Consider the following 71881-nt stretch of genomic DNA (forward strand, 5'->3'; position numbering starts at 1 on the left):
GGGGTGGTAATTATAGCCAAGAAACATGTTAAATCTCAAATCCTGCATTAGAGCCAAGCAGCTCTCACACCTAAACTGAACCTGCTCTTTCAGAAAAAAGTTCAACAGCTACTTTGTGAGCTAACACTGTGCTAAATATAGAACAAAAACCACTGTCACGGACTCTTACCAGTTTCTCTACTCATAGAGCTTGTCTTTACTGGGGACGTTCATGAATAAGATGCAGAGAATGAACAACACTCTACCTTTAAAATCCAGGGGGGGGGGGGATGGGTCATGAAGAGGAATCCGGCCGGGTAAAAGGCAAAAGGGAGATTTTTAAAGGTATTTATAATAAGTGCCCAGTCTTATGATAAGACAGGGCTGCCCAATGAAACCAAAGACCATGAGAAGGCAAGACTGGCCTTGGCAGGTATGTGGTCTGAGGATGGAGCCTATGGTTGGATTGTGTTGTGGCTTCTAACCTCAGAGTCCCTCTCAGGTGCCATCATCCCACGGGGACTGACTTGGTGACCTATACCACTCCAATGGAAGTTTGCAACCTGTTTGCATGTTCTGGTTTCACTTGGGCCTTAGGCTAGCCTATTCAGAGAGTGCCCTGAGTTCATTGGCCCACACCCCAGAGTGCAAAGCCAACTGTCCGTCTTCCATTGGAGAGATTTAAGTGGAGCCCACAGGAGTAGATCCACCCATTCATCTTAATCCGTGCTACAGAGTTAAGCTAATTACACGGTGGGGGTGGGGGGGTGGGGGGGGATTCAGTGTCAATTACTACTGGAGTGGCCAGACCTACCCAGTACCTGAATTGTTCTCTCCTCTGACTTAACCTCAATGAATTGGGATCAGCTACTACAGGGAGTGAAAATGCAAATTGAGACTGATGAGGGCTGCAAGTTACTGTAGCAGTTTCTTTACAGATGTTAAAGTTTTTCTCTGAAAGGCACCCAAATCCATGAGTTGTAGGCCCGTTCCATCCTTATCTATGGTCCTCACACTTTGTGGTGAGGTGCTCATGACTGGCACCTTCCTTGTGCCTAGGCTGTGAAAGCACAGGCACAAAGACTACAACTAAAGGTCAAGCCACAGAATGTTCCAGATCTGCATAAAGTACTGAAGTCAGTATCTGTAGACTTTTAACATGGCTCAGAAGCAAGAACCCTACCTAGCCAGTCAGATCTGGCTTGCCATTTCTGCCCAATCACCCGTCTCCCCAAATGGTGAGCAGGCAAGCATCTGCACGTACATGCGTCTCCATAGGAATCCTGGCCCACATCGACCTATGTGACGCCGGTCAGAGCTGACTTGATGCCTGGTACACAAACTGCAATTGCTTCCAAAATAAATGATTCATTTTTGTCAATTTTTATTGACATGGCTGAGCGGTCGGGAGGGAATTCAACACCCAGAACTTCAGGGAAAAAAATATCGTTAAGGGATGATTTTGTCAGTTTTATTAACATGTAATGTTTGGTGTGTATGGGGTGGGGGTGGGAGGTGTTGGTTGCAGGTATGCCTGCCCTTTCAGAGGCTAGAGCAGGGAAGTGGGTGTCTCTCTATTGCTCTCTGACTTATTGCCTTGTTACAGGCTCTCTCATTGACCTGGAAGTAGTGCTGAGGTCTGGACTGTTGCTCTAAATTTCTCTTGTCCCGCAGCCGCTTTAGCTCCAAATGAACACACAGAGACTTATATTAATTATTAAACTGTTGGCCGATGGCTAGGGCTTCTTACTGACTAGCTCAGTCTTAATTATTAACCCATTTCTATTAATCTATGTACTTCCACGTGGTCGTGGCTTACTGGATAATTCGTGGATCTGTTTCTCCTTTGGCTAGCTTCATGGTGACTGTTTCCAGCGCTTCTCTGCCTACCTTTCCCAGAATTCTCCTTGTCTCCTAGTCCCGCCTATCTTCCTGCCTCTATCAGCCAAAAAGTGGTTTATTCATCAATCAATAGGAGAAACATATATACAGAAGGACATCCCCCATCACTGGACAAAGTTAACAATCCTACCTTCCAACTGAGAAGGGCTGCCACTGATGACTGCACCCTATCACCTCTCAAAGCCATTCTGTTTTGCTAATTTGTTTGAGATGGGGATGGGGTTGTTGCTCTGTGGCCCTGGCTGGCCTCAAACTTGTAGTGATCATCCTACCTCAATTTCCCTGCCTATTTCTTTTTACCATCTCTGGACAGGTAGCCCCCTTGTACTGCAATCTCCAGACAAGGAAGGACCATGCCCCCTCTATGTGGTGTCAGCACTGGTTTCCCTTACAGTTCTTGTGGAGTAGCTTAGCCCCTCACTTGCTTTTCCTCAGTACTAAGGAGCACACATCTTGAGAAAGACTTATGGAACTCTGGTTTTACCATCTCAGGCCAGGATGCTGGCAAATAACAACAACAGTAATCCCAGCAATGTGGAGGTGAAGGTAGGGGGATCAGGAATTCAAGGTCAGCCTGCCACATGTGACAACCTTGTTTAGAAGCCAACTGTGGATAGGCAAGGTAGCTCAGTGGGTAAAAGCGCTTGCCTCAGACACCTCCCAGATCCCATCATGGAAAAAGCTCACTTTCCAAAGTTGTCCCCTGGTGTCCACATGTATCTCAGCGAGATGCTGAGCAGATAGGTGTATGTACTGCAGAGGGAGGGCCTTAGTTCAGTCCCCGACACACACATGGATTGACTGACAACTGCCTGCAATTCTAGCTTGCCAGGATCCAAGACACCTCTGGTCTCCAAGGGCACTTGCACTCCCGTGAATACACCCATGTGTATAATTTTTCTAAACCAAATTCTCAAGCAGATAAATATCTCTAATTCCTCCTAATGAATGAAAATACCTTGGCCACTCAGTAGGAGACCAATCCACAATATTTAAATATACACAAGTCTAACCAAGTTAACACTTTAAAACCACAGCATTTTAAAGCCTGGTGTGGTGGCTACATCTCGAATCCCAGCACTCTGAAGGCAAAGGCAGGGAGATCTCTGAGTTTGAGGCCAGCCTGGTCTACATAGTGTGTCTTTCTCACAAAAAAACAAAACAAAACAACAACAAAAACCCATAGCATTTTCACAGCATCAATTTCCCCAAGATTTTGGGTTTCATGCTTAAAAAAAAAAAAAAAAAAAAAAGCATTCGTACAAATTGATTCCACCCCGTCATTCAATGAGCAATGAGCAAGCTTCTCCCAACTCTGTCATCTTCAAATCCCTCCTGATCATGTCATGTGCATGCCTCAGCGCCCAAACATTTGCTGAGTGTCTTTTACACCATAAGCTTGTTCAAATGTGGTAATTAACAAAAGAAACTCCAATGCAAAACATTTTAATAAGTTGTCGAGTATACAGTTATTAGGATTATCTAAATATCACTTATAAAAATTGGTATATCACATTAAATGAGTCTAGAAACACAGTGATGACCTTTACACTCCAAGAATATGCTGTCAACGGCACAAATTACAAACCCTGAAAAAGAAAACTAGAGACATTTAGACATTTACACCCAAGTACAGCAATACATTCATTCATCAAGTATGGGAGGGCTGGCACTGCCACCTGTAGTTACTGTGGACACAATTTGGGTGCCATTTTCGATGGTTTTGTGTATCTTCCAGTATAGATCCCACAGCAGAGTGTCTTTGTATGCCCTTCCCCTTATCTACAGGGGATCACAAACCCTACCTTCAATAATTAAACTGCTGATCCTGTAAGTGGACACCAGGCTAAAGTTTAACAATACATTTCTAATAATTAAAAAAAAAAAACTTTGATTTTCTACTGACTTAATGGTATGAATCATGGTGGCTTTTAATAGAAGCTAGCAGAACAAGTTTTAAGACTTTCAAAACTGCCAGCAAAGAAGTGGACTCCTCAAAATACCAGTATTTTATGTTATAATGCAATTACTCTGAAGTGAAGAAATAGCATACTGGTGATTTAAAATCTGAGGTCTAAAATGTTCGCACTGGTAAGGGGTGACCGCAGTAACACTATGCCAATATTGTTCTAGAGGTGAAGCTAAACATGCCTTTACAAGCAAACGTGGAATTTAAAGTTGTTTTATGTCATCTCTAGCTGCCACCCAGCTGGAGTGTCAAGTGGAGGGACAGCTCTGCGCTTCTACCCTCGACTCACTTGCGCTTGGTCTCAGCCCAAAAGTCAAAAATTCTCTGCCTCATTTGTAACTCGGTACTTACCGCTTCGACTTTACCCAGACACTATCCTTTAACAGCTTTAAATGCTGGTGTCTATAGATCTCTGTGTTAAGGAAGGTCCCCAGCAGCCACTCCACCTACTTAGTCTTGACCAGTTGGTTCACAGATGAACACTTGAGAGTGGCTGAAAATGCTTGACATGGTGTGGCTTGGGGAAGGAATCTGAGTGCACTGAGGGGCCAGGCCTCCAGAAACTACCCTGAGGGTAACCGCATTCTAAAAGGACTTGCTATTTCTGGGCAATTAAGCCATTGTAGGGGGAGACAGAAAGGGCAACTGCAGCGACAAATAGACAAAACTCAAGGTCAGGGGTCTGGGAGATAAGGGCAGCAGTATAAATGGCTGTTTAAACAAAGCAAGTTTAAACATTAGACCTCAAGAGGGGTGCTACTAACATTCTGCATTCAAAGGACAGCCACAGGGCCCGTCACTTCACAGTTCAGTCCTCCCTCCAGCATACACATTCCAAATTCAAAAATAATGAGAAAATTGCAATTGAATTACAGAAATTCATTTTCCCTCAAATGTTATAAATTTGGTAGTTCATAGGCCTGATGGGTAGAGCATTGCTGTAGAGATCACAAACCACTAAATTACAGGACATCACCATTCAGAAAATAGCTCTTACTCAGTTGAGCAGCCTGTAGTATGGACAGGCAGGGTGCACAGGCCCCCTTCAGGCACACAAAGCAAAGCATCCCATCTTAATTTAACACCCCGGCTGTCAGAGCCACTTACACACATTTTCAACACGCTCTTGAAAGACTATTTAAATATTTAGCAACAATTATAATTTATGCAACGTCCATCCATATTAAAATAATTAATGTAAATACTTTATTATAAAACTATTATACAATTTAAACTTTTTATTTGAGAAATGTATTCACATCCACAATTTCTTAAAAGTCCTTTCCATGAGTGCATCCTGTAAGAAACACACTAAAATCATGTTGGGCGGGGAGGGGCTAGCATTCCCATCAGTCCAAATCATCTCCTCATTTGCTTAGTTCTTAAGTATCTGTGTGTTCACATACGTTTGGCTAGTGATGGAAGCCTCATCCCCAAAGTGGCAAATCTCAGCATCATCTTACAAGACAGGACAGACTAGAAAAAACGCCACAGGTTGGTTACATAAACACATTGATCACATCATCAAAAAGCATAATTGAAAAGTTAACATAAAGTGGGCAACAGTGGTAAAATGTAAACAAGAAGAAATGAATGTTAATCCCTTCCCTGAAAAGCAGAGATAAGAATCACTTCCTGTTTTATTCAGACAAAACCTAGTCTTCAGAAAGGCAGGATGCTGGCTTCCAAAATGTTCGAAATAGCTGTAGATGAAGACTTTACTGAGCTAAAGTGTGCCCAAGGCTTTTCGTACTTGAGTTGACTTATCCATCATATATATATGTAGCCTGACACCACCCCAAATTGCCTCTTAAGATTAAATAGTGTTCCCTAGATGAGCTTGAGAGTTACTGAATTGAATTAGAAAAAAGGTAAGACTCAAAGTTTTCCAATAATTATGCTTGAAACTCACTCCCACAAAATGAAAGAAACAAAAACATCTATAGCCAGTAAACACTTGGGCAGAGAACATTAAGTCGTGGTGGTGAACACTTACGGCCCCCTAAGTAAAACTCGGAAAAACACACATGCCGAGTCTCTCTGGCTAACGACCCATTTATGTTTGGGCGTAGGCATTTGCAAACTACTCTTTGATGGGATCAGGAAAGTGAGATAAATTCCCTCCACATTCAAGAAAATTGATCGAGGGTATACCAGTTTTATTTGTAATTCTGAAGGAAAAGGGTTTTTTTTTTTTTTTTTAAAAAAAAGGTCAAGTCATAACTCAAAAATATTTTCCAGAAATGACAAGCAGTTCAATTATTTTAACACATCAGTGAGTCAAAGTGCAAGCAATTACAGCACTGACAGCAGAAGGATTTGCAAATTTAATTTCAACTTTAAAAATATTTTATGGATCAATAAGTAGCTAATGTGGAAAAGGTGGTGGGTGTAAAATAAACATAACACTTATAAATCTACTTTTTCAAGGAGAAGTTGCCTGCCCTTGCTCTGAGGTGAAATTAAACTATGATTCCTTTGATAGATGCCACAGGAGTGAGACCTAGGCAGGAGTCCAGTCTATACCAGGCACAGCATTATGTCACTGCCTAACCAAATTCTGAGAAATGCATTTAAAAGGCCTGAAAGTAAATGGGGGTATGTATTTTTTTTTTTAAAAAAAAAGAAATCTTTTTTAATGGAAAGACTCTCAAAAATGATTTAAAGAAGAAATAAAATCAAGTCTCCACCATCCAGCTCTCCGAAGCCATAGATTGGTGATCAAAAAGCATCGCCCTTCATGACAGTTTTCACAGCAGGGTAAATGAAGACTTTTCCATAAATAAAATCCTTGAGGAAAAAAAAAAGTAATTTGTTGTTTACAAATAATCTCTCTTCTCCTGACCCTAGGGAGGGAAAATTTGTGCTCTTAACTCCCAGACTGTAGCTGCTGTCGCCAGCCGTGTTCCTCATCCACCCTTCCCACAAAGGGTAGCACTGGGCACAGAGAAGGAACCCCGGGAATCCTGCCGGTGGAACATGACCACGTAAGCACCTTTTATCTGATGTTCTCTGCTTTTTAACATGGAGTCCTCACAGCCTCCTTTCTGTGTAAAATGTTCTCCAGTTTGAGGGAGCTTGGGCACACTGGTCCTGATGAAAACAATCTGCACTTTCCAGATCTTAAGGTGGTCTGACAACGTCATGTTTACATGCGGCTCACTGGCAAGGCTGGGTGGACAGAGATTCTATGGTAACTGCCTTATACAAAGCTACGGGAATTCTGAATGACTGAGTAATGGTTTGCACTTTGTAAAAGTGTTACAGCTGTTTACTACCCCCTGTCTCACACATTCCCTGCTCGACATTCCTGTTTCTTTATTCTTCATAGTTTTCTAATGAGCAAATTAGTATTCCTGAGTAAGAATATAAAAAAGTTAACCTTCTACCAAAAGTATAAAGACAAATAAAATGCTGACTCACAATACAAACTTTTTACAGAGCGTTACAGGTGCACAGCTAATGCCTGCGGCTCTCCATGGTGATTGGCCCACTCCTTCATAGACTGCAGCGATGCTCAACTGTCTAAAATACTCCTAAGTACAGAAATCAAATGCTTCAGACCGTAAACATAGCCCTCATCTACTGTGTTGCTAGGGAACACATGAGCAAAGTCTATCATCCGCACTTCTGCTTCCACGGTCTCCTGACGGCCCGAGGGAAGGTGGTAGAACACCTTTTCCAGTTGGGAAAGGACGTTTCCGTTTAAATGTTCCTGGGACAAGCTTTTCCACCCGTTCTCTTGCTCCAGAGTTTCTACTTTCAGTGAAGTCTGACTGTGGTGCTTTTTGGAGTACAGCTTCCTGTGTCTTGCGTACACCTTGGATAAACTCTTGCCTACTGATGTCCCATTGGCCGGGGAGCCGAACAGGTGAAAGTTGTTATTGCACTCCAGTGCGTCTGCGTCCGACAGGTGGCCTTTGGAAAGGAACTTCCCCGCCAAAGTTCTGTCATTTGATTTCGTAGTAGCTGGCTGAGATGAACCTTCATAAACGAACAGTAATGAGCTTGCATAAAAGTTAAGCTGCTTCTGATTTTCAAACCACTGGAGAATCTTCTCAACCTTCTGAATACTGGCAGCAATCGCGTCTTTCCTTAAACAGAAGCCATTGTGGAAAAACTTGGAGACACCTGTAAAGGAGATACATCAGTTAGGGTCACACTGTGCAGCAGCCACTTGTAGAGTAAGCTCACAGCAAATAAAATTCTTCACTCTGTCTCAGCATGCCTTCAAGCTAATCAAATCATTAACTCCTCAGTGAGTGACATCTATAACACAGACCACAATGCTCTGATAAAGAACTCTTAATAGAGCCAGGCAGTGATGGTGCACACTTTTAGTCCCACACTCAGGAGGCTGGGGCAGACAGATCTCTGTGAGTTTGAGGACAGCCTGGTCTACAGAGAGAGTTCCAGGACAGCCAGAGCTATTACACTGAGAAACCTTGTCTGTGTGTGTGTGTGTGTGGGGGGGGGACTCCTAATAAAAATCACTTAACTGATATCAATATTCCAAAATTAAAGCAAAATTCCTACGACACACACTCGTTGCAAATAGACAGGTGGTTTAGCTCTTGCTATGAATGGCATTGGTACTGAGAAAGAATGCTAAGGCCTGGGGTGCAGGCCCATGCCAGCAATGCAGATGGCCGAGGCAGGAAGATTGTATGTTCAAACTGCTGGGTCACAAAGAGCACAGGCCAGAGTGGGGAACGTGGTGAGTCCCGACTCTCCGACTCAAAATAAAAAGCAAGAGGACGGCTAGTGATCTGTATTGTGCACCTGCCCAGTGTACCCTGGGAAGGTAGCGAGGAACTGAGAGAGGAAATGAGAGGGGGGGAGGAGAGCATTAGCCTTTTCTAAACCACACCTTAGTGGGCTGAACAAATGGTTGAGCAACTAATCACTGGCTACTCTTCCATACATATAAATTAAAAATAAATCTTAAAAAAGTAAAGCTACACTGCAATATTTAATCATACTTGGGAATGTACAGGTTCGGCAACTTGCTTTTATGTAACGTGTTCCCCCACTATGAGACTCAAACTGCTAAGGAATGAAGTTAATCATCCAGGAAATGCAAATCAAAACTACTTTGAGCCTTCATCGTATACCAGTCAAAATGCCAAGATCAATAAAACAAGTGACAGCTCATGCTGCCAAGGATGTGGAGAAAGAGGAACACTCATTCATAGCTGGTGGGAATGCGAGCTTGTACAGCCACCATGAAAGTCTGTGTGGTGTTTCCTCAGGAAGCTGGGAATTGATCTACCTTGAGATCCAGCTATACCACTGTTGGGCATATACCCAAAAGATGAGTCATCCTCCTCGAGTCACTTGCTCTATTCTTAACAGCCAGAAACTGAAAACAAACTAGAGATCTGTCAACAGATGAATGGATAAAGAAAAAGTGGTTAATTCCAAAGTTGAGTATTACTCAGCTGTTAAAAAAAAATAAAATCATTAAATTTGCAAGTAAATGGATGGAGCTGGAAAAAAAAATCATCCTCAGTGAGGTAACCCAGGCCCCCCAAAAAGACAAATGTGGTATGTATTCGTTTATATGTGGATGTTAGCTGTTAAGTCTTCAATAAGCAGGCTACAATCCATATAACCACAGAGGTTAGGTATGCAGTAAGGGACTAGGGAGGAGGTTGGGTCACCCTAGGGAGGGGAAAAAGAATAGTTATGGATGGGGAGTGTGGTGTTTGAATGGGAATGGTTCCCATAGGTTCACAGATTTGAATGTTTGGTTACCCGGGAGTGGCACTGATTGGGAAGACTGGGAGGTATGACCTTGTTAGAGTAGGTGTGGCCTTGTTGGAGGAAGTGTGTCCCTGGGGGTGGGATTTGAGGTTTCAAGAGCCCAAGCCAGGCCCCATGGCACTCTCTTCCTGCTGCCTTCAGAGCTGGAGGTAGAAATCTCAGCTTCCATGTCTGCCTGCATGCTGCCATGCTCCCCACCCTGATGATCATGGGCCAAATCTCAGAATCTGTTAGCGAGCCCCAACTAAATGATTTTCTTCATAAGAGTCACCATGGTCATGGTGTCTCTTCACAGCAACAGAACACTGACTAAGACGGGTGTGTGTGTGTGTGTGTGTGTGTGTGTGTGTGTGTGTGTGTGTGTGTGTGTGTACAGACAGAAGGATCAAATGTGGAGGAAGAAGTGGGAGTGGGGGAGTGAGATAGGAAATACAGGAAGGGACAGCTAAAATTAATTAAGGGTTGTATGGAAAAAAGCTTCAGAAAATAAAAACCTATTATGACGGTGATCTAAATGGAATCACCAAATACTGGGGAGATGGAGCCCAGGTGGACGTCTCTCATCACCAAATGAAGCATCCTGTTGAAGGAATGAATTACATCTAACTGAGTTGTTGACCAAAGAACCCCCATGGGGACCCCCGAGCAACCCAGGCTGTTGCCAAAGCTATCAGTTGCTACCCACAAACTGATGGTAAGGCCCTAATGCTGAAGTACCTATACAACTAATTGAACATGGAGAAGTTGATTGAGCTGGTCTCTAGCTAGAGCCTTCATCCATAATGACTAATGTTCATGGTTGTTATGGGATGGTATGCTGCATACTACCAAAGGAGAAAGGTAAACACCAACCCAGCTGTAAGCCCTTTGATCTATAATCAGTAGATGGGAACACATAGCCAGACAATGTGCAGAGAGTGAAAGAGCTTGGAACACACAGTCCTAAATGGGATTCTCCATAAATTCCCCCCCCCATGTCCCAGGGAACTCTGTGAAAGAGGAGGAGGGAAGAATGTAAGTGTTCGTGGGGATTGAACACACACCAAAGCAACAAAGCCTTCTAAATACAGCAGGACCAACACATAAGAGTTCACAGAAACTGGCAGCACACACAGGGCCTGCACCCGTCTGGGTCTGACAGGGCTTCCGGCACTGAGAGGGGAAGTGGACACAAGCCTCCATTCCTAACACAGAAGCTATCTCAAATCAGTAACTGTTCTCAAAAGAAAAATTAATTTTCTCCAGTGGAGTCTCACTAGATACACAAACCACTCTTAAGGCCAGGACCCATGCCCGGCAATAGATGGCCAACACAAAACAAACTCAATGGCATTTTTGGAGGTTCTTTGTCTCATAATGCTTTGTCAGCACCTTCTTTCTTTTCTTTGCATTATTGGTCCTTTGCATATATGAAATGGTTTCTGGTTTTGTGTTTTTATGGGATTTCTCTGTGTGTGTGTGTCTGTTTTTTGTTTTCCTATTCTGTTTTGTTTTAATTTTATCTAATTTTACTTTATCACTTCTTTTCTTTTGTTTTTTTGAGGTGGGGTTTCTCTATGTAGCCCTGGCTGTCCCTGAACTCAGAGATTCACCTGCCTCTGCCTCTGGAGTGCTGGGACTAGAGGTGTCCATGACCACCATAGGTCTATTATTATTAATTTTAGATGCCTGTCTGTATCCTAATGAGAATGAAAAAGAAAAGGTGTGGATTTAGGTGGGTGGGAAAGTAGAGAGGATCAGGGAGGAGTTGGGCAAGGGGAAATCAGAATCAGAAAATATTGAATTAAAAAAAAGAAAACTTATTTTCAATTAAAGGCAACAGGAAGTGAACTGACGCACAGGGCATGGCTTGAGCATATATCAGACTTCAAAGCCCACCTCAACAGTGACACACTTCCTTCAACAAGACCTCACCTACCCACAACTCACACTCGGCTATATTAGGGTCCAGGGATAACGGTAAACCTGCTTCTGTCTATTTAGGTTGCTTTTTCTAAGTCTATGAGTTTAATTGTTATTCCACAGGAGAATCAAAACAAATGCGATTAGAAGCATCTTGCTAACTGCAACAGTGAAGCATTCACTTTCGGTGCTCACCTTCCTTTAAGGTCTCTTTTGTTAAGCTTCTTCCGTAGTGCTGGTTCTGTGTCTCGTAGCTGTCAGAATGAACATGATAAACCTGTCAAAATAAAAGAGTAGTGAACATTCAAACACTAATACGGGTGCCCTTGGCCATGCGTGGTGATTTCAGGGCTAGTGACACACGATCCCTCATGTGGATGTGAAGGGATGGACATATCGCCACATGAGCAGGGGCTAAAAGAGCACCTGGCCTTCAGGTGCCCCACTTCTGAGCAGCTGCTAAGAGTAACATAGATTTTCAATATGATAGAATTACCTTTTTCAACCCATCAGAATCGACTGCAAATTTACAGGGTCAAGATGAAAGCATTTCCTAATATTGCAAGTTTAGCTGAGCTTAGTGACACATGCCTCAATACTTGGGGAAGGAGAAGAGAAAGGGCAGAAGTTCAAGGTCATCCTTGGCTACACAGCAAGTTTCAAGCTTGGGTTACATGAAACTGCCACAGAAAAAGAAATTGAAGTGGCCTGTAATATCAGCACTTGGTAAGAGAGAGAGAGGCAAGAGGATCAGAAGTTCAAGGTGAGTTCATCCATACAGCAAATGTCTAATACATTGTCAAGTGCCTGGCCAGGAGCAAAGCTCCCCAGCTAACGACTGCGTCAGCCATCAAAGCTGTGGGGTCACATAAGCCAGCACTCCACCTCACAGACTTGTGCCAGGACACACTGCACAGTGAATGGTAGAAGGAGGCAGACACATGCCTCACCGTAACATGGCGGGTAACAGCAAAGCCTGGAAACAATCATGGAGCCACCAAAAGGAGAACGTTCCATTATGGAATGATACTATGAGCCACTGAGACCTCGGGATATGTTAAATAGGAAAAAGAGCAAAACATTTTTGTGACTAACGAGAGAGCTGTGTTATAGCAACAAAATGACTTTACACAGGAAAAGGACTGCTTTAGTTTTGAAGGGGAGAGGGCTCAATCTGCAACTCAACATGGTAAACATGTTTTTTTTGTTTTGTTTTATTTTTGTTATTTTGTTTTTTTATAACAAATGACAACAAAAGCCCATAACGAATAGGCAGAAGTTGTGTTGAAGAATGACAAGAGAATCGATAGTAGAAGGTGTGAGAGCTGGGAGGGAAGGAAAGTCAGGAGACACGGGGAGAGCTCCCTTTAGGCTGAAAACCCCATCCTATGAGAAGGGTAGAGCAGACTGTAGAGCACTTGAGGGCTCAGGAGAGAACTTTGTGGAGTTGGCTCGCTCTTTTGCCTTAAGTGAGTCCTGGGGGCCATACAAGTTGTTAGGTTTTCACAGCAAGCTCCTCTGCCTACTGGGCCATTCTGCTGGCCCCCTTTTGTCTTTCTTATATGCTTTATTGATCAAGATACCAAGTCCAGCATGGGATCACTGGCACATTAGCAATCTCCCACAAATTCCTCTGAATGCCCATTTAAGATGAAAGGAAGACCATCTGTCACTTGCCCATTCTTGCAAGCTGCAATCACTGGGCACATCTAGACACACTATTGGTTGAGAGGACCATGTGCCATGTTACTTCCCCGCTATGGTGACTTCCGCAAAATGGTTTCAGTAATCCTTCCTTCCCATCATATTCTGGTATTTGTGTTGTGACATCAGAGGTGGAGAAGGATCATGTGACAACCCAACCCCCACCCCCCACCCCCAAAAAAACACAAGTCGTTCCTACTTCTGAGGCTCCTGCTCTGGCTCCTCAGATTTTAGCCTCAAGGCACGGATGCTCAAGTCGATCAGATGGCTTCTATCAGATGGCATATGGACATATGGCCAGACCATGAGAGACCCTAGCAGCCCTAGTCACCAGATGACGCCAACCCTGTGCCTATCCTGAGGTGAAAAGTATGTGCACATATCAAAACATAAATATGAGTCTTACGTGTCAGTTAAAATAAAAAATTTTATTTTATTTGTGTTTTTCGAGACAGGGTTTCCCTGTGTAACAGCTCTGGCTGGCCTGGAACTTGCCCTGTAGACCAGGCTGGCCTTGAACTCACAGAGATCCACCTGCCTCTGCCTCCTGAGTGCTGGCATTAAAGGCATGCGTCAACACTGCCAAACTAAAATAAAAAAATTTTAAATGCTAATTCATAGAACTATGTGTAAATAAAACAACTGTTTTAAGTAAAAATATGAAATGATGTGGGTTTTTTTTTCCTATTTATAAAATAGTTCTTTTTCATAGCACTTGGGAGGCAGAGGCAAGTGAATCTCTAAGTTCAAGTCCAGTCTGGTCTACAAAGCAAGTTATAAAACAATGAGGACCACACAGTGATACCCTGTTTCAAAAAAACAAAACAACAACAACAACAAAAGCAAAGTATAACACAGTTACCTTCTTCTAGGGAAGCTACAATGAGTATGTAACTTTTAACATTTCTGTGCACTTAAACTTAAAACTTCTTTAAAACAAGATTACCAGCATCATCATCTTAGGGCCTGGTCATTATGTATAAATTACGGACTAGATGTCAGGACCAGTCACTGACCACAGACCAGTGAGCAACAGATAAAGCCCCAGCCCTCGTAGCTCACACTCCTCATGGGTGACCCAACTGCACAGGGCACCAGTTCTGCCGTCCCATGGAGTGAGTGGTGTGTAAGGGAGACAGGTACACCTCACCGAAGCTACTCTTACCCTCATGCCGAGCACCAGGAACCCGATCTCCTCCATCAGAGGGTACTTGCTGACCTGCTGCTGGATTTTCTCTGATGAGGCAAAGGGGTCATAGCTCTTCCGCCCTATCTTCACATCCATTATACAGGGCTTATTAAACTTATGAGTCACATCTTCCAGTTTTAGGTATACATCTGTTATCAGAGGAAAAACCTTAGTTAACAGCAGGCCATCAATCATAGCACTCAAATAACCTCCCGAGAAGAACAAAGAGGAAATGCTGGAGGAGGAAAGACTTTAGGTAAATCTAGAGTCCACAGATTCATTACTAAGGATAAACGTCAGAGAAATCCCTCCCGTGTGTGACCGCCAAGGTCACAGGAGCAAAGTGAGTGTGCAACACTAAAAAGCTATGGGAACACCATCCCCTATGAACACAATGCCATCTGGGCTCAGAACAAGATTTCTTAGTATTTTAAGAATCTTGTAAAGTTTGTTCTTCGTTTGCATCAGTAAACTGGGGACTGAACCCAAATGATGCCATCAAATCCCCCCTTGCCACTTACTACCTTGAAAGCAAAGACCCAGGTGCAAAGAGAAAAGAAGAAAAGAAATAATTCTCCTTCTTCCTAAGGAAAACAATCCTGTCACCATTCTCAATGAGAACATGATTCATGTTTTAGTTGTCGGGGCTGAGGAGATGGATGTGTGGGTACGGTGTGGACAAGCACCAGGAGTGAGGTGAGTTAGCATCCCGAGGACCCATGAGATGGATGAGTCAGTACAGTGAGAACAAGCACCAGGAGTGAGGTGAGTTAGCATCCCCAGGACCCAGGCAAAGCTGGGCAAACAATCTGCAATCCAAGCCCTCTCTTACAGAGAGATGGGGGGCAGAAGTAAGATCCTCGGGAACTTGCAGGCTTGCCATCTGGTATATCCAGCAGCCATTAGGGGACCATGTCCCAAACAAGGTAGAAGGTGAGAGCCAATACCCAAGGTTGTCCTCTGACTGCTACATGTATGCTGTAGCTCATGCATGCAAAATTGTGTGTGCACACACATAGTAAAGTTGTAAAAGTGTACATTTCCTCTTAACCTGGTAAAAGGCACCAGGGTCAGAGAAGCCCTGTGCACTAACAAATGTCCCTTTTTCCGGTCCCATCCAGACAGACACAGTTTTGAAATTACAACAAAGATGCTTGTGTGGAACCAAATGAGAACAACTCAGGCCTTCAAAACTGTCAAGGCCCTCAGACTTATCGGCCTAAATCTTCTGCAGAGGATGAGGGGTAGCAGGGCAGACAGGTTAGCACTGTGGCAATGGGACAGCAGCCTGGAAGGATCAAGCAATCTAGGGGCTTGAACCTGAAAACAAGCTGCCCAGGCACCTTAACAACAGGTCCAGACACAGCACCAGCGCAGGCTCAAATAGCAAAGGACAAGTGGACAAACCTCAGTTGGACACAGCCAAGCTTCTGTGTTTGAAAAGACAACCACAGGATGGAGTGTCTGGGAAAGAATAGCTTCACCCTCACCACAGTGTTGAAGAGCATCAATGACATCCCAAGTACAGTAAAGACGAAGGACCTTAGCACAGGAGATACCCGGTACCCCAACAACATCATCATTAACTTGGAGATGACATTGGGGTCATGCTGAGGTAAGGCTGGATATGAGTGTGTACTGTCAGCTGGGAGGCCCGCACACATCTCAATGGAAGGCTGTTTTCTATGCGTCAAATGTGTCTTTTGATAATTTAGACACTGGCCTGCAAACCCAACTTAGAAATCCTTTTGTTCTTTCTTCTCCTCCCATTCAGTGAATGCCTACAAAACATGGGTGTCACTGCACTGGACACTGTGGACCCAGCCGACTTACACTACAACAGATTAAGTCCTTTCTTAAACAAGTAGGGCCCAAATGCAAGGTTTTTACTCTGTGTTTAGCTCAAATAGTCAAGATCGAGTTTCTTTAACTTACCGGGTTCTCACGTGTCTATGCTTGGAATTAGGCCACAACTAGATCACTAGCATTCAGCATGGAAATGAGTTATAATGAGTTAAGGCCTTGGGAGGACTGAGTAGGTGTTTCCATTCCCTGGCCCCCATTTTATACAGATGCACTCGAGCACACATGTGCACACACAGAAATCAGAACAATATCCCACTCTCTTTTTCTTTTTCAATGTTTTTGAGACAGGGTCTTCCTAGGCTGGCCTTGGACTCACAGAAGGCCCCATTTTAGCCTTCCAGTGCTGAGATTACAAGGGTGAAGTACGGCGCAGCTAAGATTCTCATTTGGCCAGGCAGTGGTGGTGCACGTCTTTAATCCCAACACTCAGGAGACACAGGCAGGTGAATCTCTGTGAGTTCGAGGCCGAGGCCAGCCTGGTCTACAGAATGAGTTCCACAACAGCCAGGGCTATATAGAGAAACCCTGTCTCAAAAAACCAAAGAAGATTCTCATTTGTACCTTTTCTTCAAAGTTGTAAAAACTAAACATCAAAACCTGCTTTAGGCATACAGAGTTCTAGGCCTCCGGGGATGGAAATGCATGCTTGTCATCTCAGCACTCAGGAGGCTGAAGCAGGAGCACCCTAGATTGAAGATCAGCCTGGGCATCACAGTTACCAGGCCAGCCCTGGGAACATAGCAAGAGCTTGTTCCAAAACACACAAAAAGAAAGGTACACAAGTGTTCCTAGGAGAGAACTGGTGCTGTGTTGAGAGCGGCTTAACACAAGCTTTTGAAAGAGAGAAGAAATAAGAAAGTGGGCCACAACCTGAGCGCCAGACTGTTAGGCTGACAGTTGTCCTGTCTATAAATCTGAATACTGTTCATTTTGAAAACTGCCACTAGCAAATTCTCTCAGTGGTGTAATAGAATAAAGCTCAAGTCAAAGTAAGTCAGTCTTGAACTCAGTTCTGTAAAGATCAAAGGCATTTTGCTACAGGACCATCTTCTGAGGCAACTGCACACCAATCACAAAAGATGTCTTTTCCTGGAGGCCCCTCTGGGTCCAGAGTGGAGCGGTGTTTTTCCATGTGTCTGTTGACTGAATGGAAGGAGGAAGAGATCCCTGGCATACAGGAAGTACAGAAATGGGGCTGGTCTCCACCTATACGGCTTAAGGTGTGTCACAAACGTTGCTGTGCGTCATGGCGCAACACAACTTCAGTGCTACCCACAGACCTCAGAAGTGCTCCTGTCACAATCTGGAACACAAGCCACAACCAGTTACTGACACGGGCAAACATGTGACACTTGGGATTCAGAGGTAACCAACTTGTGACAATTCTCCGGGTCTTCAGTTCATGTCATAACATGTTGTCCCTTTTGTGAGAAATGAGTGATCCCTATGGTGAGGACAAAGAGGGAAAGGAAGGGCTGAGGGCACGTGCAGAAACAAATGTCAGCTCCAACATGTCATGCGTTAGCCTGTGCCATCCTACCATGTCCCTGTACTTCAATGGCATGTACAGATTCGAGTCCAGCACAGACCCACCATGAAATAGAGGTGTCATGGTCCAGAGTGCTGAGGGTGTGTCGTCAAAGTCCCAGAATGTCTCAAGTGTCTCAAGGGACAAGGCACTGCCCTGGGGTCACACAGGCAACAGCATTTAATACACCTTGCCGTCCAGGGCTGCTCCTGAGGAACAGAAGTAATGTTCTATCCACAACAGCGCCTGGTGCCACCTGTTAATTACTGAGCACTGGGTCTGGACAGTAAGGATACACTAAGTGTTAAACATGAACATGACTGACAGGTATTAAAACCCATGCAAGGTCACCATGAGTTCAAGTTGAACTGTGTCCAGGATAAGTACAAATGCAGGCCGACTCCCTGGAGCAAACTCTTCCCTGCCCCAGGAAGACAAATACGATGTAATAACCACAAAATAAAAAGGCATAATCATGACTCAATCAGGCACTTGATAACAGATACCTCTCCACCCTGAAGCTAATCCTAAGCCTTGGCCTACAGTTAAACATTAACAAGAACATCTATTTATTACATATTGATTTTTATCTCAAGCTGAAAAGAGCTAAGATGGCAAAATGCAATCTGAATGCCAGGCTCAATCGGGTCATTGCAGGTGCTCAGCCCTCATGATGTATCTTCCTGATTTCCTCACTTCCCACACAGACACACCTGCTCGAGCGCTGCTGCCAACTGCACCGGTGCCTCCCTGCTTTGATCCTGCTAGAGAAAGCCTTATGGATTAGTTTTTATCGGAGACAGAAAAAAATATTGCACCAGATGTGAGAACAGCTTTTCTGATGCTGTACTTCTTTTCTAATATGATGTCTCCATAGCAAAAAGAAAAAAAGAATGATGGCAAAACAGAAAATGGCCAAGCAGTGGTGGCACACTCCAGAGGCAGAGGCAGGTGGATCGCTGTGAGTTCCAGGTTGTCTTGTCTACATAGTGAATTCCAGGACAGTCAGAGGTAGGTAGGTAGACTCTGTCTCAAAGAAAAAGTGTGTGTATGCACTATACACACACACACACACACACACACACACACACACACACACACACACACACACAATAATACATGTTTATGTTTATCTAAATCATAACCATCATGCCCAGTTCTCCAAAGAAAATATTTCTTTTTAAAAATGTCCTTTTTACTTTATGCGTATGACTTTTATCTGCATGTACGTATAGACACCAAGTGTGTGCAGATGCCTGATGAGCCGGAAGAGGTATCAGACCCCCTAGAATTATAGATGGTTATGAGCCGCCTTATGGGTGCTGGGAACTGAATCCAAGAATAGCCAGTGCCCTTTACCTCTGACCCATCTCTCCAAGAACCTTGTTCAGGCAAGTACCTCACTATCCAGACCTCTACTCACACTGTCCTCGGTACTAAATGCTCAGGTGTCAAGCAGCAGTGGTCAGCACAGCTCAGTGGGACCCAGACGGCCAAGCTTCCTTCCGTCTTGGGTCTCATGAATGGCATTCCTGACTAGTGCCTCTCATAGCAGTGGGGGAAGGAAAGATGCTACAATGGCAAGTGTGTTCACAACCATGTATTGCACAGAATACAGAGAATGAGGACCCGTGGATGTGGTGGCAGATGCCTTTAATCCCAGCATCCAGGCACCAGAGGCAGGTCAACCAGGACTACACAGTGAGATGTAGTTTCAAAACAATTTAAAAATTAAAAAAAAAAAAAAAAAAGGATCCAAGGGCAGTTACAATTAATGGTCTGTTGAGTAATTAATTACTCAGAATGCTATTCTCAATCATAAACATCTGCATATATTTGGAAATAAGACCTTTAAACCAGACAGCAAGACAGACAGACAGACAGACAGACAGACAGACAGACAGACAGACAGAAAATACTAGACTCCAAGACACAGGCACACAATCTCATTTCTCCTCCCAGTTTCCCAAAAGACTGAAAGTCAAAGCCTGCAGATTGGAAGTAAGGCAGGAGACAGAAGCTATGGGGGGCGGGGGTGTGCTTCTGCCTGGGTTCTTAATGTTTTACTCTTTTGATAAGAAATGGACATTAGTAAATTAGTACAGTACTAAGATGTTCTCACAAAATTGTAGCAGATTTATCAGTTAATGTGTAACATGTCATTCAAGAAAATGACGATAAAAAGCGAAAGTTCCAGTGAGTTTTGTTTAGTGAAGGTAGGAAGGAAAAGTACACGAGTTCCATGTTTTACAGCCTTTACACAGACCCTTCATAAAGCCAAACTTGGGAACTAAACTACGAGAAGTACTTAAAACGCATTACCGTTTGGTGCGGTAGGCGGGGACCAGACGCCGTAGTACTTGGGCAGGTGTTTCCGCAGCTCCAGGAGAACAGTGTCGGCACAGTCGGCAGCGTAAACCTGGACAGAGGTGCAGGGCTGGTCAGGTTTCCATGAGCCCTCAGGAAGACCAAGGATAAAAGACCCGAAATTCATCCTGCATGGGTTTGTAATAATAACCAGCTACTTACAGCACACCGTCCTGCTGATCCACAGGGAACAGTCTCCTGGTGGTAAGTCCTGCCTGTCAACATCTTTCAACTATTTGCTACTATGTGAGTTGTATATAACTGATGCCAAATTCAAGGTAATTCTCTGAACACAGGCAAATAAAGTCTGGTGTGTGTGTGTGTGTGTGTGTGTGTGTGTGTGTGTGTGTGTGTGTGTGTGTGTGTGTGTGTGTGTGTGTAGGACAACTTAAGGACATCAATTCTTTCCTTTCACTATGTAGATCCCAATCAAAGTCAGGTTATCAGGCTTAGAGACAAGCTCCCTTATTGGCTGAGCCACCTTGCCAGCCTCCTGGAATCATTTGTAAAAATTGCCTGGTTTTCTCAATAAATTAAAGGTTATAACCAGGGCTCGTCATGCTGAGGGTGTTTTCAGGAAGTGCATCAGGACACAAACCCACAGAAGAAGATCTGAGGGGACTGCCCACAGGGAGGAGAGGGAGAGGCCTTTGGAAGAAACCCCTGAGTGCAGCCTGACAAGGAGGCTAAGTGAGAAAAAAGTCACTTGTGCGTTTCAAGCCAAACAGTTTGTGTTACTTTGTTACAGCTGCCCTAGGCACGTGAGCTAGCCACCTAACCTCCAGCTCCTTGTGTTAGGTGAGCACTACATGGAGAGAGCTTTCAGAGGGTCAGAGACAACACTGGACAGAAGAGTGCATAACAACAGAGGGACAGGGAGCTCCCAGTGGGGTGGAGGCACCTTTGTGAGCTCTTAATCAGGGCAGTCGATAAAAGCCCAAACGAAACTGATTAGAGTTGGGTGTGGCAGTGCACACCTGCAATCTCAACACTTGGAAACTGAGAAAGACTGCAGCATACTTGAGGCTGTCCTGGGCTTCATGATACATTCCTACGCTATATGTAGCATAAGACCCTTTCTCAAAATAGCACCCAAAGAAAGCACAGATATAAGCTGGGCCTCATCAAAACTCATGACTTTGTGTTTGGAAGGGCACTACCAAAACAGTGAAAAGACAACTAGAGAAGGGCAGGGAGCACCGGCAAGCGGGTGTTTGGTCAGGGGGCTTATATTCACAGTGAACTACTGAAAGGATGTAACTGAACTTTTTATATACACTTCAACTACAAAACGAGGGAAATATCTGACTAAGCATTACTTGAGAGAAGGCATACAAAGGCCAGCAAGCACATGGGGAAAGATGGGCCTGTGGTTGGTGGGCAGGGAAGGTGGAACCACGTGGCTAAAATGTTTGCAAGTTAAATAACTGGTGGTCACGGAACACCGTGAACACACTAAAAAAAAAAAAAAAATCATTCTGGGTCATATGACGAATTGGGTATTAGAAATGAGCCCTTCTCCCACAGTGCAGAGAAACCCTGAAGACTCGGAGGCAGGGCGCAGTGACACACAGCACAGGGAAGGCTGAGACACAAGCACCGTGTCACAGAGGGAACCAAACAAGCCTCTAAGAAGCTGCAATAAAAACCCTAACTTGGCATTTCTGAGAGTGACAAACTCTGTTAAGTGTTTTTCCAATTGTGGGTCACGACCAGTTGATTGAAATCAATTTCGTGACTCAGAGTAAGAATTTAGGACGTGAAACAGAACAGAAAATTCTAGGCTGCAGCAGAAACACTGGGAGATAAACCGTTTCCACAAAGCATGAGGCTTGTCTGTTACATGGGGACCCAGGGCATGCTGTCAAACACGTTTCTCATTCTGAGTCACAGCAGAGTGACTGAAGAGCACGTAGAATAACAAAGCATCTTGCATCACTTACCATGGTATAAAATTCCAGCTCTCTCGGGCCCCGTGGCGGTGGCTGTAGCTGTTTCAGAACTGTACCGTCTGGGTGTTGGAGTATGCCTGTGCAACAGAAATCAGGTGATGGTCAGTGCTTTGCTTATGGTCCACCATTTTCATGCATGTAAAGGCTTACTGTTACTTGTTGCAGAAGTTTTAACATTCAACCAACACTTTCAATACTTGTTACAAAGAGAGACCAGTGTTATGGTGGAAGCTTCACCCCAGTCCCTGGCATCCATATACCCAAAGAGTCTGGGATGTTATGGTGGAAGCTCCACCCAAGCCCCCCTCCCCTATCTCTCTCCAAACCCTGCTGCATCTCAGAAAGCTAGCCAAACGATGACCCCTCCACCAGAGATGTTCAAGACCACTCCCACTGGGTATTTAAATTGCCTCCCAGAAAATAGACTTGTGGTTTTTCTAGTCTCTTTGCTGTCTCCTCTCTTGAGAGGGCTGGAAGGCCATCTGGGAGTGGGAGTGTTGTATCCATTAAATGTGGGCTTTTTCTGATTCAGTCTGATTTGGTATGATTGGAGTGCTGCATCAGCAGAGAAGCTTATCAGGGTGCAGAAACTTTTCAACCACCACACCCTGAACTTATGTTCAACTCTTCCCCCTTAGGGAGATTCTCTTATGGCCCCTGGTTTCTCTAGAAACTTCTCAGTAATAGATTTTCAATGATATGTTATGATTAAGTAAAGAAAACAAAAGCAGTAACACAAATCCAGCTCAATTTTATAAACAAGGGAAAATATGTGTGTTTACAGTAGTCATATACGAATTTCATACTTGGCAATGTTTTATAACTCTCTCATCTTCCCAGCTCAGATGTACTGTGTGTGCGCAGCTGTGCAAGGTCCCAGCCTGGAGCAGTCACGGATGCCTTTTTATAATCTGTCCATGCAACACGAGATTCTTTTTCCAAGTCCCCATATGCATACCAACACTGGCAGAATCCATACGAGTATCAGCACTCATTACACATTGAAATCTTAAATCTTTTTTTAAAAGATTTATGTGTTTATTATGCATACATGTATCTCTATGGGCCAAAAGAGGGTACCAGATCTCATTACAGATGGTTGTGAGCCACCATGTGGTTGCTGGGAATTGAATTCAGGACCTCTGGAAGAACAGCCAGTTCTCTTAACCTCTGAGCCATCTCTACAGGCCCGAAATCTTAAATCTTTATCTGTAAGGATTTCAAAGAACCATGACAGTTGGGACATATTTCTACTGAGAATTTTATAAGATACTCCACTTGTATCATTTTTGGCAATGACACACATTTTTTTTGTTATTGTTGTTTCTTTTCTTTGATTTTTTTGATTCATGGTTTCTCTGTGTTATAGCCTTGGCTGTCCTGGAATTTGTTCTGTAGACCAGGCTGGCCTTGAATGCACAGAGATCGTCCTCTGCCTCTGCTTCCTGAGTGCTGGGATTAAAGGCGTGCGTCACCACCTTTGTTGTGACGTGAATTTAACAATGGCAAAAATGCATAACAGACAGCAGTAGGTAGTAAGCTACAGAGGGAAGCTTAGGGAGGTAGAGGATCAATCTCTGTGAGTATGAAGCCAGCCTGGCCTACAGAGCCAGTTCCAGGACAACCTCCAAAGCCACAGAGAAACCCTGTCTCAAGGAAAAAAAAAAAAAAAAAAAAAAAAAAAAAAAAAAGGGAAGCTTGGCTGTTGAGCAGATGTGGGGACTTCAGGATTAGTCTGATGTAACTAAAAACAACTGGAGAGAAGCCTGTTTCTGAAGATGAGAATTTAGGGCGAGATTGACCTCTACTCCTGCAGCAATGGAAAACAACAGATGCATAGACACTTGGGTTGAATCGCAGAGAGAAAACCTGAGGCATCAACAGCCAGGAGAGCATCACATCTGCCCTCTTACCTCTCATGGCAGGTGCCAGTTCTGTGCAATTGGGAGCGTCCCAGACACATTTTATTTACAAGCAGCCAACAGGCAACTGCAGCCAGATGTGTGGGGTAGCAGACTGGATCAAAGACTACAACCCCAGAGGGACAGACCACTGGGTCCCACAAAATAATCCAAGTTTTCATAATCCCAGTCCCAGGTGAATGAAGTCAAGATCCAACTGAAGTGTGGCATCTGAGACCAAAGCTAAATCCCAAGGAGCAAGCTCCACACTGCCAAGACTGGCCATTAACTAAGACGCAGCATGGTTCTCTGGAGCTCTGCTAAGAGGAGACAGGCCCTCCGCAGGGAAAACCAAACCATTCACTCTGCTTTCCAGTGTTCTGTGAGTAGGAATGTCCAATAGCAAATTACGAGGCATACCGAAGAGCAGGAAGAACGGTGTATAATCAACAGAGCTGACGCAAGACGGCCACGTGATTATAATTAGGAAGCAGGCATGTTCAACAAAATCCCGGGTATGCTACAGAAACTAGAGAAAAGTGCAAGTCTGAGAAAAGGAAGGAAATCCCAGACCTGGAAAACAGCATGCGAAAAGCAGGCGATTTGGGGGTAAATCAAATTATCATAGAAGAAAGGAGCAAAATGAACTTTAAGAGAGGCCAACAGCTAGTGGGATACCAAGGAAGGCTGAGGAAGGATTGCCACAAGTTCAAGGCCACCCTGTCTCAACATAAAAGGGAAGTTGAGATGTGATGGGGCAGAGGCAGGCAGATCTCTGAGTTCTAGGACAGCCTGTCTACATAGCAGGTTCCAGGACAGCCGGGGTTACAAAGAGGTCTCAAAAAAAAAAAAACAAATAAAGAAATAGAGTAATAATAATAAAAGGGACAGGGACAGACATGCTGGCACATGCCTTTAATCCCAGCTCTGAGTCCCAGGCCAGCAACAATCAAGTATACCTAGGGAAGGGGCAGGAACATGTGAGGCTCTACTCTGAGGCAGGGGCATACAGAGGGGAAGACAGTAAAACAGCTTAGAGCAATGATCTGGTGAAACAGCCACACCCGAACTAACACCTAAGGCCTGTTTCAAAGACACGAGGCTCATGACGAGTCAGCAGCAGGAGCTTCGTATCAAAATGCCTCAGATGGTGCCTGAGATAAGGCAGTCACAGAGCCAAGGACTTTGGGATTCCACTCCCCTGAAGCATTGAATGTGTTCACACTCGTAAAAAGCAGAACGGTGGCTGACCCAGGCTAGCAGCAAGGACAGGCAAGTATTTGGCAGGTCCGGAGGTCTCAAAGATGAAGACAGCCCAGAGTCCCAGACTGGGGCAGGAGAGCCTCTCAGCAGCAGTGACAGCCTGTGGCTGTGCAGGTGCCAGGTTCAGGACCCAGCACTCCATCAGGTGGCTCCCAACTGTCTGCAACTCCAGTTCCAGGTGACCTAATGCCCTCTTCTGCCTTCTACCAGCAACTGCACACACAGTGCAAACTCTCGCAGGCACACACACACACACACACACACACACACACACACACACACACACACACACACACACACATTAAAAACAATACATTAACAAATAGTAACTTACAGTTCTCAGACTGATGCTATTGTATCCTCTGATTATTTTACCACAATAATCACTGTTGAAAGAGCTCAACATTTTAGTGAGCACTCAGAAAGATTGTAACTACATGTTAAAATTTCTGTGAAAGGAAGTCAGGTATGGTGGCACATGCCTTTAATCCCAGTACTCTGAGTTCAAGGCCAGGCTGGCCAAGCAAGCTCCAGAGTGATACTCTCCCTACCTCAAAAAACAAAACAAAACAACAAAAACAAAAAAACTAACAATCACAACTTGACAAAACAAATATATGTGGAAGGAGCATTCTAGGTAATTTTAATTTTCATCTTTATGTTTTTCTTCCTTCCAGAAATTATCATTAGGGTCGTGTGTGTGTGTGTGTGTGTGTGTGTGTGTGTGTGTGTGTGTGTGTGTGTGTGTGTGTGTTTGCTTTTTGAGACAGAGTCTCACTATGTAGCCCTGGCTGGCCAGGAACTCAAGTGACCTATTTCCTAGATGGCTTTTATACCTCTCAGATGGGCACTATAAATGGCTAACGCATAATCCTTTTATTATTAGAAATAGAATTGTATCACAGAAAACAAGCATAAATACTAAAAGAAATGCATCTTCTACTTAAGGCAATTATTATAAATAATTGGTATTTAAAATATGGTATTTAAAATAATGAGAGATCATAGAAATATAACTAGACTAAGATGTTCTAAAATAAATTTTAAAAAATTTAATCCACAGCCAAAGGCAACTTGGATCCTAAATACATGGGGAAAATCAAACCTCTGGACACTTCAAATATAAAGACAAAGGTGGGTTATAAGTAAAAAAAGAAAGAAAACAGGGCTGGGGCTCATACTCCATGGGCACAGTGTTTGCCTACAGCATGAGGCCCTTTTGAGCCTTTCCATGGGAAAGGAAGGATGTGAGGTGTAGGAAGCCGGTTCCTGCATTATAATGCTGCCTAAAGACACCAAGGTGTAAATTACTTCACAGGCGCTGGGTAATCTCCATTCCTTTGATCTCTGCCTATCCCGTGGCTCATTCTTCCCTGAGGAGCTGAAGCCATTCATAGGGTAATACGTCCCAGGCGGCTGGTCAGCCTTTTATATAGGGATGGTTTTCTTCGTTCAATGTCTCTGCTCAGTCTCTGCTTAGTCTCTGCTCAGTCTCTGTTCAGTCTAATGCATTAAAGCTTGTCTGCAGAAGGATCCGAGTGTCCTGCGTGTATTTCTTGCTGGCGAGGAATACAGAGAGCGCGCGGGACATATGGTGCCGAAACCCGGGAAGCTTAACATCTCCAGCACCTCAGAGACCCCTCTAACGAGGCGGATTCAGAACTGCAGGGTGGTAAATTCGGAGAGGTATGATTTTTCTGGACTTTGGCTTGGGAATGTTGCTATTTTGGGAGGTTAATCTATTTTGACTTTTCTCACTGTTGTAACAATCTTAAAGAAGTCCAAAATTACATATCAGAAACCAAATGTAATGAGAAAAATTCGGAGAGGTATGATTTTTCTAGACTTTGGCTTGGGAATGTTACTATTGTGGGAGGTTAATATAGAGGCTTCTATGCTTTTACTAGGAGCTATTTTGACTTTTCTCACTGTTACAGCAATCTTAAAGAAGTCCAGAATTACATATCAGAAACCAAATGTAGTGAGAGATGGGGCGCGCCTAACAATAAAATATAAGAAAAAAGGACCTCCCGGGATGTCTAGTGACATGGGAATGTATATAAGAAAAAAAACTACAACAAATAAGAAAAAAAGACCTCCTGGAATGTCTACTGACAAGGGAGTGTATAAAGCTTTAAATCTTGATAGCTCTGATAACTCTAAAAGCTCAAGAGATAAAGTTTTAAAAGGAACAGCTCAGCTGGATGAGGGAGAGACAGAGAAGGAGGGAGAAAGAATGGGGAATGGCCGGTCACACCCCGGTAAATTTAAGAGAAATAAAGATTTAAAACCTAGCCTCTGCCCTGCAACGAAACTGGAAGCCTTGGAGCTGAACAGCTCAGACTCTGAGATTTTAGACTCTAACAAGGAAGCAGAGCTAGAGGAGGAGCTGCCAAAAGTAAAAACAAATATGAGGCCATCGCCTATTAATTCAGCGGGTGTACTTCTATCAGCACATCCACTATTTGGTACCGACTCCTTACCATCAGAGGAATGGAAAAAATTACAGATGGCTTTCCCAGTCTTTGATAGGGGAAAAGGCCATGCCTGCTATTCAACACTTCTTAAAGGCCTGGAATGCCTGGGGCTTTAAAGCCTCATTTACATTAACGCTGGGGGCCATACCGAGGCCAAGCGTCTCACCTCAAAAACTAAAAGGCCAAAAGGAAATGGTAAAATGGAAAGATATCTTAACTGATCTTTGGAAAGGCCCGGATCCTATTCTCATAAGATCCAGGGGAGCGATATTGTGTTTTCTCACAGGATGAAGAGAATCCCCTGTGGATCCCAAAAAGACTAAAGTCGAAACTCCACCCTCTACCCCCGGGAGTTGAGAGCCGCTATTGTTATCCAGATTAACTCCTGCCCTTGGCGGAGCGATTGTCTCTACTTAAGGGGTGGGGGTAATTGTTCGATGCAGCCGTTTACAGATTGCTGTTATTTTTGGCTGGTCTGTAAGAAAAGGGATGGATATAATTGTTTAATACAGCCGCCTGCGAAATGCTGTTACTTTTGACTGGCATGTAAGCTCCAGGGCTCAAACCAAGAGATCATTCAAGCGCTTATATTTTGGCCAAGCGATAGGCCGCCGGCCAGACAGCTCTTGCACACCCGGAGCCTAGGCTCACTGCACAGGGTAGAGTGTCTGGTTTGTGCAGCCCCAAAAAGAGGGATGCTGAGCATAGGCATCGCACAGAGTTGCCTATTATACAGGCTTCTCTGGGAGGTACGTTGACCTGCATAAGGGTTACCTGCCTTGAGAATCCCCTTTCCCAGAAAAACGGCAGAGGACAGGTCGGGAGTACTTCGGGTCAAACTGACAGCCTGATGGTGACTCTCGTACACAGTCTTAATGTTTGATTTTGGGAAGGTCAACCCCTGCCTCTATCCCTCAACATATGGGTGACCTATTTGCTTGTAATAATATAAAGCCTTTTCATTAATTAATAAAAAAAGGGTGATATGTAGGAAGCCGGTTCCTGCATTATAATGCTGCCTAAAGACACCAAGGTGTAAATTACTTCACAGGCGCTGGGTAATCTCCATTCCTTTGATCTCTGCCTATCCCGTGGCTCATTCTTCCCTGAGGAGCTGAAGCCATTCATAGGGTAATACGTCCCAGGCGGCTGGTCAGCCTTTTATATAGGGATGGTTTTCTTCGTTCAATGTCTCTGCTCAGTCTCTGCTTAGTCTCTGCTCAGTCTCTGTTCAGTCTAATGCATTAAAGCTTGTCTGCAGAAGGATCCGAGTGTCCTGCGTGTATTTCTTGCTGGCGAGGAATACAGAGAGCGCGCGGGACATATGGTGCCGAAACCCGGGAAGCTTAACATCTCCAGCACCTCAGAGACCCCTCTAACGAGGCGGATTCAGAACTGCAGGGTGGTAAATTCGGAGAGGTATGATTTTTCTGGACTTTGGCTTGGGAATGTTGCTATTTTGGGAGGTTAATCTATTTTGACTTTTCTCACTGTTGTAACAATCTTAAAGAAGTCCAAAATTACATATCAGAAACCGAATGTAATGAGAAAAATTCGGAGAGGTATGATTTTTCTAGACTTTGGCTTGGGAATGTTACTATTGTGGGAGGTTAATATAGAGGCTTCTATGCTTTTACTAGGAGCTATTTTGACTTTTCTCACTGTTACAGCAATCTTAAAGAAGTCCAGAATTACATATCAGAAACCAAATGTAGTGAGAGATGGGGCGCGCCTAACAATAAAATATAAGAAAAAAGGACCTCCCGGGATGTCTAGTGACATGGGAATGTATATAAGAAAAAAAACTACAACAAATAAGAAAAAAAGACCTCCTGGAATGTCTACTGACAAGGGAGTGTATAAAGCTTTAAATCTTGATAGCTCTGATAACTCTAAAAGCTCAAGAGATAAAGTTTTAAAAGGAACAGCTCAGCTGGATGAGGGAGAGACAGAGAAGGAGGGAGAAAGAATGGGGAATGGCCGGTCACACCCCGGTAAATTTAAGAGAAATAAAGATTTAAAACCTAGCCTCTGCCCTGCAACGAAACTGGAAGCCTTGGAGCTGAACAGCTCAGACTCTGAGATTTTAGACTCTAACAAGGAAGCAGAGCTAGAGGAGGAGCTGCCAAAAGTAAAAACAAATATGAGGCCATCGCCTATTAATTCAGCGGGTGTACTTCTATCAGCACATCCACTATTTGGTACCGACTCCTTACCATCAGAGGAATGGAAAAAATTACAGATGGCTTTCCCAGTCTTTGATAGGGGAAAAGGCCATGCCTGCTATTCAACACTTCTTAAAGGCCTGGAATGCCTGGGGCTTTAAAGCCTCATTTACATTAACGCTGGGGGCCATACCGAGGCCAAGCGTCTCACCTCAAAAACTAAAAGGCCAAAAGGAAATGGTAAAATGGAAAGATATCTTAACTGATCTTTGGAAAGGCCCGGATCCTATTCTCATAAGATCCAGGGGAGCGATATTGTGTTTTCTCACAGGATGAAGAGAATCCCCTGTGGATCCCAAAAAGACTAAAGTCGAAACTCCACCCTCTACCCCCGGGAGTTGAGAGCCGCTATTGTTATCCAGATTAACTCCTGCCCTTGGCGGAGCGATTGTCTCTACTTAAGGGGTGGGGGTAATTGTTCGATGCAGCCGTTTACAGATTGCTGTTATTTTTGGCTGGTCTGTAAGAAAAGGGATGGATATAATTGTTTAATACAGCCGCCTGCGAAATGCTGTTACTTTTGACTGGCATGTAAGCTCCAGGGCTCAAACCAAGAGATCATTCAAGCGCTTATATTTTGGCCAAGCGATAGGCCGCCGGCCAGACAGCTCTTGCACACCCGGAGCCTAGGCTCACTGCACAGGGTAGAGTGTCTGGTTTGTGCAGCCCCAAAAAGAGGGATGCTGAGCATAGGCATCGCACAGAGTTGCCTATTATACAGGCTTCTCTGGGAGGTACGTTGACCTGCATAAGGGTTACCTGCCTTGAGAATCCCCTTTCCCAGAAAAACGGCAGAGGACAGGTCGGGAGTACTTCGGGTCAAACTGACAGCCTGATGGTGACTCTCGTACACAGTCTTAATGTTTGATTTTGGGAAGGTCAACCCCTGCCTCTATCCCTCAACATATGGGTGACCTATTTGCTTGTAATAATATAAAGCCTTTTCATTAATTAATAAAAAAAGGGTGATATGTAGGAAGCCGGTTCCTGCATTATAATGCTGCCTGAAGACACCAAGGTGTAAATTACTTCACAGGCGCTGGGTAATCTCCATTCCTTTGATCTCTGCCTATCCCGTGGCTCATTCTTCCCTGAGGAGCTGAAGCCATTCATAGGGTAATACGTCCCAGGCGGCTGGTCAGCCTTTTATATAGGGATGGTTTTCTTCGTTCAATGTCTCTGCTCAGTCTCTGCTTAGTCTCTGCTCAGTCTCTGTTCAGTCTAATGCATTAAAGCTTGTCTGCAGAAGGATCCGAGTGTCCTGCGTGTATTTCTTGCTGGCGAGGAATACAGAGAGCGCGCGGGACAGTGAGGGAGGCTGGACTTGCAAACTCCAGTCATAGCTGGACTATGATTGCACAAACAGCACATCACACGGCAAGCTCCACAAGAAGGAATCTTGATTCCAATCTTTGTGTGTGTGTGTGTGTGTGTGAGTGTGTGTGTGTGTGTGTGTGTGTATGTGTGCGTGCGTGTGTGTTGGTCTGTCTGTTTGTCTGTGTCTGCATATGGATGTGCTTGTGTGTGTGTCGGGAGGGTGGGGATTGGGGGGGTGGGGGGGTGGGGGTGGGGGGAATGGTGTATGTTGGTACCTGAAGAGTCCAGAAGAGGACATCAGAGCTGGAGCTACAGCAGTTGTGAGCTGACTGAAGTGGATGTTGGGAAATTGACCTTAACCACTGAGCAATCTCTCGAGACTCAAGGAATGCAATCTTTTCATATTTAAGAAAGACATTTCGTAATGGCAAGGTTGGTTGATTAAGACACAAAATTACAGATGTGTAACAGAGCTTAACACAGCTTCAGGATACAGGGAAGCAAAAATGACAATTGAAACAAATTCACAAAGACTTTCTGGGTATTCGGTGGAGAAGGCATTGCAATGATATATAAAACCTGAACATCGAAAAGTTGGCCAATTTACATAGTAGAGAAGCTGTATCCAGCCTGCACCTTGTGACTAGAGTCCCAGCTGAGGTAGAAAATCCATGCATCTGGAAACAGGACAGGAGAAAGAACTACATCCTGCAAAACACAAGAGCCCTTCAAGCATAAACACTCTATTTACCAAGACCCAAATCTACAAGGATTGGTATCCTACAGGGTACCCTCAAACCACAGCAGCAATAGCAAGACATGTGGGGAAATTGTCAAATAATAGGAAAATAAACAGCACCGTTGTTACCACACATGTATCAAAGCCAGGAGAAAGGAGAAAGTACTCAGAGTGATAGAAAAACACAGCACATAGAGCTTTGCATGGTGCAACTCACAGTGAAGAGTGTAGTTTTGCTGCCAAACCTGAGGACCTGAGCGCAACCCCTCTAAACTACATGGTAGAAGACAGAACATTCCACAAATTATCTGCTGAACTCCACTCAGCACCCTTCCATCCCTTACCACCACCAAAGAAATAAATGTTTTTTTAAAAAGGCATTAAATATTTCTATCATTTAGGTAAAGGAGCCACGCTTACTATGATAGAGGAAGATGGGTTAACTTCACATAAATACATATGAACAAAAAGCCAATTCAATAAAAACTGATGCTGGGCATGGTGATCTCCCATTCCCAAAGCAAGGGAAGTGGGTCAAGAGATAAGGCCAGTCTGAGAGATACAGTAAGAACATGTCTCCATAAATAATTCTGTCTAAAGGACAACAGACAAAAGTCAATGATATCAAAAGCGACTCATCTAGAAACTCATAAGCAACTTGCTGAACAAGAGCAGGGAAAAAGAAGGTAAATTATTCTTATTCGGAATAAACACACACTCAAAGGAAAAGACAAGGCTCATGAGGTTACCATCAGCAAATGCCACAACTTCCATCAAATTCTTTTAAATGCACAGTATTATACCTGACCGGGGAAGAAACAAACCTAGGGGCCAGGGCTGAGCCAGGGGCTGCTGACAGAGATCTCCTTTTGTGCGTGCAGCCCTGGGTTTAATCTTCAGCACTGCAAAAGAAAGTGGATGGCAGTGGAGAAAGAAATCCAAATGCAGCCAACATGGCCTCCTAGTGACTGTTCCCAACACAACAAAATCAAACAAACAAAAATAGCACTAGTAATCTCTTGTCAAATTTCTCAGGAAATAAGATAGTATCTTTCTCAGCTTTTTTGTTTATTTGCTTTGAGGTTGGTCTGGGAGGGTTATGATGAGCGGCTGTTTAGCCCAGAATGACTAAGATTTTACTATTCATCCCATGCCAGCCTTGGTCCTCCTGCCTCAGCCTCCCAAATGTTATTCTCTAGTCAATTCTCTGTATCAGCAGTTCTCAACCTGTGTGTCTTGACCACTTGGAGGGTTGCATATCAGATATTTATATTCCAGTTCATAACAGTGATAGAATGGGAGTGGTCACCACATGAGAAACTATATTAAAGGGTGGCAGCATTGGGAAGGTTGAGACCTACCTGCTCTATATGAAATCCTGTAAATGTGATTCTTAAAATCTCCAACAAAGACGGCTTTAAAAAGTATAGGCCATAATCTCAAATGAACAACACCACAAGGCCTGGGAATAGCTCCACAGGTATAGTGATTGCCCGGTTGCCAGGGTCCCTGAGTTCAACCCCCAGCACTGCATAAATTAGGTACTGTTGCACATACCTTTAATCCCAGTTGAGGAGGCTGGGAGGGACATGAGTATCAAGAGTTCAAAGTCACCTGATCACATAATGACTTCAAAGCCTGCCTGGGTTACATGGCACTCCGTCTTTAAAAAGTTAGTAACCAGGCTGGAGAGATGGCTCAGAGGTTAAGAGTATTGACTGCTCTTCCAGAGGTCCTAAGTTCAATTCCCAGCAACCACAGGGTGGCTCACAACCATCCATTATGAGATCTGGTGCCCTTTTCTGGTGTGCAGATATTCATGGAAGCAGAATGTTGTATACATAATAAATAAATAAATAAATAAATCTTTTTTAAAAAGTTAGTAACCATAATTGCAATAAAAAAAAAAAAACTGGTAAAGGAACTGGAGAGATAACTTGGTGGTTAAGAGCAGTTGCTACTCTACCAAAGGACCCTGGTTCAGTTCCCAGCACCCATATCATAACTCACGAGTCTGCAACTCCAGTTCCAGGGGATCTGAAACCCTCTTCAAGTCTCCCTGGGCACAAGAGGTATGCAAGTAGTACACGGATAGACAAAGTAGGCAAGAAAAAAAAAACTCATAAAAATAAAATGAAAAATAAACAATGATAAAAGGCAGGATGAGCTCTAGCCCAACATACATAGACTACACAGGAGTTCCAAACCATCCTAAGCTACAGGGTGAGACCCTGTTTTAAAAAACGAACAACAACAACAAAAAAAAGTAAAATTAATGCGGCAACAATACATATATGAGGACAATTTTCCAGGCACAAAAGTTTATTTAGGATTTCAAAACAAGTAAACACAATAACACTCTGAGAAGATGGGAGACAAAGCCCTGAGATGTTGGGCTCAAAATATGGCTCCTGGCCCCCGGAGAGGCTACTCTAGCTTGTGCTCCAGCAGGTGGGGTGGGCAGGACCCTGCCTGCAGTCTCCAGGCTGTGCATTCATGCACACACATGCAGGTAAACACACATAAACCTGATACATGAGGTATGGGGCTGTCTGTCTCTTACTTCAGGCTACTCAAAGAACAAGCGGAACCACACAAGCACCAAGCACAACTGGAATCCAGATTTGAAATGCCGCTCATCTCTGAAAGACACAAGACAGTTCTGGACAGAAACAAGGAAGACACAAAACAAGCATGAATTATCTTTCTGATGCCAGAAGCAGAGAAGACGCTTTAAAAGAAAAAAAAAAAAACAAACAAACAGGAAATGACAGGAAATGTCAAAGACACACGGGAGCAAGCCTCCAGAAGCTGTCACTGCCCAAATTTAGGAGAATGGCATTTTGGTGATGATTAAAAGTAGCAGCAGCAATCCGTATAATATCCGCTGTCTGAATTGGTCCTAGTCCAACCTTGAAAAGAATGCATGAGGAGAGAAGTGGGTCCCCAATGCACACTGCCAACTACCAGACAAAGACGTCCAAGTGATACATGAGCTTAGCAATTCTCAGTGGGTGCTTACTTACATCACATAAGAGAGGAAAGGGGTATGTAACACTCAAATATCCCTCCCACGCTACTTAATTACAATGGCAAAAATAGTGGAAACACCAACAGCCGGCACTTAGCCATGCGAGCAAAGTTCTGGTCACAGCAATGCCACTGATAACCTGTGGCATATGATCCGAGAACACATGATCTCACACATCAAAACTGTGCTATCTGTCTCTGACCCTGGTTATGCTGAAACAATCAGACAGTGTAAAGGTATGTGGAAAAATCTCACATCTCGGATGCTGAAAAAATGTCTTGATTATCTGGTGTGGTAGTACATGCCTGTAACCCTGAACTGAACATGGACAGTGAAGGCAGGAGGGTCAATTCAATCAAGGTCATTCTCAGCTACACAGTGAGATCCAGGCCAGCCTGGCCTACATAAGACTCTGCTTCTGTAAATGTATACATATAAAAAATAAAATAAAGGGGAGATGCCACAGTGGATAAACACTTACCATGCAAATGAGGTCCCAAGTTTAGATGCTCTGAACCCACATATATCCAAGAAAGCATGGTGACTACCTACTGGGAGGCAGAACCACCAGATGCCTGTGTCAGCTAAGCTGGCTAGCCCAAGTAGTTAGAATCAGTGAGCTCCAGGTTTAGCATGAGACCCTACTAATAAATACAGTATTGTAATAGAAGGAGACAACAGATATCAACACTCTATCTCCACATGCCTGCACACCACACACACACACACACACACACACACACACACACACACACACACACACACACACGAAAATATGCCCATAGGAGAAGATGGATGTGAGACTGACAAAGACACTCACTAGAAACCTCTGGCTGCCACACACATGAACATGCACACACCACCTCTTACACAAAATACACACAATGAACATGCACACACACATATATACACAAAATAATACGTAAATAAATTAAATTCATGGTCAAAACCATAAAGGCTGGGCGTGTAACCCCCATGGTAGAGTGTGTGCTTAGTTCTAAAGATTCTAGGTTCAATTCCCCAGCACAACTAGAAAGAAAAAAAAAAAAACCTAAAAACTGCTCCAAATGTCAGAGCACTAACTCACTAACACCACTGATAACTGAATGGGCTACCTGTGCTACAGGAAAGAACAACGCCGTGAAAGGGCTCACAACACAAGCTACCCGGTCAGCCCCATCTTTGAAGTCACATTTGATGTCAGATGATGGCAAATACCAAACACTATATTCTGAATTGTATTCTTTTATCCTAAGCAGGCAAGAAAAATATCATGTTTTTTAGGAGATATGTAGTGATGTATTATTTATGATTTATTAAAACTTGCCTGAGGGCACAGAAAGCAAAGTTAGCCACAAGCCATGGAGCCAGACAGTGGTGACACACACTTTTAATCCCAGCAGCCATACTAGCAAGCCATAAACCCAGGCAGTGGTAGCATACACCTTTAATCCCAGGACTTGGGAGACAGGCAGATGGATCTCCGTTAGTTCACGGCCACACTGAGCTACACGAAATTGATCCAGACCTCAAGAGAAACAGATCACACAAAGGAGATCTCAGCACTTGGGATCACAAGACTCAGGATTTGAAAGGTATAAAAGGAAGAAGCAAAGTCAGTCTTAGGCAAACCAGTCTCCAGCCAGGATGAGGGCAGGATTGCTTCAGCCTGGGAGAGGTAAGAGCTCCTCGTTTGGCTGCTTTGCTTATCTGATCTTCAGCTTGAAGCTTGAACCCTAATATCTCCCTCTGGTTTTTTATTAATCTGTGTTACAGAGATACACAATTATCAGAACAAAAGGCCATGGTATACTCTATTCTTAAACAGTTCTACAAACCACCACCCGCACACATGGTGCCATCATAGTGACTGGGCACAGCTGGTTTACTGCCATTCTCGAAATGTTTTATATATTTGAATGTCTTCCCCCCAAAAAAGTCAGAGCAACGTGAGAGTACCATTAAGTGGCTTGGGAAGCCTAGTGAACCCTGTGTGTGACCTCTCTCTTATGAACACCAGCACTTACCTGCAGAAACTAGAGAAGGCAGGCATATGACAGAGGGAAAGAAAGCGCTGCATGTTTGAGTTCTGGAGGGCTCGGGGTGGTGAAGAAATCAAACTGATTGCTCCTGAGCAATCTGTGATGTGAGAAAAACCATCGCCAAAAGGGACTTCATAGGCTTTCACAGGAAAAGTGAGGAGGGGTTGAAAATCTACACCTGGTCCCAAAGTTGGGCCAGAAAAAGGCAAGACAACACTGAAATAGAAAGTAGTGTGCTTACTCAGTTATCCCGATGGCTACCACACAGCACTGAGTGCTGAGCCAGAGCAGACCCAAGCTACTGGCTGAATAAACTGTGACACACACACACACACACACACACACACACACACACACACACACACACACACACACACACCCCTGGGGCACAGAGGGCTATGAAGAGAGAAAAGCTGTAGCCGCTGTTAGACAGCACACTAATTTTCAGGTGATGGTGTGGATGCTTAAAGCCACCTGCAAAAAGGTATCTACAACATACCACCCTATTTGTCTGGCAGAGGAGAAAAAAAGAATGTGTTATTAAAGAGACCAGAAGACACTGAGATACGATTTTGTTTTTTGGTTTTTCAAGACAGGGTTTCTCTGTGGCTTTGGAGCCTGTCCTGGAACTTGCTATGTAGACCAGGCTGGCCTCGAACTCCTAGAGATCTGCCTGCTTCTGCTTCTGCCTCCGCCTCCCTAGTCTTGGGATCTAAAGGCTTGCACCACCACACTCAACCCTTTCTATGGTTTTGACCTTTGGAACAAAATGGGAAGGGGGAAACTAATTTAAGAAGAAACAAATGAAACCAACTAAATTCCTAATGAAAGATTTTAGTTTGCTGAGAGAAAAAGTTTTAAAAGATTTTAGTTCACAGAGAGAAAAGTTTCCCACAGGCTTTGGCCCATTACAAGGAAGTTGGCCCCAACCCCGGGCACATCCTATGGTTTAGACGGGGGCAATCGCCAAGACAACCCTCTATGGGTCACACCTGGCTGGCCAACAGACAATCAAGGACTTTTCAGGACTTTTCTGTGGTTTTTCCTTTGTAAAAAAGCAGGTCACACCTGGGTGACCACTCTAACACGAGATCATACTTTGTAATCAATCACTTTGTGCCCCTTGCCTGTATGCTGATCTGCAGTTTTCCTATATAAGGAGCTTGCACCCCATGCTGGGGTGTGCAGCTTTCCCGATATTGCTGACACCCGAATGTGCATTTGTTCAATAAACCCTCTTGCTTTTGCAGCTCTTGGTCTGGTTTCTGAGTCTCGGGGGCTCCTCGGGATCCTGAGGCCTTTAGGGGTCTGGGGGGGTCTTTCACTAATAAATATTACTATAAAAAGGAGGGGAGAGAGCCGGGCGTTGGTGGCACATGCCTTTAATCCCAGCACTCAGGAGGCAGAGGCAGGAGGATCTCTGTGAGTTTGAGACCAGCCTGGTCTACAAGAGCTAGCTCCAGAACAGCCTCCAAAGCCACAGAGAAACCCTGTCTCGAGAAAAAAAAATTCTAAAAAGTATATCATTGTGCAACAAAATAAATAACTGAGAACTTTAGGAGTCAGGGTTCTTACTACGAGAGAGAAGAAAGGCAAATTCAGAGTCCAGAAAAGGGAGGATTATTCAGGTAGCTATGCAGTTGTGACTTCTAAAATATCTACATACCATCAGCTGCATCCACAAAAAAGCCTGCCAGCGATGACACCACAATACCAACACCCCTGCCACCCAAGTCTTGGATTCCAAGGGACACTCCCTCTGTCAGTCAGGAAAGCAGCCCTGAGTTCAATCAAGGAACTGAAGTTAAGAGGAAAAACAGAAACAGCATTTCCCACTAAAAAGGGATCCAGCGCCCTTTGCACAAAAGGCTAATTCTACAGCTAGGGGAAGGGAGATGCCACTCTACGGTAACATGGGACAGAAAGGAAGTCCCAATGACAAGGGGAAAACTAGTTCTGTGGTTACATCTGGCAGGAGTGGTGACTAGTAGTAAGCAATGATGTACAAGCAGGCCAATAAACAGTGGTGATTTCTTAGAACTGTGATTGTTAATAGCAGTGGTAGAATTAAAGGGAAAATCTTAACTTCACAACCGTCTGCTTCCGACTGGAATCATCACTAGATATCAAAATCTAGCAGGGAGGTCTGACGAAGGTCCAGATACCCACACGTCCTTCAGGTGTCCGCCCCAGACAGTTTACTCATTCCAGGGGTAAAAGTACTAACTACAGAGTGAGAAGCCAGAGCATACTTGAACCAGATGATCAAAATTAACCACCAATAAAGGTCAGACAGCTGCCCTGCGTCTCCAGATGAACGTCACGTTCCAGTTGGAAATTTACACCCTGAATCTCATCCTATGGAACCTTCATAAACTCAAGACTGAGGCTGGAGAGATGGCTCAGCAGTTAAGAGCACTGGCCGCTCTTCCACATGTTGGCTCATAACTATCTGGTGCCCTCATCTGGCATGCAGACTTCCATTCAGGCAGAACACTATATTCAAAATAAATCAATCTTAAAAATAAATAAGTAAGTAAATTTCAAGACTGGACAACATTTCATAAAAGATGTAGCGTGTATTCTTCGGTGTCAACACCATTCAAGAGAAAGGGGTGCGGCTGTGTTGCAAACAACCTAATGCCTGTGGTAAAAATGGAGGGCTGCTCGCCTAAGGCCCACAAGTCGGGAGTAGGATAAAACACATTATTCAAACTTGACTAAAGGAGGATGGGATTATAATGACGGAGCTGTCTCAGTTAAATCCCCACATGCCATAAATACACCCTGGCTACAGAAAAGAATACGGATGTTCTTAGGAAATCCACACATGAGTGTCACTATATAAATGGCAGGACATATGCAACCTACTTAGAGAAAAGTTCAGAAAAAAAATATCACGTGTGAGGAGCTGAGAGCACAGACTGGGCAACATGCCCTCTTCCCTCTCTCTGCCGTTCCTGTATCTGCCCCAAAGGCTCCTCAGTGCTTCGTACTAACTTCAGAACAAATGGACTAATGATGCCAAATAGCTGTGAGGGCTCCTACCACGAGCGTCAGCTTAAACCCTCCTTTCCCCCTACCAACTACCTCACTTCTGCATACCAAACTTGGCCAAGGCAAAAATTCCGGCTTTGAGCCACTTGTTTAAAATTTTCAGGCTTTTTAAGTGATAAAATACTAAAACAGAAGAGGGATCGTAAATGAACATTTGAGGACTCTGGGGATTTACATGGCTGTAGCTATTACATTTCGGTGGTACAATGTGCCAGGTGAGCTACTGTGTCCAGGGATGCCTAACACACCTTCTGCTACAGCACACACAAGGATGTCCAGCAAAGGTACGTGCACTCTTGTAGGAGACACTCTGAAGTGGGTCAAAGGGAAGCTCCCAGGTGGCCACTAGACAGTGGTATGCTTGGTGAGGGTTAGTACCCCCATTGCAGGTCAAGGAACATCTATACATCAAATGAACATGGTTTGCTACAGGTGCAGCACAGATCAAAAGAGAGCACATGCCACTGCACCATCTGTGTCAAGTTTCAAAAGGCTGTTAACAAAAACAGTGGCCCGAGGACAGGCAGAATGCTGTCATCAGTGATTAAACCGTGGGACAACCAGAATAAGGGACAACCACAGTAAGGGATAATCAAGAGTAAGGGGCACCACTCTGTACTTTTCCTAAAAAGATCACGGGCTGTTTCTATCATTTTCAGGAGCTAAACACTCAGCATCCGGAGAACCAATTTGCAAGGTTCTTTGGTGAAATAGGATCTCAGCAAAGAACATAAAAACCAAAGCGGTGTCAGAAGGACTAACAGTTTTCCCTTGCCTACCCTTGTTGTTCAAGGACTTGGGTTCTTCCAAGTTCCATGTGTTTTTCATCTTTTTTAAGTTAATTAATCAACAGCTCCTTTTGGTTTTGGAGTAAGATCAATCCTAACATGAAAGTTCCACTCACACGGCAAGAGTGACAGCAGCTAAAAGTGACAACAAATAAAAACACCCACAACATCTTCAAAAGCTCATTGGGAGCTCAGACAATGCAGAGCAGGGTCTAAACCTTTCACAGGGGTCACCTAAGACCATTGGAAAACAGTGATGTTTACATTATGATTCATAAGGAGAGCAAAATTATAGTTGGTGAAGAAGCAACAAAAGTAATTTTATGAGGGTGGGGGGGGTCACCACAATATGAGGAACTGGACTAAAGGGTCGCAGCATTAGGAAGGTTGATGACCGATGGTCTCAATAATGTGACCTAGTGTGACGGTAGAGGAACAATAATAAACCACTGAACTTTGAACTGCTGACTACCTTTGCTGTCTATTTATGAGCAGGGAAGATGACTGGCGTGGTCTACAGGGTAAATATCTGAGAACCCAGAACAACAGCAGCAGACTGCTGGCCAGCAACGAAGAATTTGTTTTCAAAAGAATCTAGTGAAATTGGGAAAAAAAAAAAAAACTCTTAATACTAAAATTGGGGACTACTCTCTTCACAATCTAAATTATTCTTTCGCTTCGGCAGTTTGGTTGAGAAATGAGCTCCTTCTGCACTGTTTGTAATACAGTCACATGCAGAGCACTTTGTAATCAATCACCTACGACTCTTAAAAGGTCACTGGCATCATGAACTAGTCTCAAGTGCCAATCGAAGATGATCTTTATTTGGGTCTGGTCTCCTTTGCATAGCAGTAGCTCTCCAGGACCCCCAGGGAAACAATCACTTTCTTCAGCCTTTAGGTTATAGGAATCCTGTCCTTAGGGGCAAGCTGACTGCAGATGTGATGCCTAGGAAGAAATATCTTAGCCAAGAACCTCAAGTGTGTAGAGTTCCCTAACTCTGACACAGTCTTTCAACATTTCCTGAATGTAGCTCAGCTCCAGTCTGTGTGCCTCTTTACAACCACAATATATAGTGGGTGCTGGTTTCTGATTCTAGGACACTGTAGCAATGAGACTTTCTGTGTGTCGCTTAAACCACGCTTGTCTTAAAAAGTATTATCTTAGCAGGGCCTGTTAGTTCATCCTCCCACCCCCAGCCACTCAGGAAGATGGAAAGTTCAAAGCCTGCCTGGGCTACAAAGAGTTCCAAGTGGCATTTAGGGAACCCCTGTCTTAAAAAAAGGGAAAGAAAGAAAGAAAGAAAGAAAGAAAGAAAGAAAGAAAGAAAGAAAGAAAGAAAGAAAGAAAGAAAGAGGAGAGCTGGGGATGTAGGTCAGTGGTAATGCTCTTACCAAGCCTATCTCAGGTCTTAAAAACCAATCCGCTATACCACTGAAAGAAGAAAAAGAAAATGTATTCCCTTACCAGCCTAAACCTGAACCATTTTATCAGCAAAGCACAAACCATCTCTAACGGTTGTTCCGGGTCAGATATCCACAAGAGTCCCAAGTCCATCCTACAATTCATATGTCCACCGCCCATCCGCTGTTGAGTAGCGGGATATGAATTACAGTCTCTGCCCTGGAGTAGACTCTGGGCCGTTCTATAAATCGTGAATTCACAAACTATGTGACGAATGCAAAAGAACAGTCTATAAAAATGAACAAGGAAAGAATGCATAGTTTATATGTGTACTGATCTATGTAACAGCCAGGGTGTGTAGCCTACCCAGGAGACAAGGTTCTGCACTGCCGAACCACGCCTCCCAGCGCAATCAAAGACACCGAGAGCCCTCCTCGAGGGACTGGGAGTGATCTTGGATGAGCCAAGGCAAGTTTAAAAACATATCACAGGGTTTGTTTTTCTTCCCCTTCAGCGATGCAGCTGCGCCAAGCAGAGAAGCATCGGATTAGCATCCTATGCATTTAGGTCCCCTTTTCAATTACTGCTCCCGGTTTTAAACAGATCTTGAGCTGCAGGGAGAATTTACTTCCCGGTCCAGAGAAGAAAACCAAGTTCCTTATTTTTACTAACAACGCCTTCTCCAATCAACACTCGCCTTCCCTGGGGCGAAGGGGCACGCCTCTCCGCGCCACCAGGAGCCCGTGGCCGCTCCTGGGGGCGCCCGGCTTCCTAGCCCCGGGGACTGGGGATGGCTTGGGACGACGGGAGCTGGGGACTCGAGGCTGGAGGCTGGGGACACCTGGGGTTGGGATCAGTGGAGGCCGGGGACTGCCGGGTAGAGAACAGAAGATCCTTGGACAGCTGTGATCGGGATGGGAGGCCAGGGACTGCCAGGGTGGGGACAGCTGAGACCACGATCCGGAGGCCTGGGACTGCAGGGTGGGGACAGTGGGAGGCCGGTGACTGTAGGGGTGGCGACGGCCAAGTACTGAGGACCACCGAGGCTGGGGACAGCGGAGGCCGAGGACTGCCGGAGCAGGAGGACACAGCAGAGGCCGGGGACTGCCCGGTCAGTGTACAGCGGAGACCGGGGAAGGGGACCCGAGGCTGCACTCACCCACTTTGTCCTTGCCATACATGTGGCCAGCCACCTGATGCGACAGCGGCACGCAGCCTCCGAGCAGGCGCGGCACTGGCGGGCTGTCCCCGGCGCTCCCCGGCGGCCGCAGGCGCAGCGCAGGGGGCTCGGCGGCCATCGGGGCGGCGACACTCGGCGTCAGGCGTCAGGGAGGACCGGGCGGAATCGCCCGCGCAGCCCCAGCGCGCGGACCCATACCGAGACCGCGCTGCCCGCTCCGCGGCCCGCACTCTGAACCCGGGCCGCCCGCGCCCGGGATAAGGGCGCCTCGGCCCCGCCTCTGCCCGCCCCCTGCTCGCTCGGGCCGGGACAGCGCCGCTCTGAGCGTGCGCAAAAGCTACTAGACTGGATCCGGCCGCGCTGCGTTGAGCATGCCCAGAGGCTACCCTACTGGATCCCGGCCAGCACCCCGCTGAGCATGCGCAGAAGACACCGACGAACCCAGTTCATCCCTCGACGAGCATGTTCAGGAGGAGGAGGTTGACCTGCACCGAACTGAGCTGGTTCTGAGTCTGAGCCTGCTGCCGAACAGCACTGAGCATGCTCAGAGAGCGCGAGCGTGGACTCTTGTCCCACCTGCCCACTGTGGGCTTCGTCACCAGCACCCCAGAGTTTCCCGGGGCAAACAGGCATCCCAGATGCGTCCCAGTGTGAGGCACACCACTCCAGAGAGGTGGCTACCACCACGTCCTGCCCTCCTAGATCAGAGACAGGGACATCCTGAGTGAAGAAGATACTTCTTACACCTTCCAGTTGGCACTCAGCGGGACCGCTGCCTCATGACAAGTTTACGTGTTAGAGATTGACAGTCATCCTAATTCGCTTTTCTTTTTCTTTCTTTCTTTCTTTTTTCTTTATTGTTTGTTTTTCGAGACAAGGTTTCTCTGTGTAGCTTTGGAGCCTATCCTGGCACTCGTCTGGAGACCTAGCTGGCCTGGAACTCACAGAGATCCGCCTGCCTCTGCCTCCCGAGTGCTGAGATTAAAAACGTGCGCCACCAACGCCCGGCCACTTTTCTTTTTTTAAAAAGGATTGTTAATCTTTTAAAGGATTAACATGTGCAGGCCAGAGGAGCTGGAGGGTTGCTTGGAGCTGGAATAACAGGCGTTGTGAAGCCACTTCCTTGGGTGCTGGGGATCAAACTTGGGTCCTATGCAAAACTACATGTGCTCTTAATCTCTAAGGCTCTGCGGGCTTCTAAATCGTTTTTCTGGGTAAACGCGTATTTTAAACACTCGTCCACTGAATGTTTATTTATTCACGGCAATGCTGGGAATTGAAGGCAGAGCGCTGCGCACGTTGAGCAAGCACAATACTGTTGAGCAAGCACGGTACTGCTGAACTGCCTCACCTGCCGGAGCAAGTTGTTTTTGTTTTTGTCTTCCTCGGGCTCTATGGGGTAGATGCCTGGCAAGGTCAAAGACAGAAGGGATGGAGGCCCAATGTGGCTAGCAGAGGTTCTACAGGCAGTTCCATCAATGCCGGTGTGGCTTGCACTGGCATCCTATAGCAGAGTCTGGCCTTGCAGGACCCACAGCGGAGCTGGGCCAGATTTGCTTGCAGGACCCGCAGTTGAGCTGGCCACACCTTGCGTTACCTATAGCCAAAGCGGGCTTATGGCCAACCATAAAGAACTGGCAGGCCATAGCGCCACAATCCTGCAAGTACTTGTCCTGAGTCACCTGAAACGCTCACAACCGGACCACCTGTAAAACCCGGCCTGGATAGGCTCGCCCGGCTGGCGCAGACGCAGTCACCGCTTTGGCGCTCAGGGCCGTACCGCGGCTGTCAAATCCTCACCGGTCCTCCGGGTTAGGGCCGCTGCGCATGCGCGACTCTACCGGCGCGCCCTCACACGCGCTCCCCAGCTGGCCGCGGCGCTTGCGCAGTGGCTGTGAGTGGGCCCCGGAGGTCGCGTCTTTCCCGGATCTCCGTGGTCCCCAGCGCTCGCCCGCGCGGTCCTGCCACGGCCTGCCCGCTGCCCTCACCATGGTCTCCAGCTGCCACTCCTCAGTGCGAGGTGAGCCGCCCGCGGCCGGTCCCCGCCACTCTTATCCGGACCGTCACCTTGACCTGCACAAGGGCAGGCGCAGGCCTGCGGGGAGGTCGGGGTTGGCGGGATGCTGGTGTCCCGGCCCTGGACCACTTTCCCAGCCAGCCACGCTGTGAGCAAACCAGGCTAAGCGCGTCACAGTCCACCCCAAAACGCCCCTGACCTAACTTAGTCCCTCCCAGGGCACAGAGAGGCAGCGTGGGGAAATGGGCAGCTTCTTGCAACCCTGGCGTCCGGGAATGGTCATGTCGTAGATTTTTTTTTTTTTTTTCTGGCTTTGTGATTCGAGGTGAAGAAATCCAATCCGAGCGAGGTCTTGAGTTTCCCAGTTTCTTACGCACCTTGCACCCAGCCACTGGTGCGTGGCGGTGGTCCAAGAAACAGCTGGAAATAGCCTTCCGTAGCTTTGAGAACAGTGTTTGAAGAAATCTGGTTGAAATATTGAGAATTGGTGAAACCTGGTTAGTGCAAGGTGGTGATAAGCTGTTAAAATTGACCACAGGCTATGCAGTAAGCATGATAGCCTCTGCCCAGGTGTAAAATACCACACCCCAGGGTGTGGTTACCTCTAACCTTAGTAGAGTAAAGGTAAAAAGTTAATTACCATGAGCCTCATTGAGTCCTCATTCAGCAAATATTGAGTCTGTCACCATTCCTAATTTGGACCTTAAGTTTGTAGTAGTTAGGGTTCTATATACTGGAGGGTTCTACCTTCTGTCGATGAAACTGATTTGGCAGGTGAGAGGGAGAAAAACTTTGTTGTTGTTGTGGTTGTTGTTTTAACAACATTTGTCTGGTGCCATGGCATGGAAGTGAGACCACAACATGTAGGAGTTGATTCTCTTCCACCCTTTGAGTCCCGGTGATCAAATTCAGGTTATCGGGCTTGGCAGTGGGCACCTTTCTCCCCACTGAGCCATCATGCTAATGCCCAAACATTTTTAAGTTACTAAAGATAAAGACAATTTGCAAAATTTACTCCAAAGGATAGCTGTCCCGAGCGTGCTGTATTTTCTCGCCGGCAAGAAATACACGCAGGACACTCGGATCCTTCTGCAGACAAGCTTTAATGCATCTTGAGAGTTGGGGAGAGCATAAGCTTACCAGAGCGGAGACACTGAACCAAGAAACCCATCCCTTAAAAAGGCTGGCAAGCAGCCGCCTGGGACGTGTTACCCTATGAATGGCTTCAGCTCCTCAGGCCAAATGAGCCACGGGATAGGCAGAGATCAAAGGAATGGAGATTACCCAGCGCCTGTGAAGTAATTTACATCTTGGTGTCTTTAGGCACCATTATTGTAATGGAGAATGCAGGAACCGGCTCCCTACAGATAGCCATCTTGGGACTCCTTTAAGTACTTTAAATACTTTGGTGAGTTTAATTTTCTTTATTGTTTTTAAAATCTGGGGTTTCCCTTTTTGTTTGTTTGTTTGTTCTTGGAGGTTTGTTTTTTTTTTTGTTTTGAGACATAATCTTTCACTGTAGCCCAGGCTAGCCCTGAACTTCCTGTATCAACCTCTCCAGTGCTGAGACCTGTGCCACCACACCTGAAGGAACAATGTTCTTGGCAATGAGACTATTGCATAAAATAAAATTCTCATGTGGTTTGTGGTGCGGTTGTTTTAATTTTGTAGGAACACTGTTGCTCATGCATGAGGTGAGCCAAAAGATTGCAAAATATGTTTTTGTTTGAAATTGGGGATCAGATTGTATAAGTAGGTACTAGAACCTGATTTAGATAGGAAGCTGTTGAAAAGGAAGTTGAACCCCCAGGAACTTGCCATCATTTGCAGGCTCGTCTTTCCTACAGTCAAAAGATAAGGTTTTGGTTTTGCTTAATTTTGGGGCACAAGGAAACCCAAAGATGACTCTCCATTACCTAAGGAATATGAAATCTCTGGGTGAAACCCCCAGTTACTTCAAGTTATATTATATGGGGTAACTTCTTAAAAATAGGAATGACAGATCATTATGAAGACCGTAGAGTAGGGAGAGTCCCAAAGGCTTTGCAAGTCTCTTCTATCAGCCCTTCCTTCTCAAAGTTGGAATATAGAATACCTTGGAAATAAATCCCGCTCCCTTTTAAGATTTATTTATTTTATAAATAGGAGTGTTTTGGCTGTTTGTATGTTGGTGTTTGTAAATGGTATACATGAGGTGCCCAAGGAGGCCAGAAGACGGTATCAGTCAAGTTACCTTGAACCTGGTGCTGGGGATGGTTCCTGATACTCTGGGAAACCAGCCTTTGCTCTTAACTGTGGAGGCATTTATACAGCCACTACAATATACTTTTTAATGTTTACTTCTTGTGCCTTGTAAAATTGTTGTGGTTTATCATTTTGAATTCTTGAATATTACACCCAGTTTAGTTGGTGCTGGGAATTTTACACAGGGCTTTGTATGAACAAAGCAAGCAGTGTGCCATACCCTGGACCCCCAGAGTTAATATTCCTACTGGTATTTAGTGGAAAAATAATATATTGATTTACAGCCAGGTGTGGTTGCAAATACCTGCTATCCCAGCCCTCTGGAGGCTAAGGCTGGAGAATCAAGAGTGGGAGGCCAGCTTGGGCTATGTAACATGAGTATCTCAAGAAAAAAAATTAAAAGTGTGGGGGGTGAGGTCTATGCTTGCAGAATTGTTTATATTGGGGAGGGAAAGCCTGGGGTGCAGAGGGAAGGTGGTTAATAAAACTAAGTGTGTGTCAAACCAGGACTGGTGTTAGAGAGAGGCAATCCAGAAAAGTGGTGGAACTCAGGATGAGATAGTTTGCACATGTACCTGTTCACTCATTATGGTTTCTGGAAAGTGGCCTTTGATGCCCATATATGCAATCTCGTGGTTCTTCCTCTTGCCCAATAGATGGCCTTTCTGAACTTGCTCAGATCTCAGTGCCTCCACACCTCACAGAGCCAGCTGCCATCATCTTTCACCCTTCCATTTCCACAAGGCTGACTGAAGTCACTCTCTCCTGACTCTAGATAGTATTATCTTGTGCTATCTTACCAATGCTTGTTTTCCTTTGTTTATTTGAGACAGGGTCTCCCTATATAACCCTGGCTGGCCTGAAACTCCTATGTAGAATAGGCTGGCCTCAAATTCACAGAGATCTGCCGGACTCTGCCTCCCAGGGCTGGGTTAAAGATATAAGCAGCTACACCTGGATACTTTAAAATAAGCTCCACATAAAGGTTTTACTCTATCCAGCCAAAAGTCAATCATAATTCACCTTAACCTCTAAAACCAAGAGGCCAGCTAAACTGAATATTTCCGTGTGTGTGTGTGTGTGTGTGTGTGTGTGTGTGTGTGTGTGTGTGTGTGTGTGTAAGGCATACATGCTGTTGAGTGGAGTAGAGGTCAGAGGACAGCTTTGTAGTGTCTGTTCTTCAGTCCCGTGGGTTACATGAATTGAGTTCGGATCATCAGCCTTTCCCAGCAAGTGCCTTTACTCACAGAGCTATCCCGCCAGCCTCTTAAATCGAAATTCCTGTTTAATAAATTACTTATTTTGTATGAGTTCTAGGGGACGTGTCTCATGTTACAGCACTTGGGTGGAGGTCAGAGGACAACTTGGGGGTGTTACTCTCCTCCCACAGTGTGAGTCAGGGATGAAACTCAGGTAGACATACTTGGCAGCAGGCACCTGTGTTCTCAGAGCCTTCTTGCCAGCCCTACGCCTTGTGCTTTAGTGGCTGCCTTGCCTTCTCTTGTACGTATTCTTACTTGGGCCTGTCCACGGGTTATAAAGAGGGATTTATGTGTTTTCCTGGGCTTTGTTGTCCACTCCAGACTTGGGTCATCCCAAGCACATAACCAGTGTTGGCCTGTCTGATTATACTCTTTATTTATATCCTGGCTTTCTTCGGACTCCTTTATATTTTTCCACTTCATCCTATCACAATACATTAATTCAGTAAGTTTTTTGAGTCTTGGAAAGTTATCTAATGGATTTTTTTTTTCTGCAAAAGAATGCACAGGTCACTCGGATAAAATAGTAAGCAGATAATGAGCAGTGGGATTTGGAGCTGAAATAGGAGCTGTTGTCTTTAGAGGATATTTTCTGGAATGGGGAAGAGTAACCCAGTGCAGCCCTGTGGGTGCCTGAGGTGCCTCAGGCTGATTGATGCTTTTTGTTTTCTGAGTCTGAGAAAGTAAACGAAAGGTCTAGATGCAGGTCTAGAAAAAGCCATTTAATGTAGGAGCACTGAGCCCATGGAAGCGACAGATGAAAATCAAGGTGAATTGGTCATCCATCACTGTATATTGCTCCCTGACTTGGAAGTCAGGTGTACCAAACCTTGATGAAGAAAACAGCAGGCAGAGCCTGGCGTTGGTGGTGCATGCCTTTAATCCCAGCACTCGGGAGGCAGAGGCAGGTGGATCTATGTGAGTTCAAGACCAGCCTGGTCTACAAGATCTCTGTGAGTTCGAGACCAGCCTGGTCAACAGAGAGAGTTCCAGGACTGCCTCCAAAGCTTACACAAAGAAACCCTGTCTCGAAAAACCAAAAAAAAAAAAAAAAAAAAGAAAAGAAAAGAAAAAAGAAAACAGCAGGCAGGGAAGGCTTGGTTTCAGCCCAGCGCCCCTCCCCCTTCCCTGACCCAAGCACATTCCGGTTCTGTGGCAGTTGGTGGTAGTGGGTAGGTGAAGGTCCTTTGGACAACTAGTGTAAAGGAAAAGAAGGGTGAGATATCTAAGTCAAAGCAAATGAACCCTCCCAGTAAAGCAGATCTGGGGGATCGGTCATAGCGAGAGGGCTGTGGGTTTAGGAGCAAGTCCAAGAGAAACCAGAGGCTGTAAAGTAGGCCCCAGGCAGTGTGAGGAAGCTGAGAGCATGTTGCCCTGTTTGGCTCTAATCTTCCCTTAATGGTTGGTGCTTATATAGGAGAAAACAGGTTTGATGGATCTACAGAAACAACCCACACTTAAGAACTGTATATAACTCAGGAAGGAAGGCAGCCCCGGAGAAGGCTGGAAGGTACTCACGGTCTGGAAGGTGCTAATAGAGAACGGTTGATCCTCGCAAGAGTCCTGTATTATCTCTGAAGTTGTGAGTGAACTTAAAACTAACCCTGCCATGCTCTGAGTGCAGAGAGGTAGGACCCCAAGGGCACTCAGATTCTGGTGGTAGATGCAGGGCTCAAGCTGATACTGTGTGTGTTACTAATTCTAAGAGACAGACTTCTGCCATACTGAGTGTTGCCGACCTGCAGAGGCAGGACAGAGCACTGCAGAGGCGGGATGGAGCACTGAGCATTCTTGAGTTGTGTTATTTGCTCACTCTCTGATTCTTTCTCCTCCGGATTGGCATTTGGATTTTTTTTTTTTTTCCAGTCTCTGTCCTTCCCTTTTCTTTCTTTGCCCTGGAGTTGCCAGGGTTGGTTGTTTGCCACTATTTTGCTAGAAAAAACAACAACAACAACAACAAAAACCCCACAGAACTGATTGAGGCTGCAGTAATGGAGTGATAAAATAGCAACAGTTTTTTCTTCCATCTGGAAACTAGCAATTTGTCTCTAATGAGATTAGAAAATTAGAATTTGGGAAGAAGGAAGAATAGAAAAACTCCCCACCCCTCCCCCAAGGCCCTATGTAGCTCTTCAAGTCCAAAGCACTCACTTGGAGTGAATCCAGTGCTGTTTCTCTAGCACACATAAGTGGTCACCGCCTGTGTGTTGATTCCCACAGGACAGACATCCTTGACTATCTAGGGTTTGTGTCTGCTGGGATATCTGTAGTATGGCTGCATTTCTGTGTTCCTTCCCCTGTCATTTCTTCCCTGGTCAAAAAAATCTGGAGAAGGTAAAAGTTAATTTGGGATTTGTTTTTGAATGTTATCCTGTATATTAATATGGTAATGTGAGAAAAGAGAATAGAAGAACGTTTAACACTTGGAATGAAATCTCAGGACTTTTGAAGTTTGTGGGGAATCATTAAAGACAAAAGGCTTCTCAGGAGGCAGAGCCTGGGCTCCATTACGGCAAATGGGCATCAGGTGGGATAATTTACCTGCAAAATGAATTGAAGTTCCTGCCAGAGAGGAACTAAGATCACAATATTCAAGGAGTTGTGTTATCTTAATTTAGAGGAAGGGTTATGGCTGCCTTTTGAGTTCCTATTCCATGTCAGTAGACACTGTGAAATTGAGGTTTTCATCTTTTGAGACAGGTCCGATGTCTAGCTAAGGCTGGCCTCAAACTCTTCTGTCTGAACTGTGAATGACTTCACACTGGATGTATTCCTGAACTGTTTGTTGAAGGGGAAGGCTGGGAGTCAGGCAGAGCAAAATAAATTTTGGCCCAGCTTGAATACTGAAGTTCACGAGACATTTACACAGAATGCATAGTTACAAAATATTCTGAAAGGCCGGGGATGCATCACAGAGGCAGAACGTTTGCCTAGACTACTCGACGAAGCCTTGGGTCAGTTCCCAGTACTGTAAAAAGAGAAAAATTCCCGATGAGGTCCAAAGGTTTGACACTGTCAGGTGACCACTGGTCATGTGGCACCTGGGAATAGCAAAATACCAGTTAATGTTTATTTTAGGTGCCCTAGCAAGAAGAAATGGAAATGACCTGGGATGGAAATCAGTCTAAATTGTTTTTTCTTCAGAGAAAAATGTTACTGTAGTTGAAAGTAGAGTCCCTGATCTATAGAGTGTACCCATTGGAAACATTGGATGGAAGCCTTTGAACAAATGAGACTAAGATGAAAGAAAGGGATTAGTTAGCAAGGGTATGAAGGATCTTCTGATTGAAGCTGTTAGGATTGAGCTCCAGCTTGCTTTTAATCCCAGAATTTGGGAGGTTCCAGGCCAGTCTGGTCTGCAGAGTGAGTTCCAGGACAGCCAGGGCTACACAGAAACCATGTCTCAAAACAAAACAAAAAGATGAAAAGATTGAGCTCTGGTTTTGGTTCGTGTAGGCACCATCAGATCTGTCCCACTTATGAGACACGGCGGAAACATCCTGGGGTCCACTATGCCCTTGGGATTGTGTTTGGCAATAAAATGTTTTTGTACTTATCTCCCTAGGGCTTTATTTGATAGTCTGGGAACTCATTTCAGACACTGAAGACCTGACTGAGGAAGTGCTAGGAAGCAGCCCAGTGTGTTTATCCTGACCTTGTTCGACTTCTTCCTGCAGCCCCTCCATGCTTGGGACTAGACAACTCTCTTCAGAGGCTAAGGCCAACCCGATAATGCTGAACTTGGCTTCTGCCGTCACTGCCTGGAGCCAGGGTGGCTGCTAAGTACTTGGGTTTCTAAGGAGTCCTTGGATGCAGAAGGAATAAATTCATGGCCTGTTAGTCCAATAATTTTTTATTATTACTAGAAAGTAGAGTAACATTTCGCTTAAGTTTTGGGAAATTCAGAAAGAAAATAGAAATGAAGTATTTATTGAATGTTTCACATGAGACTATTAACAGTCTGCTTTGTATTATAGTGAGAAAGCAATTTGCAAATTGTGGTAGCCTCTGAATAACTTCAGACCTAAAACCAGCCCTGCCAGGCAGATGCTGGGTATGTTCTGCAGTTGGGGGTGGGCTTTAAAGGTCTTTGTCTTGTCTAGATCTGATTGTTTGTGTTAATGTAGAGGTGCATTGGGTTTTGGTAAATTAATGCACCTCAAAGCCACTAGGGGGTTTTGCTCTTTAAGTGAAGTCATTTTGCCAATGGCAGCCATCACTTCCCAATCTTTCTGTTTTGTTTATAACCTGAATCTTACTTTCCAGGTTTCGTTTTCTTCTTTAAGCAGTAGGTATTGCAAGTGCACAAGCTGAAAATGTTGATGTGCACTTGGAATATTATCGAGCCCTGCTTTCCCTCCGCTGTCTTAGAGAAGAGAAAATCATCTTTGCTTTTCCCTCTTTTACATTAATTTAGCTGTCCACTCAGTAGCAAAAACACGTCTGCCTGAGTGAGGGCTGTGGAAAGCTGTGGGAAAAGAACTGCCACAGCATTGTGTCAGGGTCATTTATTAACACTGAAAATCGTTGTCAGACCGGCAAGATGGCTCAGATGCTGCCAAACCTGCAAACCTGAGTTAGATTCCCAGGACACACGTGATGGAGGGAGACTCCAAACCAACTCCCAGAGGTTGCCCTCTGACTCCAGCGTGTGCTGTGGGCACATGCCACCTGCACATAACTAAGAAGTAGATTAACGCTATCAGGTTTGGTGAGCATTGCTGCCTCTAACAGTCCCTACCTCCCTTGCCCGTTGCAGCTGAGTGGATTGCAGCCGTGACATTTGCTGCTGGCACAGCTGCTCTCGGTTACCTGGCTTACAAAAAGTTCTACGTTAAAGAAAACCGAGCCAAATCTATGGTGAACCTTCAGATCCAGAAAGACAACCCCAAGGTTGTCCACGCTTTCGACATGGAGGACCTGGGAGATAAGGCTGTGTACTGCCGCTGCTGGAGGTCCAAAAAGGTGAGCGCTGCACCCATGTGACGCCATGCAAGGCTGGTGGAGACCCCCTCCCTTCCTGCTTCTGTGGGTCTGTTCCTCCCTCGGTTTCGAATACTGCTCTCTGTTTGTCTGAGACAGGGTCTTACCAGGTAGCTCAGACCGGCCTCAGACTTGCCATGGTGCTGTGTCTGCCTCAAGTGCTGGGGGCTGTAGGCTTGCCCCTCCAAACACAGCTTTCCACACTCTTGTGGAATAGACTTTCTTAAATGTACAGTTAGTTGACATGCAGGAAGATTAATCATACCCTCACTGAATTAAACTGAGTTAACCATCATCTTCTTGCTTCACCAAAGATGAAGGAAAAAAATTCTTCCCCAAAGGGACCTCAGGAGGAATGTCTACAGCCCAAGTATGATGAGAAATAGACTGAGCAAAGTGTGTGTTTGAGACAGGATCTTACTGGGTAGCCCATGCACCTACAGAGGCTCACTTTGTAGCCAGGTTAGCCCTGCACTGCTGCCAGTCTTCCTGCTTTGGCTTATAGGTGTGAACCCCCTTACCTGGCTTAGACTTCTTACGGGTAAATACCCTAAGCATCCCTTTAGCTGCAGTTCCTGTAACTAAACACCTGGCACTTTGAATCCTTTAAAATCCAATCAATGTGATAAGAATTATATTCTGCAAGGTGGAAGTGACACCTGCAGGCTCTGGACATGGACTGTGGGATCCGCTTCTTAAACATCTTGACAGGATAATTCACTGGGTGACTTATGAATTTCAGATGTCCTGGGAGACCCAGTGTTAACAATGAATGTGCTATTGTTTACATTTATGAAAAGTGGGTTTCCTTAGCTTAATTTCCAAGGCCATAACATGCTGAGTTGGGAGTTCAGGCTAGGCAGAAAGCTTACCAGAAGCCATGAGTTTGGTCCCTAGATCTAAAAGAAGAAAGAAAAGAAAAAACCCACATAATTTCAAGTACCATTTTCTGAAATTGCAGTATGTTGGAGACTTACCACAGTGGAGAATGCTATCATGAACTGTGTCATAAACATGGAGAGAGCTATATGATACCTAGTAGAAAATGTGTTTGGGAAAGTGGGGGAGTATTTTATTTTATTATTTTTTAATTTCTTAGCTTTTAATAATACCTGTGTGTGTGTGTGTGTGTGTGTTTGTGCGCGCGCGCGCGCGCACACACACACATTGGTATATTCACATGAGCAAAAGTACCTGCAGAGGCCAGAGGTATCAGATCCCTCTGGAGCTTGAGTTACTTGCAGTTATACGGTGCCCGGCCGGTGCTAGGAGCTAGGATTCAAGCTCAGGTTTTCTTCGGGAACAGTACACATACTCTTAACTGCTGAACCCTTTCTCCAGTCCTGTTGGGAGTGGGGGATACATATTGTAGTTATTTAGTTAGCATGCTAAGAAATGGGCTTCACTGTGGCATTTTCATGAATATATAACATATGTTTTGTTCTTCTCTGCCACCTCCCACCGTCCTTCCTGCCCTCCTCCTCCTGGCACCTCTTACTGGTCCCATTTCTAACCCTAAGAGTACCCCTTTCAGCTTCCATGTCATGTGCATGCTAGTTAGTACTCTCTCCTGTTCTGCTTCCCCTCCCTTCATCCCACATCACCGTCGCAAGGAATTATATTTCAGTAGGCACTTCTAGTTGCTCGGTGTCATGTGGGCCAGTAAAACACAGTTGAAGAGATGTCACTGTGTCCCACGATGGCTTGATGTGGGTATAGAATGTGAGCTGTAGGTACTCCTGGAGCTACTAGGACATAATCTCTTGGTGCCTGTAGACTAGACTAGTTTTACAAGGTGTGCCTACAGGGGCTCCATTCTTGCTGCTGACTAAACCAGAGGAAGTAAAAATGGAGGCTTTCCCCAGTCACAGACACTCTTCCATCAGCGAGTTAAAACTGCTCACTGTGTATACCTGCTGACATGCAAACATGGGTATCGGGCAGTGAGGCCTGTGTGTGTAGTTCAGGTGCATTGGTGAGTGGGAGTGCTTTGCCATGGCTAACATTTTTCGAGAGTTAGACTGCCTCTGGGAAAACATACACATAAGCATACACAAGTATTAGGAATGCTTTCTCAACGTGTGAAGAAAGCAGTCACGAGGGAAGGGAGTGGGTGAAGACTCGGCCGCCAGAGATGAGTCCATGAGGAGAATCAGAGTGAAGACTTTGCCTCTCATGGGTCTTTTAAATGTAACTTATGGCAGGGTGCAGGCTGTGGAGATGGAGAGAAATGAACAGGATTGGTGGAGAGCAGCGACCTTTTCAAAAGACTGATTATTTTTATTAGTTTAAATTATATGTATGTACATGAGTATAGGTGCTCACAGAGTTGGGTCTCCTGGAACTAAGTTATAGGCAGTTGTGAGCCACCTGACATGGGTACTGGGAACCACACACAGGGCCTCTGGAACAGCAGCGTGCATTTAACTGCTGATGTCTCTCCAGCCCTGGCAGGGACTCCCTGGTCAGGGAGACTGGGGAGGAAACTACAGGATCTTAGCATGTGGTTTGGGGGTGGGGGGTGTTTAACAAAAACAAGAAATTCAGTTTGAATAGCTAATGTTTTCATGACAGTGCTAAAGAGTTCAGTTGGAAAGAGTGGGTTTGAGATGATATTGAGTGAAAATGGGCAGCAGCAGCAGTGGGTGTGACGTAGGGACACGGTGGCAGCAGAAGCCAGCAGAACTGGTGAGTCAAGGTGGACTCGATAAGAATCAGAGATGAAATCTCAAAGAATGTTCTGCATTTGGGCAGCTCAGAGTCAGGAGATAGGACAGACTCTGGGGGAGAAGTAAAGATAGAGCGTCCAAGTGGGAAGGAGAGTTTTCCTGCTGGGCTCTGGTGCTGAGCTGGCCTGTCAGCACAGCCAGGTGAGTGAGTGGGTGATGATGGGAGACTCTGGGATTAAGCAATTAGCAGCTGACCTTTTACTGCTGTTTCAACAGATAGTTAGAAGTCTGTGTCCAAGTCAGTGAAAGCCTATGTTACCAAAAGACAGGTGCTACCAGTGTGAGCATCTGTGGGGAGAGACAACAGGGCTGCCAGAGGCAGGAGGGAATGTCCTAGGGTTGACCTGTTCCGTGAAGTAGGTATATGGACCTGAGGAAGAATCAGGGATAGGCACAAGCTAGTGTTCCAAATGCCTACTAAACTGGGCATAGTCAGCTGCACACCCCAGGGATACTCATCTTCCTCACAGTTAAGACTGCCATTTCCTGTTCCCCAGCACACAGGAATCAATTGGACACCCTTCTCTGGCCTTCATGGACACTGCACATACACAGTGCACTGATATACATGGAGACAAAATAGCTATACACATAAAATAATAATTAAAAAAAAAAGTCTGCCATGACTCAGGGAGCTCCCTGATCTGTTGTGTAAGCACAGCAACAGCAAGCCCCTGTCCTGCAGAAGTTGGCTCTTTGGAACCTCTCTGGAAAATACTGGCACAGACTAGCTTGTCCCTCTCCCACCAGACACAAAAGTACCAGTTATGCCTGTGATGTGGAATTAGTAAAAGTGAAGGAACACTGGAAATTTATAGTCATATTTCCAGAAGAATCCAGAAGAGAATATGTCCATGAACGATTCAGAATGAGCTGCAGTAAAAGGGAAAAACACTAGGGGCTCAGGAATGAGCAAAATGAAAAACCTGGAGCAAAGATTGCTTCGAGGATAATTGATACAGGGGCCCTAAGCAAATTGATTCTTCTGGTTTTTTTTTTTTTTTTTGAAAGAAGATTTCATGCAGCCTAGACTGGCTTTGAACTCTTGATCCTTTGGCCTCTGCCTCTCAAGTGTTGGCATTATATGTGTGTACCACTACACCCAACCACAAATTGATTTTAATGGAATAAACTTGAACTCTTGCAAGTAGAACCATGAGCATATTGTAGGTAGAGTGTTCATAAAACCCAGGATTCAACCCTCAGTGCACACCTCATTTTTTTTTATTTTGTCTATTTATAAAGAGGGAAAAGGCATAGGTTACTAGAATGGTAGCCAGTAAGTAGTCAGAGCTAAAGCCTTCAGCATGCATCACCAGATGTCAGAGGGAAGTTCAAGTAGCAATCTGGATTTTATCCTCCTGTCCATTTGCTAACCAAGAAAAGGAGGAGCCATGATATGTGGGAATCAGGCATCACTACCCCTCTGCGAGCAAGCACAGACTGGTGTAAGGATCAGACCTTTTACAGTCTCTCTCTCTCCCTAGTTTCCGTTCTGTGATGGAGCTCACATAAAACATAACGAAGAGACTGGAGACAACGTGGGACCTCTGATCATCAAGAGAAAAGAAACTTAATGGACATTTTCAGTGCTGCACCCCAGAGTGTTGTGATATCACCTGATTGTTTAATTAGAATTAATTAATTAATGAGAGGCTCACTCTGTCTGATTGGTCTCCCTGGGTTCTAGATGTGGTTGGTACCTTGCAAATCGCAGCTTTCGTATTCATGGCATTAGCCTTGCTATTGGAATATCGTGGTGCACATTTGTTGAAAGAAGGAGGAGATAAAAAAGAAAGGGTAAACCGACCTCATGATATATGGGTTATTTTGGTCTTGTAAGGATCCGTTCCTTTACAATAATGGTCTTAGAATATAGTGGTATCTTGAGGTTAACGTATTAAATTATTCTCAAAATCATGTACATGAACATTGTACTTGTAAGTTTAAAGAAAAAAATCACCTTCTCATATTACTTAGTCAACTTGGAAAGTAATAGAGTGTGATGACATTGCATTGATTTCTTACAGCATAGGAGAAACCTACCATGACCTTGACTGTCCCTGTGGCCCAGGTGATGACATGGATTCAGCTTGTGTTTTAATGCTTTCAGTCAGAATTAATTGAATGTTATCCTCCTTGAAGTCGCCCAGGTCAACAATAAAGGGGCAACAACTTCCTTGTGTTCATCTCTGTGGATATTTAATTGATCCACTCTAGACACCAGTGGCAGAGATCTAGACCACAGTGATGTTGGTTAAGTAGCCACAAAGACTGCTGGGACGATGGCTCTGTGGATAAAGTTCCCATGTAAAAGCCAGGCAGGCATGGTAGCTTGCCTGTGATCCCAGCTCTTGGTAAGGATCAGCAGAACTAGCTAGCCAGCTAGACTAGCCAGAATCAATAGATCTGAGTTCAACCAAAGACCCTACATCAATAAATACAGTGGGGAGCTATCACGGGAGATACTGGTGTCAACCTCAGGCCTCCTTTGATCACATCTGCACACATGTACACCACACACATGTGAATTGAATATACATGTACATCACACATCCACATGTGGAAAAAGAAAATAAAATGTAGTCTTTTAGAACGCACGCTCAAGAACAGAAGGGCATCAGACTGAAGTCCTTGATGGGATTCGATACCCGTGTTCAAGTATATTGATCTCAAAGCCACAGAGCCTTGCAGAGAGTTTCAATCAGAAGCATAGGAAATATTTATTTCCCACTCTGGAGAATCAAATGCGTGGCTTAAGCCAGTAAAGAAACTACTTTTGAAAATAAAAAGGACCCCATCTTCCTTGAAATTATACAAGTTTTTTTTTTCTTACAAAGCCTTGAAGACAAGTGATAATATGCACAGTTTCTACTCTGTCTGAACACCTGAGGCTTCACCTGTCCTTATTGATAAGCTGAGCCCTGGTAAGCCATGTGCTGTCTTCTCTATACCACTTCCTGACCTCAGCAAACCACCTAGCTTCTCAGCCTAAGTGTATGAATGTTGTGTGTGTTCGAATGGGGTATGTGGTCACATGTGGAGGCCACAGGTCACTGTTGGGTCTCATCAATTTGGCTACATTGGCTGGCCAAGGAGCTCCAGGGGTGGTCCTGTCTTCTCCCACCCCCTCAGCACTAGATTCCAGTGATGGAACTCCAAGTGCATCTAGCTTTTTATGGGGTTTGGGGGTTCCGGACTCCAATTTTCATGCAAACCACAGCAGGCACTTTACCCACTAACTATGTCCCCAACCTGTTTCTCAGCCTTTTAAATTGAGGAAATTGGACTAACTGACCCTCCCAGGATTTGTCTCCAGATTTTAGACGGACATAAAATGTGTGGCTGTTTTCTCAGGAAGGGAAAACCACTAGAAGACTGTCAAGCTGGACTTACTGTCTGCAGAGAGGTCTTGCTCTCTTAATGTTTCCAATGTGAGGGGCCATGTTTATAGAATCAGTGACATGTGTCGGACAAAAGTGTACACCCCATAATTGAATATCACACATGGTGATGTAATGGACAAGATAAACATTAAATTGTGGCATTGTATGATAAGGGCTATTTGATAAATGAGAGCTGCTCCCAAATAGGTGGATGGTTTTTATTTTTGCATCCTTTATTGTGACATTTGGCTTTAAGATAAACATTGCCTAAGGTCTCCGGGTAGTAACGTTAAGTGGTGTAGGTTCTCTTTGAGAGTGTTCTCTGCTAGTTGACAAGATCTGTTAGGGACAGAGCCTTGCTGTGTAGCACAGGCTGGCTTTGAACACAGACCTGCCTCAGCCTCTTGCATGCTAGAGTCACAGGCCTAAGCTACCATGGTAGACCTGTCCCTGATAGACAGAGCCACTTCATTTCTCAGTTTTTTAAGTAGACACGATTGTGCTGAATGACACATGAGCCATTGGTCCCCAAATTTTGACTAAGGTCAAATGTTTAGGTATCCAGGAAGGAAAATAATAAAAAGTTATCAGCATGAATTTACTTTTTATTTTAAGACAATTCGGATATCTATGGTATTGAAGTATCCTTCAATGAAATGTTGGAGTGTGGTTTCCTTAAAGTACTTTTTTTTTTTTTTCTCTTTTTCTTTCCCCTCTGCCCCTAACAGGCTTTCTCTGTGTTTACAGCCCTGGATGTCCTAGAACTCTCTTTGTAGACTAAGCTGAACTCAGAGATCCTCCTGCCTTTGCCCCTGTTCACCCCCACCCCCCACGTGCTGGGATTAAAGGCGTGTGCCACCACTGCCCAGCTAAGTACTTTTCTTGACAAAAGAATAAGATGGCAGCCATATATTTGTCCCTACCATCTCTAACTGCTCTACAAACTCACAAAGTCTGAGTTGCTCCAAGCCACGGTCCTGTCTAAAGCTCTAGAATGTGTTGATGTCAGTGACTTAAGTTTCGAATCTGATAGTGTGTTCAGCGTGTATGGGGTTCATGGGAAGTTAGTAATTGCTTTCAATGCTTTAGACTTTCTGCTCACTTTACCACCAGGGGTCCAAAGCAAGGACAGTGCTGCCTGATTTTGGGTGACAGCCATACCATTTTGAAGGAAGATTCCCAAAGGTGAATTTCTGCTGATCCTTGTCCTTTAATGAGCAAAGCCCAGGTTTATTATGGGCGTAACAAGTCCGGGCCAGGAGTCAGCTCAGCAATTTAATCCCTGCCTCCCAGTACAAGGCCCAGGGTTCAATCATGAGCACCACAGTCTCTCAAAGTTCATAGAGGGATTGCACACATGAATATGTTAGCTGAAATCAAGATTGCCGTAGAGAACAAAGATGAGTAAGATTTTCCATCTGTCAACAGTACTGCCAGTCAGAGGCATTACCTCTCTCTTACGTATCCGGAATTATTATTCTCCTTCCTGTGAGAAAAATACCAGAGAGTTTGGAGGTACATTCTACTGTGGCAGAGAAATACTGAGGGACCTGGTCACATTTTCACCCTTCCAATTCAAGCAAACTCCCTTAGAACTCTGCAAATCCTATATGATTTCATGTTCCCCTTTTTTGGCTTCAGTCTTGGGTCAGAGTGCCACCTGGTGCACAGCCTCCGGTACTGACAACAGGAACCCTAAATTATTTATTTTTTTTAAACTCATCTAGTTGTGTACTGAAGTCCCAGACCTTGTGTTCCCCCTAAAGCGGGGAGGGGGGGCCACCATTTATAGCAGCTGACATTTGCAACTTTCCTATGGTCTGGACATCTGGTTTGAGGAATAACCAATGGTGTTCTTAATCCCCGAGAGAAAAGTTTTAAAATTTGGCCATGTTAGTGCCTAGAGCAGCATTGGGTGAATACTGCCTCAAGTTAACACCTGCAAAGGAATACAACTTGAAAGGCCACACACAAAGACAATTGCCCAGAAGCCAGCCTTCCTGTTTTCTCCTCTCCAAACCCGAAAATCCATTTTGGTTTGTTTGTTTTCTCTATTCTGGTATGCTACATCCAATATGCTAAACTTGGGTTGTTGGGTTTCTTTTTGTTTTCTTTCCTAACCAGGAAAACATGCTGAGTAGCTTGCCCTGACAGTCTTGGCTGTAATGTATCCAATCAGTAGTAAAGCTGTGACGTAGCTGGCTTAAAAACCAACAGGTAAAACAACTTTGACCCAGCTGAGGGTGCAGCTATGAGGTAGAGTGCTCACCTAATGTGGCTTGGTCCCGGCACTGCAAAGGTAAAAGTTACACACCTCTGTCCAGGCTGTTCTGAGCTAGCATGCTCAGGGTGCAGCAGGGAAGAGGGGTGGTGTTTTTGATGCTGCAGCTTGCTTTTTTTTTTTTTTTTTTTTTTTTTCCCCGAGACAGGGTTTTTTCTGGGCTTTTGAGGCTGTCCTGGAACTAGCTCTTGTAGACCAGGCTGGTTTCGAACTCACAGAGATCCTGTGCCTCCCGAGTGCTGGGATTAAAGGCGTGAGCCACCACCAATGCCTGGCTAGCTCCAGCTTTCTTGACACAGCCCATCACCCCGTGACAAGGGCTTTGTTTGTCCTCCCTCCTTCCTCTAAAAAGGTACTTGGGCCTAAAGAGGTAGGTTAGAGGTTAAGAGTATGTAGTTCTTGCTCTTACGGAGGACCCAGGTTTGGTTCCCAGTGACCACATTGGGTGGCTCACAGCCATCTGTAACTCCAGCTCCAGAGGATTTAGCACCTGTAGTCTCCAAGGACACTTACACACATGTTTATATACCCATATACAAACACAAATGCATATGCATGATGGGTTCTTAATGTATTTGCATTTGCCTTCTTGTCTCTGTGTGTACCACATGAGAACAGGTGCCCAGAGAAGTCAGAAGAAGGTGTCAGATCCCCCCAGAGTTGGAATTGGCAGTTGTGAGCTGTCTGATGTGGGTGCTGGGACCCAGGACCTCTGCAAGAGCACCAAGTTCTCATAATGTCTGAGCTATCTTTCCAACCAATCCCCTACCCACTCCATAGTCAGGAGAGCCTCTTAGTGGCTGAGCTGACCACTGTCTACAGAGCTGCTCAGACAACCACCCATGCTGCAAAGTGATAGCCAGCCTTGACAGCTCGCTTGTCTCCCATTCCCCTGACCCCACTTAACGGTAGTCACAGCTTCCAGAGCTGTTCCAAGAGATATGATGACAGCAGCTGCTGCCACAATTGGGATGCTAGGCTCTGTGTTGGGATCCTCATTGTTAGTTAGGATAGGACCCTTTGAAGCAGTGGTCCTTCTACGCCAGTCTGGGCTTTGCCCCTTTGGAGTCCAGGGCTCCTGGTCTATTTGGCCTTTCTCATCCTCTAGGATGTGTGAAGGAGTTTCTCCACCTTCCATAGTTTTCTTCCATCTTTCCTGTATGCACTGTTACCTCTGTGTCCCTGACTGTCTGGGCAAAGTAGTCAGCTCAGAGTTAGAGAGAAGGACAAATACGTACTTTATTAACTGTAAGCAAAAAAACCAAACAAACAAACAAACAAAAAACTGCTCTGACCAAGCTTGACATTGCTGGTAGTGGTCCTTGCAGCCTGCTAGCCATGTATCACCTCCTTGGGACAGCAGGGATGTGTATAGAGATTGCAGGCTTCCAAACGAGACTGAGATTCAAGCCCCTACTCACTCTCATTTTTGCTGAGTTCTTGAGGTTATTCTCTGCAAAGTTTTACGTGTCAACCGGATAGGACACAGGATACCCAGATAACTGGCCAGTGAATAATTGGTGTTGTACGTGTTTGTGTGAGTGTTTTAGAGTAAGATAAAATTAAATCACCAGGTGAAATGAAGCAGACTCTTCAGCAAAGCACCATAGGCCTCATCCAGTCCTGAAAGGGTCAGGAAGGCTGGAGTTTCAGAGCCCCTGGCCCTGGATTCACTCCTCAGCTTGGGTGCACACAGTTATATGCCACTACTCCCAGCTGCCGTGTGTACACACTAGAATTAAGAAGGCAAAAGCAAGATCACAAGTTTGGGGCCAGCCTAGGCTATACCCTAAAAGAGAAGTTGTGTTTGCCTGTCTTGTAAAGGGCAATTGGAGATTGCATTGTCATCCCTGATTGCCAGGGCAGAAGAGGCCAGAACATGGAGGAGTTTCCCTACCAGGACCTCATCAGAGAGCATAGAAAATCAGCGGATGCTGATTTTCGTTACATAATGAGGGGATGTCCAAGCCAGATGGTTCCTGACCTCGATACAAACAGTGTGGGCTTTTAAAAAAAAATAATTAAATGAAAACTTTTGTTCTTCTGCCAACACAGTGCCTACACCTGAATCTAGTGCCGTTTCAGCCAGCAGTTGTGATTCCACAGTTCTTGGCCAGTTTCTCAGGCAGTGGCTGTCTGCCCTCTGCCACTGCTACCAAATGTAGTTTTTAACCAAATCTCTATCATTCCATTAACTAATAAGACTTAGGAGTCAGAGGCTGGGGTGAAAACCTGCTAGCTCAGAGAGGTTGGGGAGCAATTAGCTGACCTTCTCTCTTGACCAGAGCATCCTTCCACTCCGCCAAACCAAAAAAGATGGTCACACTCAAAAGTCCCTCCGTACTACTTCCTGTACGTCTCTCCATCCATCTTGCAGACTCTCTCTCTCTATGATTACTTTCTGTCTACTAGTTGCTAGCCGTGCCTCCTGACCCAAGGTTGATTTTTATTTTATCAACACAAACGCAAACTCGGGGTTTACAGTGTGCCTTAATGTGCTGAAACAAATTTTAATGGATAATAACAATAAAAACTACATGGAGGTATAGCTCAGTGAGACAGCACTTCCCTTGCATTTGTACAGCCCTGGGTTCAATCCCCAGTATTGCCATAGAAGAAAATTTGCATATATGGATTATCACATGCTATTGGGATACAATTATTCATCATACAGTGTTGAAATCAATGCAAACATCTAAATCTTCAAACACTTGTCATTTTTCTATGGTAAAAGAATCCATCTACGAGTGAAACTGCCAGATGCCTGTTTTTCTTCACCTGGCTTATTTCACTTAACATGTTGTCAAGTTCCATCTATGTTAATAATAATAATAATAATAATAATAATAATAATAATAATAATAATGGCAGGTTCCACTGAGTGTTTACAGGTACCATGTTTTCTTTGTTCATCTGTTGACACACACTGTCTGACCACTGCTGCAGTAAATGTAAGAGAACACAAGTCTGTTGTAAATTAAGCTACACCATATCTAATTCCAAAGGGGGTTGTGTTAATTATATATATAATAATGGTGCTATAGCACTCGGTCAGGTCATTAACCTTCCTGAACCCTTATAACACAGGAGTTATAGGACTGTCTCACAGAGTGGTCATGAAAACAAAACACAGGTCATGCACTTGTCTAAAGGAAAACACGACAGACTGGGTTCCAAATCTAATTGGCCTTTGTTAGAGATTCATGAAATCGAAGCTGCCTCCATTCTACAAAATAGGACAAGGGCTCCTACCAAGCAGGAGTAAAAGTTTTATTGCACAAGAACAGTGCACAGACAATAAAAATTCAGGCAAAGCTGATCTTTACAGCTCTGGGAACTGAACACACGGCCTCATACGTGCTAGGCAAGTGCCTTACCACTGCAGCACAGCACAGCCTCGCATTACTTTTCAGTAAAGACAGAAGCAAAGGTAGCCTCCTTGTCCAGCTGACTCAGCCTGGACTCTCGGTTTTCAGAAGAGCTTCTCTGTACCAAGTGAGCAACATGCCCACTTCATGGCTCGCTTGAGATGGTGTGTGCTAAGTGAGTAACATGCCTACTTCATGGCATGCTTGAGATGGTGTTTGCTAGATGACCAACATGTCCATTTCATGTCACGCTTGAGATGGTATATGCTAAGTAAATACTCTGCCAGCTGACTACATCCCAGACCCATCTTTTCCTTCTTTTCTAACTCCTATTTGAGGTGACCATTGACAGACAAAGCAGATATTGGCCTCTCCTGTCTCATTACCTGCGGACAGTCAAAGCCCTTCTTGATATGAACTGAGCTTAGCGTTTTCTCTGTCATGCACACCTCCTCACCTGCCTGATGTTTAAGCCTCTATTCCTTGCTTAGTGTTGCCCACACTTATCTCCATAGACCAGCCTCCACATCTGCTTGCACTGCTCCATCTCACTTCATTTCATGGTGCTGGGCATTGAACCCGGGGCCTTGCCCACCCTAGGCAAGCTGAGTGAGACCTCCATCCCTGGACGACTTTTCCTTTTCCTTGTATTTTCTCAGAAAATCTTTCTGCCTTTACTTGCAAGTTTTCTGAGTAGTCTTAATTTGCTATGTTCTGCGTATGAAATATATAATGTAAATGCAACATGTGGCAGGACATGGTTAGTCCCTGTACTCCAGAGGCACAGGTAAGAGGAGTGCTATGAGTTGAAGGCCAGCCTGGTCTTCGTAGGAAGTTCCAGGCAAGCCTCAGCTAAACAGTGAGATTGATCTCGATAGGTAAATGAATGAATGAGCAAATAAATAAGTAAATGTCATTTGCTTATAAACCAACCTTTCTTCCTTTTGGTATATTTTAGTATGGTTTACACTTGCACCAGTAGTTGCAAACCTATCGTTTTTTTAAGCGATTTCTTATTTTTAGTTGCTTTTTAAAAGTAACACTCCGCTGTGTGTGTCGTGCTTGTTTCAGGTTGGTTTGTGAGTTTCTTTTGTCAAACTTAAAAGCTTGTAGTTTAGTAATTTTTTTCCCTTTATTACAAAGTATATCTAACCCTGTATGTGTTTAGTTGCATCTGCCCTCTGTAGAGTAACACACAGCATGAGATGGATCGGATGTAGTGAGAGAGGGAAGGAAAACAGATTGTTGCTGCAAGGCTTTTGAAGGGAGCGTGTGCTAGGACACTCTGCAGATGGCTGCACGTAGAGAAAAGCTATTATCAACCTCAAACTAGCAAAGCAGAGAGTCACACCTATATTCAACTGCAGTGACGAATGACATGATGTGAGAAATGGAGTGGGGATTTAAAAAGAAGCAATGAGGGGGGAAAACCCTAGAAAGGACCAAATTCAAATGAGACTTTAACATAAAAGTTATCATTCCAAGCCATCAAAGAAAAGAAAGATGAACTATTCAAAGCATGTTGCTGAAGTGACTGGGTCGCCAGCTGGGGAAATGTTAGACCCCCCTCCTACTGTCTCTGTTGCTACAACACTGAAGACTTAAATGTAACAATAAATCCAATGGTTATTCATTAATGAAGAATTTTAAACCAAATTCCAGATTCATCCCCTTCCCAAAAATATAAAGGTAAAGAGACTAGAGTTTTGGAAGATAGGATGATATTTTTAAACTTTTAGATAGAGTTTATATCTAAAATATTACACTATTTATATTAAAATATTACACTACTCAGAAAAATAGAAGTCTATAGAAGAATCACAGACATACAAATATTCATTTTCAATACTCTATAACAATTTTATTAAAAATAAAACAACCTCATAGCTAGGTGATGGTGGTGCACACCTTTAATCCCAGCACTTGAGAGACAGAGGCAGGTGGATTTCTGTGAGTCTGAGGCCAGCCTGGTCTGCAGAGTGAGTTTCAGGACAGCCAGGACTATACAGAGAGACTTCCTTGAAATAAAACAAAACAAAAAACGCATAACATTTAGAAAAATATAACACTATAGAAATTCAAGAGTTGGTTATAATTCTGTTCATTTGTTTTTGAGACAGGCTCTTCCTATGTAGCTGAGGCTGTGCTCAAACACAGGATCCTCTTGTCTTAGCCTCCAGGGTGCTAGGATTATAGGTATCCAAGGAGTGTGACCCTAAACGTGGCAGTGTTAGGTGTGGCACTAGAAACAGGAGAGTTGAATCTCTACCTAGAACACTGTGAACACCATCCCCTTCCCTACCCTCAGAAGTACCAGTGAGGGTTCACTGTATGGAGGAGAACATAATCCTGGAGTACCAGATACGGCAACAGGCTGGACAAAAACACCCCTAGCAGGGCTGGATGGAATTCTGCTTATGGAACAATGAGACCAAGCCCCTTTCCTCCTGCTTTCTTCCCTTCCCACCCCCTACACACCCCATCCCAAAATGAAAACTGGAAGAAAATGTTGACATACACAGACACCCCTGAAGTATACCCACCCATCACTTCTGAGAACAAATAACCAAAGATCACAGACTTCGGAGGTAAAGATAATATATGTTAGATAATATGGAAATCAGAAGCAAACAAACAACAGAGAGAAGAAATTTTAAATTCTTAGCTACAGTCTCAGCATTATGCCAGACAGGGAGCCTGGGTATTGTAGTGGGATACCATTGCTTCTTGCCAGAGCCCTGAGTTCAATTCCCAGCACCAGATGAACAAAGGATAGCCTTCTATGATGAAACCACTTGCCTGATTATAGCCATTAAATGATTCATCTCAGTTTTTGCCAAAAGTGGATAGATGGGAAAGGACAGCACTTTTTTTCTTCTGTTTTACCTGACTATTAAAACTGGACACACACAAATCCTGGAGATCTAGTCAATGGCGGGTGTATGGGGGAATCAGAAATGGGTGGCTCACATTTTCTGGGGTTTTAGTCCATGATGACCCAGCTCTGTTGTTCCAGGCCTGTGACAGCATGGTTCATCTTGCTGGTAATGCTTGGCCAGCTGGGAAGCAGAAAGAAAGAGGAAGGGCCTGGGTCTCAACACCCCCTTCAACGGCACACCTCCAGTGACCTCATTCCCTTCTCAGAGTATCCCTCTGAAAGAGTCTACCACCTCCCAGGACCTCCACTGGTTGAGAGCCAAAGCTTTAATGCATGGGCCCTGGTAGTGTGGCATTCAAAACTTGTTTTGGAACAGATACTAAAATCAGTTGAAGCCTGGGAACCAAGAACAACCAAAATTGCAAGTCACAAATATAACAGGAGATACATAGGTCTTTATGGAGAAAAGTCTAAACTTTCAGTTAAAAATAAGCAAACAAGGGGGCTAGGGAGATGGATGAGTCAGTCATTAAAGTGCTTGACTTGCAAGCATGAGCCCGACTTTGGAGCTCCAACACCCACATAAAAAGCCAGGCAAGGTGCTGTACAACTCTAATTGTTCTATGGAGGCAGAGACCGGTGGATCCTCACCCTCGGTCAGTCAGGATAGCCAAATAGATGAGCTCCAGGTTCAGTGAGAAATCCTCAAAAAACAAAATTGAAGATGACCCACAACGTCAACTGCTGGCAACCACATGTACTCATACATATGTGCACATGCTCCAACATTCCAGCGTGCACTTGCTCCAACATGCCAGCATGCACATTCCCACATGAATATATACATACAACACACATACACACATGAGAGAGAAATTTAAGAACCCAAGCAAGCAAACGCATACGAGGCCAGGAACAGATAGAACATACAGCGTATAAAACAGTCAGGATCGCTGTGTTAGCAATGTCAGTTTCTCCCAGGGTAATCTGCATTTCATGCAATTACAAGCAAATCCCATGGTCTCAATGGACTTGGACATTTTTTTTTTTTTTGTAACAAAAACATTTTTAAGGCAGTTATTTCGACAGGCGATGGTGGCAGGCAGATCTCAGTGAGTTTGAGGCCAGGGCAAGCTGATCTTAAAAATCACATGAGCCGGGTGTTGGTGGCGCATGCCTTTAATCCCAGCACTCGGGAGGCAGAGGCAGGTGGATCTCTGTGAGTTCGAGGCCAGCCTGGTCTCCAGAGTGAGTGCCAGGATAGGTTCCAAAGCTACACAGAGAAACCCTGTCTTGAAAAACCAAAAAAAAAAAAAAAAAAAAAAAAAAAAAAAAAAAAAAAAAAAAAAGTCACACGAAACAGTAAAGAGCAGCTCTGTTCTGGTTGTTCACAGCTGAATCACTGAATTTGAGGCTAGCCTGGGCTGCATAGCAATTTCTAAGCTAGCTTGGACTACCCCGTGAGACCCGATCAAAGACATAACAAGGCAAATACAACTCATTATAAAGCTAAAGTAAGTGAAGTAGCATGATTCAGTGTGGGGCAATTATACCAGAGAAAGGGGCAGAGCCACAGCAGAGATTTACAGACCTGAATTAGTGACAGGACACACTGTCTACCACAGGTGAAATGACAGACTGACTTCCTGGACCATCCCACATACATTCCCAGTAACAATTCAAGAATAAAATGAAAACACTAAAGTGCTTTAAAAAGCTAGGTTTGATGACATACAACTATAACTACACTATAACCCAGCATTCAAAATGGGAATGAAGGCAGGGACAGCCAGATTTCTAGGCCAACTTGGGACCCAGACAAAAAAAAAAAAAAAAAAAAAAAAAAAAAAAAAAAAAAAAAAAAAAAAAAAAACGTTTTAGAGGAAAAAAATACACCAAAATACTTAATGACCTTGAGATGAGGAGGGAATTCTTAAATAAGATTCCAAAACACAAACTCGAAAGGGAAAGAGCTGATTGCATAGATCCCTTAGGGATTTGATTGCATAAATATTAAAACTTTCATCTAATATGCAGAAATTATAAAGAATAAGGTTTAAAAAAAAAAGAAGGGCCAGCGGGTGACAGCACTTGCTGCCAAGCCTGACAATTTGAGTTTGATCCCCAGGATCCACATGGAGGAAGGAGAAAAGCTCCTCTGACCCCCACAAGCAGCCAATTTTAAACGCTAAAGGAAACTCAAAAAGAATTGTGTGAGCGGGGACACCTGAGCAGGTAGAAGATGTTTCTTCTCCTGTGTGACCAGGAAATTACTGATTGAAAAGTAACAATAGGATGTCAGTGAATGTGTATCTGATTATCAGAGCAATCTAAGCGTACTCCATTTTCTTCTTAAATTGCCTTTTTGTTTGGGGTTTTTGTTGTTGTATATTTGTTTTGTTTTTTCAAAATACAGTATTTGCTGATTGTGGTTCCCCTCTCCTATCTCCCATATTCTCCTCACCCAGCCAACTCCATGACTTCTTTCTCTCCCTACTTAGAAAACAGATACATGCCAGGTGGTGGTGGTGCTTGCCTTTAATCCCAACACTTGGGAGGCAGAGGCAGGCAGATCTCTGTGAGTTCAAGGCCAGCCTGGTCTACAGAGTCAGTTCTAGGACAGCTAGGGCTTAACAGAGAAACCCTGTCTCGAAAAATCAAACACACATAGAAAAAGAAACTCAGTAATATTATAGTCAATAATAATAGCTACACAGATACATGTTTACAAATGTACAACAAAACTATAAAAAAATATACACAGAGACTAGTCTGGTGTGCAAGCCTGTAATCCCTACACTGTGGAGGCTGAGGCAGAAGGGTTACAACTTTGAGAATAGCCTGGTTTACATGACAAAATCAAGTCTTGAAAATAATAGATAAATAAAAAGCATAAACACCGGGCTGGAGAGAAAGATTAGCAGTTAAGAGTGCTTACTGCTTTTACTAAGGACCAGAGCTCAGTTCCCAGAATGCATGCCCCATGACTCCTTATAGCTCCAGCTCTTTATAACTCCCTCTCCTGGCCTCCAAGGGTACCTGCACCTACAGGTACAAACCTATACACAGGTACACACATACACATACAAAAATAACAAATCTTTTTTAAAAGGGGTCACACAAAACTATGGCATAGGAGCTGTCTCTTCAGAAAGAAGTATAATTAGTATAGTTTTGTGTGTGAT

At 44.6% G+C, this 71881-nt stretch overlaps 2 protein-coding genes across 2 annotated transcripts; one reads left to right on the forward strand and one right to left on the reverse strand.

Moving 5' to 3' along the window:
- Window positions 1-3311: 3311 nt before the first annotated feature.
- Window positions 3312-43790, reverse strand: Ipmk (inositol polyphosphate multikinase). The gene is made up of 6 exons (XM_027395122.2): window positions 43528-43790; window positions 22116-22201; window positions 20128-20224; window positions 14388-14560; window positions 11714-11795; window positions 3312-7981 (listed from the first exon to the last, which is right to left on the reverse strand). Exons 1-6 carry the CDS (start codon window positions 43664-43666, stop codon window positions 7368-7370), a joined length of 1191 nt encoding a protein of 396 aa, XP_027250923.1. The 5' UTR covers window positions 43667-43790; the 3' UTR covers window positions 3312-7367.
- Window positions 43791-45360: 1570 nt separating this feature from the next.
- Window positions 45361-58972, forward strand: Cisd1 (CDGSH iron sulfur domain 1). Its single transcript, XM_027395121.1, has 3 exons — window positions 45361-45568; window positions 53831-54036; window positions 58271-58972. The coding sequence occupies exons 1-3, from the start codon at window positions 45376-45378 to the stop codon at window positions 58358-58360; spliced, it is 489 nt and encodes a 162-aa protein (XP_027250922.1). The 5' UTR covers window positions 45361-45375; the 3' UTR covers window positions 58361-58972.
- The last annotated feature ends 12909 nt before the right edge of the window (window positions 58973-71881 follow it).

This window comes from Cricetulus griseus (genome assembly GCF_003668045.3).
Source record: "Cricetulus griseus strain 17A/GY chromosome 1 unlocalized genomic scaffold, alternate assembly CriGri-PICRH-1.0 chr1_0, whole genome shotgun sequence".
In the NCBI taxonomy this organism is placed as follows: Eukaryota; Metazoa; Chordata; class Mammalia; order Rodentia; family Cricetidae; genus Cricetulus; species Cricetulus griseus.

Bases quoted from the DNA above. Each gene is read 5' to 3' on its own strand.
- Cisd1 (XM_027395121.1), top strand. From the start codon at position 45,376: ATGCGCGACTCTACCGGCGCGCCCTCACACGCGCTCCCCAGCTGGCCG. The intron at 45,569-53,830 runs GTGAGCCGCCCG...TGCCCGTTGCAG, and splicing joins CTGCCACTCCTCAGTGCGAG to CTGAGTGGATTGCAGCCGTG. The intron at 54,037-58,270 runs GTGAGCGCTGCA...CTCTCTCCCTAG, and splicing joins GCTGCTGGAGGTCCAAAAAG to TTTCCGTTCTGTGATGGAGC.
- Ipmk (XM_027395122.2), bottom strand. From the start codon at position 43,666: ATGGCCGCCGAGCCCCCTGCGCTGCGCCTGCGGCCGCCGGGGAGCGCC. The intron at 22,202-43,527 runs GTGAGTGCAGCC...TCTGTTGCACAG, and splicing joins GTATGGCAAGGACAAAGTGG to GCATACTCCAACACCCAGAC. The intron at 14,561-20,127 runs GTAATGCGTTTT...CTCTGATAACAG, and splicing joins CCCGCCTACCGCACCAAACG to ATGTATACCTAAAACTGGAA.